Source organism: Amblyomma americanum, chromosome 1 (assembly GCF_052857255.1).
Source record: "Amblyomma americanum isolate KBUSLIRL-KWMA chromosome 1, ASM5285725v1, whole genome shotgun sequence".
In the NCBI taxonomy this organism is placed as follows: domain Eukaryota; kingdom Metazoa; phylum Arthropoda; class Arachnida; order Ixodida; family Ixodidae; genus Amblyomma; species Amblyomma americanum.
The window spans coordinates 499,752,762-499,824,060 of record NC_135497.1 but is presented as its reverse complement, the minus strand read 5'-3'; the positions used below and the strand labels follow the sequence as shown (position 1 = coordinate 499,824,060).

General features: G+C 47.0%; 2 protein-coding genes, 1 long non-coding RNA gene and 1 pseudogene across 3 annotated transcripts; 2 read left to right on the top strand and 2 right to left on the bottom strand.

Moving 5' to 3' along the window:
- Positions 1–3,855: 3,855 nt before the first annotated feature.
- On the bottom strand, positions 3,856–16,940 carry LOC144105553 (uncharacterized). The gene is made up of 3 exons (XR_013308825.1): positions 16,809–16,940; positions 8,442–8,614; positions 3,856–4,293 (listed from the first exon to the last, which is right to left on the bottom strand). It is a non-coding gene; the product is annotated as an uncharacterized LOC144105553 (long non-coding RNA).
- A 22,436-nt stretch (positions 16,941–39,376) lies between these two features.
- On the top strand, positions 39,377–42,304 carry LOC144105541 (uncharacterized; annotated as a pseudogene).
- Positions 42,305–46,710: 4,406 nt separating this feature from the next.
- LOC144105531 (uncharacterized) lies at positions 46,711–50,005 on the bottom strand. The gene is made up of 3 exons (XM_077638656.1): positions 49,949–50,005; positions 47,807–47,924; positions 46,711–46,988 (listed from the first exon to the last, which is right to left on the bottom strand). Exons 1-3 carry the CDS (start codon positions 49,991–49,993, stop codon positions 46,726–46,728), a joined length of 426 nt encoding a protein of 141 aa, XP_077494782.1. The 5' UTR covers positions 49,994–50,005; the 3' UTR covers positions 46,711–46,725.
- Positions 50,006–51,541: 1,536 nt separating this feature from the next.
- Positions 51,542–54,963, top strand: LOC144105520 (uncharacterized). The gene is made up of 3 exons (XM_077638646.1): positions 51,542–51,694; positions 51,880–53,152; positions 54,063–54,963. The coding sequence occupies exons 1-3, from the start codon at positions 51,542–51,544 to the stop codon at positions 54,530–54,532; spliced, it is 1,896 nt and encodes a 631-aa protein (XP_077494772.1). The 3' UTR covers positions 54,533–54,963.
- The last annotated feature ends 16,336 nt before the right edge of the window (positions 54,964–71,299 follow it).

Sequence of the window (71,299 nt, the reverse complement as noted above, 5' to 3'; positions counted from 1 at the left end):
CAGCAAGCATATAGTTTCTAGAAAGCCCAACAGGGAACCTAAACTCAAACGTCAGCATGTGTTAGTTCATGCTCTAGGTCATCCTGCTATGCTTGCAGCCACGGCAAAAAAATGTGAAGTTGCTTCCATGCATGTTGCACAAAGCATTATCTAACATTGTCTCTAATCCTAAGTTTCAGTGTACTCCAAAAATGCAGAAATATGACCCTGAGAAACTGCCAGAAAGCACATGTTAGGTCCAACAGGTTTGCAGCATAAGAATCCAGTTGTCTAAAAGCTTCCTGCTACATTTTATTCCATTGCAAGGAAAGTAACTTCAAACACTCTGTGGACTGCAGTTACTAGCCTGCTAAATATACCTATTAACAGAAACAGGTGCAATCAGACTCCACAGCCTTGGCAAAAGAAGAATAGGAAATTTGAAAGGGGTAAGTAATGCAGGCAGCACTGCAGCAAAAACCCTCTTATAACCAAAGAGTAGACATGAAGGTTCATCGTGACAGGCACTCAATGGAACTGTAAAGTGAGAGTGCGATTGATTTTTGTCCCAAGTCTGTGTACACAATGCTGTATCAAAAACATCATTACAATAGGATGCATATATTCTTAAATACTGAATAGAAAATTCCTGTTGACAGTGTCAGCATGGAGCCTCTTGTTTTGTTTTGAGTTTCAGATTGCTAACTGTTTTAGGGCAAGGATAATATTGGGGAATGGAAGATGCTCTTGGAATGCACATTCAGAATGTAGTCCAAAGTGTTTAAGGGAAACACTAGAGGTGAAATGCATTTCAATTAGGCTGTAATTACTCATGAGTTTCTACTTGATCGCAGTTATACGGTTGCAGAGCAAAGCTAGACAGCTTTCTCAGAAGCTTTGCAGCTGAAGGAAAATTCGTCTTAGTCTGGGGATAAAACCAGAGACCACTGCTTGCCTGGGCAGTCACTCTACATTTAAGCTAACCAGGATGCCTAGCAGATGTCATGGTGAGGTCAAATTGATCAACAACCTGAAGCAAGAACGGTGTTAGTCTCGCTCTGAGCTGTTGATCAATTAGCTCTCTTTACCTAAATGGTTTGAAGCTTTTGACACCATGAGACACTACGCAGGAAATAGTTCGGGATAGCCCTTGGCCTTTTGCTTCTGACATGCTTGAAATTAATCCGGAGCCCTCCACTAAGGCGATCCTTGTAGCCTGCGGGTTGTTTTTGGATGTTAAACCCTACAATTTACAAATTTTCCACGTGCGGTACGCTGGTGCCGTAGATGGGGCAGAGAGAAAGTCAAGAAGAGAGGCAATCCAGTGATCTTTACGCTGCTCAGAAGTCATGTCGCAGGTGTTGAACAAAGGCGCAGCGGATTCGAGGGCAGAGAGGCTGGCAAGCTCGGCCAGTAGCGGCGAGCGGGACAAGGCATCAGCATCATGGTGCTTGCGGCCCGACCGATATACGACACGTATGTTATACTCTTGTAGATGGAGAGTCCATCGAGCCATGGCAGGCGACTGGAGGGATCTCTTAGCGAAGAAAGCCTGCATAGGGCGTGGTGGTTGGTGACCACATCAAAAGGACGGCCATTATGATAAAGCCGAAACTTGCCAAGGCCCCAGACAATGGCCAAGCAAGGCCACCTTAGCCAAGCACTCTTTAGTATACTTCATACATTATCTGGCGACTGACTAGCGAGGTGGAGCTGCAATAAACGTTTTTCCAAGAACTCTCGTCCCGCAAACTTTTGTGTCCGATAGTACATATGTGAATAGTGGCGTGTCGCGTCCGCGAAATATGGGGTGCGGCACTGCTGTATTCTTGTAAAGGCGGCTTATCTCAGCCTGCAATCTTTACCCGTCCAATTGTGAAACGAGATATGACGCCTCGAGAAAAGGGGTTGAGACTGCATAATTATAATAGCTTCGCCATATCTTCCATGTACCTCCATGAATGCCAGCACCGCCGTTCAGCCGCTGCTGTGGTTATTGTGCTCGGCTCCTGACCCGAAAGACGCGGGTTCGATCCCGCGGCGGCTGTCGCATTTCGATGGAGGCGTTAATGCTAGAGGCCCGTGTACTGTCTGATGGCAGTGCACGCTATTGAACCGAAACCAATGTTGTTTCGGTTACGAGAGAGCATTTGATTCGCGAAAGAGTATCTAGACCTACGGTGTACATATGTAGCTTGTAAATTTCTGCTTGAAATACTTCTCATGCCTGGCAGATCTGCCGCTGCCGTGACGCAGGCGCTGTCGCGACTCTGACAGAAAAAAAATGGTGCCAGTTTTAGGAATAACATTTTCACGCCTGAAAATTGAGACTCAAGTTGGTGCAGCTGTAGGTCAACGCGCTTCGATGACAAAAAAAATGGTGAAGTTGCCTTCCGAGTGCATTCCTTGCAGAGTTTCGGTTTTGATTTTACGGTTAGCAGTTTTGTCTAAAATCTGTACTTTCGTTATTTTTGCTGTCAGCTTTCATTGTTTTTATGGTGCTATTGTGGTGTCATTTCTTAAAAATTGTGAGCCATGTTTCCAGCGCATTTCGTATCAGTTGCAGAAAAAGTTCATTTCGTAGGTAGCGTTGTAGCGCCATCTGCCTGGGACGACCTGCCCATCGACATCCGCATCATCCTGCGTGCCGCGGGTCGTTTGTATCTGTGGCTGGATTGGTGCTGTTCTTGCGTTTGTTGTAACACTGAGTGCATCTTTTGCATTTCTTTTCCCCAAAAACCAATCTTCTTCTTCCCTGTACACTCCCGCCTCGTAAATGTTGCCTGCCGATAGTACCTCCGTGTGACGTGATTCGAAATTGATCACTTCAGGCCTGACCTGTTCAATTAATCGAGTTCACACAGTTAATTATCTTAGAAATACTGAGCGCATTGCGCGAGCTCAGCCACTGTGACCCTGTATAGTAAACGGGTACCGCACAAGGGGAGGGGGGGGGGGGAATGGTAGGGTTTTATCGTAGTTAAACCGAGTGTATGTGTGAAAGCACGTGTTTAGCCTGGTTGTCTCATGGTTTTGCTTTGCTAGGTCGTCGGCACTTCTGGCGACGTGATTAGTTCTAGAGTAGTTTTACTTGATGGGAGATGACGACATGCAATGCACAGCGCGAGCGTGTGTTTCAGTTTAACGCGAGCCGAGGTCGTCTGCGGCAGCAGCATAGTGCTCTCGTGCACAGGCCAGCGAAATTAATCTGCTCGCGCCGCCGCGGGCTCGAATCCCAGTTGCGGCGAATCCCAGCTGCGGCAATGAGTGTGAACGCGTCTACCAGTTCAGATTGACATAACTAGTGTTAACAAAGGTCATCAACATGCTTCATCAAAGCATCTGTATTTGATAGCCTCTTCTCTCTCTTTTTTTTACTGTGAGTGCTTTTCACTACCACTGCCTGCTCATAATGACAAATGCTACAACTGGTTAACATGCCTTGTATTTGGCAACAGCATGGCAAGACAGCCTAATACATTTGTAGCGAAGTCTGCCAAACAAGTTGTGGTACTATGTATTGCTGAACTTGGCATGACCGTATGCTGATATTGTGAAATAACATTGAGTGGCCATTATGTCGCGTTTTTCTCAGATCTGTCTGCTGTAGGCCAAAGTTTGGGCACATGAGCGCAGAACAGATTTGTTGAAAATACTTTTCATGAAAACAGTTACTTATGGTACTGAGTACTGTGTTACAAGAAAGTATCTGCTGATACTATGTTCAACTGTAAAAAATGTCTGAACAGTGAATCATTCATAGTGTCGTGGCACAGGGGTTCACTCGAACCCGGGCTCCGTTGGGTAACGTGTCCGCGCCTTCGGGTTGAAGAAATATGGAACTTCAAGCTTGGGAAAACAAAAAACAAACCGGTTTACTGGCACTTTTCATGAAACTTGATTACATAATTTAAAAGGAAAGAGAAAGAGCAAACAGTCAAGAATTAAAAGTTCATAGCGTCGAGCAACTGGATGAGCCTTGTCGTCAGGGCCCAGAGCGATCGTTCGTACTCGGGACACTCGTTAAATACACTGAGGCTCCACCGCTTTCACCACACGATTCACAGATCGGAAGAGTCGCCGCACATAGCACGCTGAGCCCTGTGGGAATGGGCGAGGAGGATACGGAGGTCCGCTGCTACTTCGTCCTCGGGAATGCGCTTCTGCCCGCTTCCTTTCGTCATCTTGTCCATCGTCGGTCGCGTCTCACGGTCCGACACAAGGGGAGCCTGCGTGGGAGATTCCACGGGTAGTTTCCCCGATACATCTTTTTTTCTTTTTCGTAAGGTCAACGAGGGGTCAAACAACGTGTCCCTAGGAGGGTTGTAACAATAGTTAACAGCAAACTGAGAATAATAAAAGGAGCATTACAAAAAACCTGTTTACTTATAAGAACAGATAACACAGTGTCCCCAAAAATATCTGGGAGGAATGTATGCAAAAGGACATAGCAAACATGTTTGAAGTTTTCTGCCAGCATCTCGCCTCCCCCCCCCTCTTCCCAGAAAAAACAAACAAACTTGAAGCATGTTAAGAGTAATTCAAGAATGGGTAGAAGTGTTTAAGTTCATTCTAAATATAGATTTTTTAAATTATTTGCAAGATACCAAGTTTTCATGAGAAGCACTGAATATAGAATATTCAATCTGTGGTAGAAGAAGCACCAAAAGATATTGACAGAAGAACTAGGGGGCTGTGCTGATCCTGTGCCATTGTCTTGTGGTGCTGCTGTTGCCATGGTAGACCAACAACTCACCAATGTACGGTTCTCCTCTGTTGTATGCTAGCTATGTGCATTTTTGACAGAGTTTTCCATGGCCACTTTTGTTAAATCCTATCATCCAGAAATCTTGAGTCATAGTCATGACCTTGTGCTGCACTGCTATCTTCTGTTTTGTCAGCCTCAAAGGTTAGCAGAATGTGGCTGTGTAGGAAAAACTTCATTGGTGTGCTGGTGCCTTGTGTACCAGTTGCCTGGCATTATGCCAGTGAATGGAGCGTGCATGTTCCCTCATGATTGCCTTGAAAATGTTGCTATGGGTTATGGCACATGTATATGGGTTTTTCTGCGCACCAAAATTTCATTGAGTTTTGTCAGGATCATACATGTCAGAAGGGCTAGTAGTTATTATATCAGAGCAGTGTGAATGTGAAAAAACATACTGCAGTGGGTAAATGAAAACTAAAAAGACTGGTACGATGTAAAGCTGCTGAAACCGCTCACCAGTTCTTTAAAAAGTGAACATATCACCACTAAATTAAAGCTTCTGTTTGGGCGAGTTTGTAATGATCCATTTGCTTCAGTGGTTGTGTTGCTTGTCTTCCTTTCATGTGTCCCATCTTCCTGCACTCTTTAACAATCACATCACTACTACGCTTCACAATTTTTTACCTAATGTGTTTGTCTTGGGTGGCTTGCGAAAATGGCTCAAGCTTGCAGATCTGCAATGTCAACAGGCCGGCATATCAAGGTCCACAGAATGTTAAATTACTGAATAACTTGGACGGTGATCTGCGTGCATTGCTAAATAATCAATTTCAAAAAGAACTGCCTAACTATGTTATTGACTTTGTTGTAATGAAATGCTGTGTAGCCCACCCCTGTTAAGCCTCTAAGAGAGGAGACAGCAGTATGTGTAAATAAATAAAAAATACTTGAATGCTTCCTTCCCAAAAAATTGGTCCATGCAATGACACCATTTTTTAGACATCAACTGATAATCCTTATCGCATGCTTTGTAGCATTTCCAGCCTTTGTAGCGTTTCCAGCAGTTAGCCTGTCTGTAAAGGCGTATTTTGTTATTGTTTCAGCGATGTAGGTGCTGATTAAACCAAGGCGCAGTGTTAGTGCATGAATCTGTCAATAAGAACAGCATGTTTATTACTGTTTATCAACGTGTACTGTACGCGTTAAGTGGCATATGAACCAAGTCACTCACACATGGATAATCTAGTCCGCAGAAAATGTTGCTTATTTCGCACGAAACGCGACCACAGAATGGAAAAAGCCAATTCGGCAGCAAGAAGAGGTAATCGATGTGTTGCGAGTGTGAAAAATGAGATCTATGCATGGGGACAGAATGCCGAAAAAAACTCCGGACCATAATCAGCTCGGCCTTCTTTCCGGCTTTCCTCAGCAGCGCCTCGCGGAAAGTCAACTTCACGCGACCGCATGTTCCCTTTAACAGTGTACCATACTGTACAGAAAACTAACATCCACATCAGTGTGACGCTGCATGTGACCGAAGGTGTGGTTTGACTGCCAATTTATGTGGACTGGAAGGAATACATCACTCGTCTGACATCCGCACTGTGCAGAAAGTTGTGTGGACTCTGTTGTGCAGCTCCTTAACTTATGTTTCGAACAGAAAACTCGCAGTGCCTTGGTGCGAAGTACACTGTAGGAAATGGCTTGTTTGATGAGAAGGGGCCTGGTTTTGCAGCGTCAGTAATAATAATTTTTATTTTTGGTTAAGTACACAGACAATGAATACAGGGGAAAGGATAATGCACTGCTGCTGCTGCTTGCCATTTACTGTTCGCACTCTTGCACAGACTTGTGCAGTAAAGAGTGCTGGCACTGTGAATGAATGAGAATCACCATCATGACGGCAGGTTTCTGCAGTAAAATGTCGGCCGGAGTAGATGTGCAGTTTTCTCTTTTCAGACTATGAATTATTTCTGTTCAGACAATTTCTCAGGTTATCAGATATGCTTCTTTCCGTTACAATATGTCAAAGATATGTTGGCATCTGCATACTCTGCAATGAAAACTGAGGCAACCACCATTCTCTGACTTACATTTTTGCAATGCTCGTGAAAACAGTCATCCAGTCTGCAGTTAAAGAAACCGTACCTAAGACAGCGGGGTCCAATGTACAATGAATCATGTGCACTGAAAAAATCCGATGTTATGTTTTTTTTTCGCATTCTATTCGTGCAAGAAATGGTTGGCCTAGTCATCTGGCAGAACGATTGCAGCTCGTTTGGCACAGAAAACAACCACTTTGACATTGAATCATTGAATCGCTGTCCGATTTTCTCTTGGCTATATATATGGCAGTTTGGTTGCTCTGAAGAGCAACGAGGAGACAGTGCCTTTGTTAAAGGACTGCTTCCATACAATTCATTCCACCGTAAACTTGTCAAGACAGCTATCGTGAAAACATCTCTTCAATGTCATGTTCACACAAAGTTGGCATCAGGTCCTCAAAGAATGCACATTTAGCAGAAGCACAGTATGTCAACTATGTTTTGGCATATGTTGCTGAAGGGGTATTGGGGCTTAACGTCCCAAAGCGACTCGGGCTATGAGGGACGCCGTAGTGAAGGGCTCCGGAAATTTCGACCACCAAGGGTTCTTTAACGTGCACTGACATCGCACAGTACACGGGCCTCTAGAATTTCGCCTCCATCGAAATTCAGCCGCCACGGCCGGGATTGAACCCGCGTCTTCCGGGTCAGCAGCCGAGCGCCATAACCACTGAGCCACCGCGGCGGGTGTTGCTGAAGGCTTCATGGTATAGTCTCCAGGGCATTTCAGCTGTTGCATAGCTTGAAAATCAGGCAGCAAACTAATGTGAGTGTTTTTTTCTGCACAGCACTTGTTGCATTACTTTGTAGGATGAGGGCAACCACTTCTGGGAAAGACGTGTACAAAGAAATATGTAAGGAAAAAATTCCACTGCACAATATTCAGTGTATTGGACCCTGCTGTCATCGGGCAGGTGTTCAGAAGGGCACACTGGGGTACATATGTTTCCCGCTCCTCACGCCACAGTTTCATCTGAGGCTGCAGGATGTGAAAATAAATAAATATTCAAATGACCACCTCCAGAAGCATTTCAACATTGTAAAGAAAAGAATGGAAGCTCCGTCAACCTTTGTTGTGCCAACCTGCACCTGCAAAGAGAACAAAGCCACTCAAGAAATAATGAAAATAAAGCTGTTCACTTGCATTGTGATGACCACTCGGGAAAAAAAAGCACACAAGAAAAACAGTTGCGGTGAAAATTAAGCGGTATTTGGTCTTGAGATATGACTTCGTAAGTGCAGAGGAACTGAGCTTAACAGCAGTTCAAAGCTCTAAATTTACAAGTATAAGCAGCAAGAACAATTTAATTTAGTCCAACCAGTGAGGAATGAAACCGAAATTAAACTTTGGGAGTTAGACAGGTTCAACACTGTACCTCAGCTTTGACGCACAGACTCTAGCATCGATACTGCCAGATTCAGGAACGGCTCAAGTCAGCAGTGCAGTGTCTGCCATTGTGCAGACATCCTGCACAAGAATTAGAATTTCGTTAGGGAACATGCAAATAGTGCTAACAAGTACACAGAAACATATGCAAACAGATAGGTGAACCAGGGAACCTATAACTCCAGTACAAAAGGTGCAAACGCACACAGAGACCTGGAAGGATTCTGCATAGCCAACAAAGCCCACATATACATTGGCTTACCATCGTGGCTACAGAGCAGCCAAGAAACCGCATTCCTCACAGGGAGGTCACAGGCAAATGAATGTGCGCATCAATGACATCCTCCTCGTGAGTCTTCAGGAATGCCTGCAGCTGATGCAGTAGACCAGGAAGTGATGAACAACTGGTGAACAAGCAAGTCGTCTACAGGGCCACTGTGGATACAACAGCAAACACAGAATCGGACACCCAGTGCGAATAATGCCATCATGTCTGTCACGGCCTGTGAGGCATTTCGCACCGCAGTAAAACTTTAGCGACCGGGAAAATGTTCAAGTTTCTAAGATTATAATTTGCTATTCACTGCTTGTTGTTATGCAGAAAAGCGCACTGTAATCTCAGTGTATATATCTGAATAAATGTCTTCTTTTTATTTTGCTTCCCAATTTGTTATGGACAGTTTTGACGGGGGACAAAAGTACCATATTAACGAGGCATGCCTCTATAACCATGCAGTATTCGAAAAACACCACCTGGTTTCGCATGATATGCATGGCCTTCCTAAAGAACGTCCCTCATCCCTGCTATGACAAAAAAATACAGAAATGGTAGGGCAGTAAGTTGAGCACACAGAAAAGGTATTATGCAAAACTTTCTGAAGTAAACACCAGCCAGCCAAACAAGCTTCAGTGTTCATTTTGAGAGTCCTTTCAATGTTCCTGTTATGAGGAAGCCTACTAACTTTGCATGCATCTTCTAATGTGGCTGTATCAAAGGACAAACAGCATGATAAACACTGCCACTATAGTGGGAGAGATGCATAGGGAGACTCTTTGGATACAAATGAAGGCAGGGGGTCACCTCTATCTCGGCCATGGAAGAACAGATGTGGTAACTTGCAGACAGTGGCTACATACAGAGTGCTACAACGTGGAGTTTCTGGAGTGCACCCATGGCAATAAACAGCCTCACAGTAAAGTATTCCTGCATCATGGTCGGCTGCTGAAGTGTCAAGCAAGAGTGATTTCTGCATATTTCCAACAAGTCTGCTGGCACTAAGTGATTGCCAAATGGCCATTACTTCAAACAAGATTCCTGGTCATGTGCCACTCTGTGTCAAAAAGAGGTGGCACCTTGCCCATTTTCAAAGTTCACTCGCACTTGACAAGTAAATGCGAGAACCAGTCAGAAAGGCAATGCAGCAAGCAATACGGCACTTGATGTAAACAATAGGATTCCAAGTCAGCATGATATGTCCGGCAGTCTGTCCCACACCTCCATTTCAGAAGGGACGCAACTTTCAACAAAATTTAGTTTATTTCTAGCTCTATTTACATGACATTTCTTGAGAAATTTAAAAATAATTTTATGACTGCTCTCATCAAATGTCACTGTTTTATGTGCAGAAATTTATTTTCTGATATATATTTTTCTTGAAACCTGCAAAGCTAAGAAAATATGGCAGAAGGCTAGTTCAACATTCATTGTTCTTGCAGGGTGAAGTCATTCTTGTAATTCTTTTTGTGTTGCAAAGCTCAAATTTTCGTTTTGAATTTTTGAGATTCAGTGTTCGTTGACATATTAAAGTGAGAAGACAATTTCATACAAGAAATTTAAAATTCATAAATTTGAAAAAAAAAGTTTTCTAGACCTGTGCTGTGGTCCTAGGAGTGCAACGAAACAAGTGGTCCAGAAAACATAAAACTGTTGGGGACAAGTATGCTCCATAAGGCATGTATCTAGGCAGAAAACCTTAAGAGAAAATTGCCCGTTTCTTGAATGTTTCGTCACTATTCACAGCCGCCGAGGTTTATGAAAATTTTTTTTACAGTACTTCCCAGTCGATTTAAAGAATTAAATTTGGGGACAGCAGAGTCATTCCACGCGAAAAAAGATGCACCGAATTCTTGGTATTTTATATTTTGCTAAGAAAATTCATGGAAGACCAGTCCCAACAGAAGTGTAGAGACCTTCTTTCAAAGAAAAAAATTTTTGCTCCATATATCATGCTCCAAAGTGTAAGACATCACCTTCATCTGGGCATTTTGCAAGAATTATTGTTCAGGAACTGGTCCTTGTTGGCAGTTTATCTCCGCATGTAGTCAGGTATCGAGGTGCCCTGTCATGCCTCAAAAAATAAACTGCGGATTATGCCATTTTGATTTAAAATGGAAGTGCTTAACAGGAGAAAAATTTGAAGATTTCCGCATTTTTTAAGCTAAACTTGGAGTCTAAATTTAAGCAAACTTTTTTGGAGTTTTGCCTGAAACCTTGATCTAGCACTGTTTGAATTAAACTTGAACCTTGCATTGTTCTGTAATTTAATAAAAAGTACATAGATTTCTGCGGAAACGGCCACATTGAGGACCAGAAAATCTTATGTGGGCAACGGTGCTAGACAAAAAAATTTGCCAAATTGTCAACCCATTTAGTTTCGCATATTAAAAAAAACTAGAAAAATATTATTGTTGGCGAGAAATAAATTTTTATAAAGGAGTTCCAACGATGTGGTGCCAGCACCTGTTATGGTCCGTCCGGTAAAACGCTGCTTTTATTTCCGGCCTTGCTAAACTCTAGCAATTGCCATTATCATTGGACATATTGCCACGTGCCTAGCGCCGCGCGACAGCCTTGTTTGGTGCCGACGACGACGAAGCGGTTGTTGTGGGCACGAGCGGCGCGCTGGTGCTTGTCTCTGTGACTCTGTGATCGGAACGGCAAGCCGACCTTATTCTCTGGTCCTCGGCAACGTGTACCTTCCCTGTGACTTCAGTCGTGACAATATTGTGAGAAGATGGCGCAACGGAGCCATTTCAGTGTTTTCATTTATTCTTAAAGAATATGTTTGGGTGGAATACTCAAGGTATACAGTGTGTGCCATGTTATTCCCTATAGATACAACCTAAACGCAGGATTTAAAAAGCCAATCTGAAAGTGTTAGTTGCATAATCATTTATTATTTACATTGCACTTGACTGAGGCATCAGCCTCACTGATTATTCAACTTCCAAAGCTGTGGTGTACATCAAATGCAATGTTTAATAAACCATTTGTATTGAATTAAATCGGACACGTTGCATATGCACAAAGTATGAAGGGAGACTGCATACTACAGCAAAAAAGGGCTATAACATCATGTGGCCTGAATTGAGAAAAGCTGGGGATAAGAGTTAATGGAGAATACCTAAATAATCTCTGATTTGCTGATGACATTGTCTTGCTGAGTCACTCACGAGATGAATTGCAAAGCATGATCAATGATTTAGACAGGCAGAGCAGAACGGTGGGTCTAAATATTAAAATGCAGAAAGCCAAAGTAATGTTCAATAGCCTATCAAGGGAACAGTAGTTCACAATTGGAAGTGAGATGCTGGAAGCGGTAAGGGAATGTCTACTTAGGGCAGGCAGAGACCTGATCCGGATCATGAGAGGGATATAACTAGAAGGATAAGAAGGGTGGAGCGTATATGGCAGGTTCTCTCAGATCATGAATAGCAGTTTACCAATATCCCTCAACAGAAAAGTGTACAACAGCTGTATCTTGCCGGTACTCGCCTATGGGGCAGAAACGTAGAGGCTAACGAAAAGGGTTCAGTTCAAGTTAAGGACAACACAACGAGCCATGGAAAGAAAAATGTTAGGTGTAACGTTATGAGACCGGAAGCGGGCAGAGTGGGTGAGGGAACAAACACGGGTTAATGGCATCCTAGTCGAAATTAAGAGGAAGAAATCTGCTTGGGCAGGGAATGTAATGCGAAGGCAAAACAACCATAGGTCCTTAGGGGTAACGGAGTGGATTCCAAGAGAAGGCAAAAGTAGCAGGGGACAGCAGAAAGTTAAGTGGGCGGATGAGATTAGGAAGTTTACGGGGATACGGTGGCTGCAGCTGGCAAAGGACAGGGCTAATGGGAGGGACATGGGAGAGGCCTTTTTGCCCTGCAGTGGGCGCAGTGATGCTGATGATGATAATGATGAAGATAGATGGCGGGCTCATATACTTTTGTCGGCATTCTTAGCGATATGAAAGCCTCAGTTACCTTCCTTTCAGCTTTACCTCTTGCCTTTGCAAAGAACACTGTGTTTTCAAGGGCAGGGCAGCAGCCATATGTTTCTTGCATTTACTACAGTGCATTGCCAAATGGACATACTCCCACACGGTAGGCGAATCTCGGCCTGTATTCCAATTTGTGTCCCTGTTGAAAACGTCCCTTTCAGCGACACCTAATTGGCCAAAATTCCAGAAGCAGATGTGCATCTACTTCCGCTATTTGGGGCAGTCAGGTGTCACCGAATGGAATTTTGAAAAAAGACTGCGCAAAACCAACAACACAGGAGAAAGACAGACGAAACGACTGCAACTCTGCAACTGTGTATTCACTTGGAAAGCGAGTGAATAGATCAGCAAAAAGGCAAGACCAGGCTTCAACAAGCTGGCTATCCTACTCTGCTCAGTTGCCAAAGTGTTACTGAAAAAGGTTAAAAAAAGAAAAGTGTAATAACAGAGCAAAAAACGATGTTGCCAAACAGAAAACTAAACCGGTGATAATTCCTTATAATCATAAGATGGCACACAATCTGAAACATGTTGAGGCAAAGTTTAAAGCTCGTGTAGTTTTTCCACCCCAAGAAGCTGTTCTCCTTGTGTGGCAAAATGGATTCAAACAAACCGAAAAAAGCAGAATGCCAGAAAAAGCATGTGACGCCGTTTGTGAAATGTGCAGTGGGCGTAGTTTATCAGGTCCCGCTGACGTGTGGGAAATCTTAGATTGACCAAACGGGCTGATGTATTGATGATAGCCTTGCTGACCATAATCACGCATTAAAGAACGGCACGGGTTCTTTCTTACCACATTACTGTAAAGCCTGCAGGGAAAAAGAAGAAAAAATGCCAGGCGAAGCTGAAGGAAACAAAAATCCTAAGCAGGGGCAAAGATACTACAGCCCGTGAACTTAAAAAGGCGTTCTACATCAACAAAGGCAGAAGAGATTATGTAAGCACACCCTCGCTTACAATTGACAGAAAAGAAAGTGTCTCTTAGATATGTGCTGAGACATTTTTTTTCTATAGCCATTTGTTATCTTATTGTTTCTGCTTGTGCGCATGTGTAGGTCCCTCTCTGCTCTTGCCTTTTTGTCTATATGTTCACTTGCTTCAATAGGTGAATAAACAGTTGCACTTGTTTCGTCTGTCTTCCCCCAGCGTTGTCTGCTTTGCGCGTCTGTTTTCAAAACCATGCACCAACTTAGCCCCCAGAGAGTATTACCGAATGGGATGTTTTTGAATGAGCCGCAAGTTAGAATAAAGGGCCGTGTTGATGGCCCTGAGGCGCATTGTGTTTGCTTATGTCTTTTTTTGTTAACTCTTACAGCTCTTACTCTTTTGCTCAACCTTGGGTACACCTTGGCAAGCTAACGAGAGGAGGTCTAAAATTTGTGGCCGTTAGTTGATGGAACGAAAGACAAAGGTTGTACCAAAAGACTATTCATTCAAACATCTCTCAACATATTTGCCATTGATGTCAGTGTGTTTCTTGTTGTGGCAGATTTGTTTTTCCTAATATGCTTTGAAATTATTCCTTTGTAGCTTTTGCAATTCACTGTTCCGAGTGGCAGTGGTCTCATTTCTGGAAATAAACAGTGGTCCTAGATGAATCTTCATTCACAAAATGCTGTTGGAATTCAACAAATCAATAGGTGGGTCTGAGCTCATAGTGAAAATGGTGCAGTATCCGTGTTCATTTTTGTTCTTTCAAGAATGTCGCCGTTGTCTTTGCACCATCTCCACATTTTTCTCATATTTATAGTCAGTATGTGTATTTGGAAAAGCACCATGAAGCAGTTATGCCTCTAAAACGACATAGGAACGCCACTCTAAGCTTGACAAGACAGAACATTCATGCAGCAAAATGTATTGCCAAAGTCCACAAAAATTTGGAGCTCCTCGCATAAATGGCACCAAAAACATAGGCTTACTCGTTACCTGCCTGCAGCTTTCTTGATGTGAGAAACATAATGCAGGTAAGGCAAGGAACACACTCGCTACCTCTCTTCATTGCTCTTCAAATTCTGTGTGTGTGTAGCTCTCATTCCACCTCATTCCTTTCTTGCTTTTTCACTTTTTTTTTTACAGGACTATACCCACACCAAATCTTTGCTTGCGTGTTTTCTTGTTTGAAACGATGTTTTAGACATTAGTATATATGGATCACCCCATACACATCAGTGGCTAAATAATTTACAATCGAATTTCCTCTTGAGCTGTTTTGATTCCAGCAGCTAGGAGATGGTTGTGATATCAAAGGTCGGTGTACGCCACATGCGGCATAAAATAAACTGCAATATATATACTGCTCCTTCTTTGTTTTCATTAACTGCAATGCTAAAACCAGCCTGTCTCAAGAGTGAGAATGACTACAAATGAAGAAGCAGTGACCTATACTGACCTTTGATGTCATAGCCATTGTCCAGCTGTCTAAACCGAAACAGCGTGAGAAAATAAATTGAATTTTAAATCACATAGCAGGCCTAGCTAAATACCATGTGGTGATCCATGTATTCTAATATCCTATGCTTCACTACAGAGAAGACAAGATGTAACTAAAATTAGGTGTCATTTTCGAAATTGGGTGACAGTATGACATTTACTGTGGCCTCCCTTTATTCTTGTTTAACCATGTTCACAGTACATCAACCGTTTTATGCAGTTCAAATTATAGTAACTGCATGAAGCTTATCTATGTAATAAAGTACACTACTTGTGCAATGTATGAAAGAACTCTGACTGGTACCTACAAAATGTGCCAACTTTCTTCTTCTGTCATGAGCATGTTTGCAATTCGTAACGGTTGGAGAAAGCTTAGCTAGCAGCACAAGCGGCCATCTCAGCAAGAATGAAACTATTAATGACCTCACTGACACCATGTCTGGCCTCTTTTTTTTAAATGCATATAATTTCATACATGTAGAATTGCAAGGGAAATTAAAATTAGCACAGCTCAAAACGGGACTAAGCCTTTGCAAGTTTGTTCAGCATTACACTATGTGTATGACCCTTTCAAATGTTGAGAACTGGAAGTGATTTCCTCACTAAATTCCCTTCAGATATAGTTTCATGCACCTACATTTCGAGCAATCTATCTCGAGTCAACATACACTGAAGCTGGGTGCAACACTAATGAGGTGTATATTTCAGTGTTTGCCGTTCAGAAACTTTGTGCGCCACAGCTCTCTGGAATATAAAATTGCGCATATGAAAGATCTGTTTTTAGATGGACCAGCTTAATATTAGTCATTATAAAACCTCACACAGCTTTAGACCCTTTATCTAAAAGCAATCTTTGTACAACGTACAGTTATGAGCAGGTTTTATTGCTCTCTCAGTGCATAGCAATCGTGAACCTCATGTTAACTAAATCATTTAAGGATGAAGTGCACTTTTGAGAGTACTTTTAAAGTTCTCTGAAAAATTTCAGCCCCCAAATGAATGCTGCATAACTACACACAATATAAGCTTCAGTTATGACTGGGCACAAATTAAACAAAACTTAAAAGAACATTGAGGATAAATTAAAGTTGACCTGCTACTCGACAGACTATGATATTCTAATGTCAAAGGAACTGCTGTCACCGAAAACTGAGCTTTAATAAGAACGAAAACACCAAAAGGTGAACTATAGGTGTTGTCATCACCAGCTGATTTTGCAAGTAAACTGCGTGCGTGCGTAGGCACCAAATTTTGGGCATATACAAAAAAAAAGCCAGAAAATACCAGAAGTTTCTAAAACATTTGCATGATTGAACAAGATGAAAATAGCCCAAGTTGTGACAAATTTCTAACAAAAAAAAAGTATTACCTAGAATATTTACCTGTACCATTCACGGCTTTTAAAGCCAGAAAATACCAGGAGGTTCTAAAACATTTGCATGATTGAACAAGATGAAAATAGCCCAAGTAGTGGCAAATTTCTAATAAAAAAAGAACATTACCTAGAATATTTACCTGTACCAGTCACGGTACCTTGTTCTTCACTTCTTTCTGTTCCTCTCTAAGAAGAAAGTCCACAGGGTAAACTGTTCTGTGGTCGTGGAACGCAGCCATTTGCACATACATTGAATTAAGCTTGCCCAAACGGCACTCTTTTACGCCATGTATTCATGCAGTCTCTTACGCACTAAAAAAAAAAAAACTGGGACAGCCCAATGTCCCAGATAAATTGGCCAAACGGCACTCTTTTACGCAATGTATTCATTTAGTCTCTTACGTGCTAAGAAAAACTGGGACAGCACAGTTGTTCCAGATAAATTGCTCACCTTCATTAAACTTATCCCATACCACTCCTACGGCAAAAATCGTTGCTTCACCGCCTCACCGGCGTCGATGCAAAGAATGAAAGCGAACAAAATACCCACCTTGCATTAAGCTTGTCCAAACGGCACTCTCATAGTCTGATAGTCGCCGCAAGCGGCAGTCATCGTTGCTGTCATCGAAAAGCACGAACACCCAGAGGCGGCAGGGTGCCGCCATTTGCAATTACCGGCTTCGCGTCTATTTTCCACACTTTGCCATGGGAACAGCTGCTCCGCGTGCGCGTTGGCGTAGGCAACCATGGCATGTACATAGTTGTCATGGCAACAGCTGCTCAGCGCGCGCGTTGGCATGGGTAACATTGGGCTTGTCTGCAGCGGCTAGCAAACGGAAATACGCCGCCGGGCGAGCCCGGATGAATCATGCTGCAAGCCGCGATATGTCGGAGAGTCCGGGCTTGCGTTGCGCAATGGCGGGCGCCCGGCGCTGGCTTCCACGGAGGCCAGCGGTATGCGTGCTCGGGCATAACAATACCCAGTTAATATGGCTGCATGTCCTTGGTGTGTATCGTTGCTATCTGTGCAATACACAAAAGCGCCGTATGCTTAAAGCCTGGGTTTCGATATGTACTGTGCCGCGTGTGGCTAGTAACTTAAAAAAAAAATAAGTATTCCTTTTTATATCATCAGTGCCCAGGAAAGCGTTATATAGAGGAGATTTAAAAAGTGCGTTTGAAGTGATGAGGTCAATGTGGTCAGTCCACTTTAAATAACATTCCCAGATACTTGAATGTTCGAAGTCTGTCATGAGGAGGAAAATTAGTTGCATATGTATAAGCGGCATCACTCGCAACAGAAGCATATGCAAGGTGTTTAGTTTCTATCCCGTTAATTTTCATTTGCCAGACAGAGCGCAGTTTTAATAGTTTATTTAAAAGCCATCTGAGCTCAGCAATGGGGGAAGAGTATGCCATTTTTTTTTCAGAGTTATGGTGTCTTCTACGAATAATCAAACACATGGTAAGGGCGAAAACAGCAGAAGACACGGCACGAGAATGTGGACAAGTGAAGGCGCTGGATAGCGCAAGGAGGGCGCGTTATCCATAGAAGGATTTTCATTCATTCTTGTGAATTAAAAATAAAAGTGGGCGCAAACTACTCCTGGAGAACTCCCAATACTACGCACGCGCTGCTGCCAAGATGTAGTTGAACTGACTGAAAATGGTTGGTTAAGCCGTTCAGTGCATTGCATTGTTGTATGATGGAGTAAAAGGTCATGGATATTAAGGCTTGAACGGTAGCAGAGGGGGATAGAGGGCTGTAAGGCGCTTTTTAAAGCTTGCAAACACTCCGTAAACGTATTCTCAGGAGGAAACGATGAAGGCCAGCTATAATTTCTTACTGTTGCGTTCGGCAGCAATGATTTCGCCGAAATCCCCGCTGTCTGCTAAGGAGGACATTCATAATGTGCTAACACTGGACACTACGACCTTCAACAGCTGGGTGGCAGGCGGGCCACCTAGGTCACGTGACCTTGTGACGTCATCACAACCTGGTCACCGGATTGTGAGCAAACTGGCCACGATGGCGGGTGGCCGTTCTGTTGAAGATCGGTCGACAGAGGTTCGCGAAGAGCAACCTGCGTCGCAAAAGCTCCACATTGGTGGCAGCATCTGCCATCTCGGGGCACTGGCGCAACTGCGGCGCCACTCCGCCAGCAGCGGTACCCGCCATCTATGCGTGCAAAGTTGAGAATGACCAATTCCATGTATATGACGTTCACCCATTAGCGCTATCCCGCCATACACTCAAGGCGCAGCTTAGGTGCATGTCTCTTCCAGTTTCAGTGCGACAGCGCCAAGGCCCGCACCGACCGATTTCGCCGATAATCAGGTGAAACTAAGCACAGGAACTAGTCCTAGCGCATCTATGTCGCATTTAGCCTGACCAAGCTAATTTTTTTTTTACGTAGGTTGTAATATGTGCGTATGATACATGTACGTGTAGCGTCCACACTACTGAGGTGAGCAAGGTGGTCATATGGTTACTTGAGAGAGAACTGTTACCCGATTTAAATTTACTTACAAGATACACATGCTACCACAATGCAGTACGCGTTCTGTGTCAATGGATTGTTGAAATATGAGGAAAAGTAAGAAAGGTGAATCCTGATCATAGTTTCGGGCGTTTTTCGCTGACGCGATCGAGACCTGAGCGTATAAATATTATGGAGTGCGCGCTCCATCGCGCTATACGCGCTGAGTGTGGAGACAACTTCGGGTGGAAACCGAGAATCAGTAAAAGACTGTGAAGGCTGCAGTGAGCTGTCAAGAAAAAGTTCGTCGCTATCTGCCGCTGAAAAAAGCTTCAGTACTTGCTCAACGCCATCGTAACTTCGTAGATCACCGATTTCTTCTTACAAAAGTTGGCGTACCAAACGTTTGTTCTTCGCGTCTATTGCATCCGAAAAGTAATTAGTATATTTTTCTTACCATATTAGCAGAGGTACACTACAAATGGCTATTCATCGACCCAGAAAACTTTTTTGTGAGGCTGGATATCTCTTTCTTAATTTTATCTGCCTGGAAAAGCATTCGTTTGCAAGGGTTTTGTACGCTCTCCCAGTTTAAGCTTCTCTTCACCCCGCGTGTAAGGCACCGATCGTTCTGGCGGCGTTATTGTCTCTATGGCACGCAAGAATCGCCGATTTCCTTTAGCGTCTGATGAAATATGCACCAATTATGGTTAGCCACACGATTCCTGAAGCCTTCATGAATGTCGACAAAAAGAGCCATGAAACACCGAGTTAATTGTATCGTCTTCTCTTGAGGCTTAGTCGATTATGTTTTCTTTTTTTAATTCATTGTGAGCTTATGGAAGCGAGAATGGACCACGAACGGCTTAATGACAAGTGATTTCTTTCGGGACGCGTGTTTCAGAAAGGTCAGGACTGTTTGTTAATAGGAGATTGTCATGTGATTACCGCGTGTGGGTGAGATGATGGTAGCGAAGCGCGTCAATGAAGTGAAGATGTTCGGGCCGATTAGTCGGTATTCCGAGGAATGCCGTTATCCAGACTCCTTCATAGGGCATTGAGCCACAGAGGAAGCTCGCGAGCGATTGGATCAAGAAGGAAGTTAATATATTCAAGACGGATGTTCGGTGATCGCTAGCAAACGCCTCAGTTGTTGGGGGGCGCATTCGCGTATGATTAGGATGACACACAGCGGGGAGCGTGACATTTGCAGACGCCAGGAAACCTTTACCCACATCCTGTGACTTTTCCTTTCGACCCCGGCGCTTGATTCTCCGGATGTGCTCAGGCTGGCTAAGACGTTCGTTAGGTGGTGGGCAGTCTAAGAAAAAAAAAGATTGTTCTGAGCGTGCCACGTATAGCTTAACGGGTTTAAACCAAATTGAGAAAGTAATAAGGCACGATGCAATTAAAAATTTTGCACAGCAGAAAGAAAAAAAGATCTACAGTAGGCCTTTCTCGGCGGCCGACATTGTTGGCCTCGCCGTAAAACGGCCCTCAAAGCTATTCGACTGTTGCTAGAAAATCCCAGGCCGAAATCACTAGGGGACTGATCATATACATCGATGCCTACGCACCTAATCCATGCTCCTGCCTCTTCTTCCCATCGTCCGCTCCATTTATCCCTTGTTCCCACCTCAGGGCAGTCAATCGGACATGATCTTGCTTCTGCTTTCTTTTCCCCTCGTCTATATACTATCAGCAGATGAAAACAGTCGCCGCATTCGTTTGGGTTTGATGGACACCTGGCGTTGGCTGCTTTTGGTTTCATTTGAAGGGCTTGTGAGTAAAAAGACCACAGTCTTGGAAATTTTAACTAAATCAGATATTCTGTGCCAGAGCCACGCGCAGGCTACGCGGCACGCCGTGCTTGAGGGCTTTGGATGAATTTTGACCGCCAGTGGTTCTCTAATCTGCGCAGAAAAATCAATGAACAGCAGTTGTTTGCCTCCCCCGAAGTGCTCCCATCTCTGCCGTCCCCCTCCCCTCCCACCTCTGCGGAGTTGGACTTGCAACCTTGTTCTCAGTAGTAGAATTCCGCCGGGGCTGCGCGACTACGTTTTCATAGATTTGAAATCCTGAAGGTTCTTGCATGATAATAAGTGAAAATATTTCGATCTGTTGCACCAGCGGTTAAAAGGCTGCAGGAAGCTTTTGCGACCATAGCTGTCGCTTGTTATGCCTGTTATCAGTACGTAGCTGCCGCAAACGTCAGGCAGGTACACAGTCATTGGGACGTTTTAGTATAGGGTCACCCTATCGCTTTGGGGCAGAGCGCTAACGGCCCTTGGGTGTTTGGGTGAGAGGGCGACGCTAACGCTAAATCGGTGAAACAGCGTGGCCGCCTAACGCCGGATAGCGTAGGAAACATGGCGGCGTGCATCGAAGCGGGGACCGCTTGCTTCACAACGCATTCACCGTGGATACGTCGCTGCGAGTTATCCGTAGCATGATTAAATGGTGCCGCAATATTTCGCTCCATTCCAACTTACTCGACCGCAAAGGGTGAACAGTAAAGTGCTTTATTTTTCTCTATCGCTTCTCGAACTCACCGATCATAGCCCTAACGGGGAACATTTACGGAGGTGTCGTAGAAACACAGGAAGCGGAAACGTGTAGTGGCTGAGAATAGTTACGGTGCGTTTTTCAAGACGAAGTCAAAGCCACGGCGACTAGAGGATTGATTGGTCTATTATTATATTACTGTTTGGTAAAGAAGAATGATTTGCACAATTTCTATATTTTTTCTACCAACTTTCCTTTTCTGCCCTCATGGCGCTGCGTGCAAACGCCGTAAAGCGACCGCTTGCGACCTGTTCTATAAGCCGTGAATGGTGACCCGCTCCGCTAACGCTGTGTGTGTGCAGATAGGGTCACCCTATGCGCGGTGACCCAATACTAAAACTCTTTACTAACAACGTGATTAGACCACCTTTTCTTGGGAGCAGGCAGGTCATTTTTTCCAAACTAACAGACTCACCTGTCGGCATCAAATGCTTCCGGATTAGGAGAGTTCTGCGGATCACGGTGCATTATAGCGTATACCGGTATCGCTACGATGCAGAATTTGGGAATTCGAATGCCGGTGTCACCCAAGACGCAATCTTCAAGAGCGCAGCGCTCAATCCTGCGAGAAAGCCACCACGGAGTTATTACAGGAACACGTCCACCATTAACCATCTTTTATTTCCCTCTTTCACTATGCTCTTATTTGTGTTCTTCGCTTTAGTACTCCGATTAGCATCCCTGCCTTTTCCTCCGGCGACCTTTGGTGTGGTAATCTCCCCGTAATGAGCGGTGACAATGAAATAATGCACGCGGGGTGGTGCGAAGGAGCTGCAGCTCGAGTTTTCGCAAGTGCAAGTCTGTTGAATTCACATGCAGGGTCGTGTTAAGTGTTACTGTTGCTTGACTATGGTTTTGTCTTTTTGATGCTCTGTTCTGAAAATGTCTGAGGCGAAATTAATTTTCTGAAATATATTAACAAAACATTTTCGGCTCCTGTCCTAATTATAAGTCAGGAGTGGTGTCACCATGTCATCGCGCTATATCCTGAGCTTAGAAGAAACCATGGGAATAGACTAGAATAAAAGACCAAGGGGTGGAAAAGGTGCGATATTGTCAGAATTTATCTTGCACCCGCACAAGGAATGCAGCTTTCACTCAGTTGGTCGCGTCTGCGCATCATTCCACTTTCCGTTATTAATCATCACATTAATTTTCAGGCATTCTAGATGGATACAAATGTGACTGAAATGGCTAGAACCTATCTCGCGGTTGACGGATATAATCCCAAAGCCTTAGGGATCAGTGAGTGCAAGTACTTCAATCTGAATATCGCATCAAGATTTGGTTTCGGTCTCGGTAAAACGGAGGCCTCATTACGTTTCCTTCCGCCAATTCAGAATCACGTTTTCCAGACCTTGTTGAAACTGACTTATCAGTCATCACTAATGTGGGAACCGCGTAAGTTTCATTTCATTCAGTGTTTGTACAATCCCACATGAAAAGAAGGGATTGCCGAAAGATTCGCACCCCAAGCAGCAAGAACTTGCACACCGCAATCAAAAACAGGGAAGCAAAGCACACAAAAATGATTCCGTGTTAGCTGAGCTAGGCACGCCAAAAGGCAGCCCGTTCCTTTCGAAAATGGTTGTTGAAAAAAAAAAAGATATAAATCTGCGTTCGCTCTACAATACGGCATTACAATAGTTTTGGTGTATTTCCCTCGAGTTGTTCAGTTGGAATTGTACTACATATCGGTTTAGTATTGTTATTAATTACAGCAAAAAAAAACATTTTCAGGTGGTGTGTTCTGCGATGTTGCTGAAGATATGGAAGGGCCGATCGCCTTGGCCCGGCACTGTAAATATCCTTGAATGCACAGGCGTCACAAAATTCGGCGCATGTTCGAAAAAAACCGGCGCTGCGCCTAAGCAATCGCGCCCGCGCGTGGTAAAGTAAAACAAAAAAAACAGTGGGGAAGAAACCCCGGAGCGCACGGTGCTTTTCACTCAGCTCGCCGTCGGGGCGCCAAAGTAAACATAGACACGCGCGGCGCCGATTCTTCACGAATGTTGGAGAAGTTTTTGCTTGTTGTCTACGGAAAGGGGGTAACCTTTCGCGCCAAAGGATAACCCCCCCCCCCCCCTTCACTCCGGCACCGATGACTCAGCGTTCCGCGAATGACCTAGATTGTTCTCGAAGGTGGTTTCCGCGCTCGACCAATGTGGTCGCGCGCCCGGCGCAAGAACGAAGAGTTTGTGCGGTTGAAGCTGCGTGTATGTGCGCGCCTGCCCTGGCGCGAAGAACAAACAGACGCGGACTGCGCCTATAAATGAGGGGCTGCAACCACTGTCTGGTAGCCCGAGCCGCCGTTTAAGATTTCTAGAAGCGCGCCCGCTCGACTCCCGGGAGACCACTCGACCAGCCAAGGACGGACCAGCGAGGCGACGTGCGCCAGTCTGCGGATCGGCCCCGTCGTGCTCCTCCGGTCGTCGGACTGTCGCAGTGTCCGGTGACGAAATTTTGTTTTCATTATTTGTCTCTCTGTGTGTTTGTGCACTTTAGGTGTAAAGATTTTGTTGAATTGTACCTCTCTCTATTGTGACTTTGCATGAGTTGCATTGTATTTGTGAATCACTTTGTATGTGCTCGTACGAGTGATTGTAACTTCCTCTGTATCGTCTCTTAGCTGTATAAACTGTTTTGTTTTGCGAACCTTTGGCTCCGACCCATTCTCTGGCTTGCGACCGGCGAAAGCTGGGCACCAAACGACCAACCCCTTTGTCACTCGGTAGCTGGTCTCCGGCCGAGCTTGCCACGCTGAGTCGAGGGCATCTCCTCTGTGACCGAGGCCGCTACCCCCACACGCTCTAAGGGTGTCTGGGAGCGCACGCAAAAGTGCGCGAAGCGGTGACAACAGGTAAGAAAGCAGCGAGGACCTTCCCACCTTAAACGCACTAATTCCCGCACGCGGTGCCGAACCCCGTGCACTTTCAAAGCCCTGCCTTGAGAATACGCAGACGACGCTCGAGCTCCGCTTGCGTGTGTTGCGATGCACTCATCGACTTCCCTCCTTGGGCTGTCTGGCACTTGGGGGTGAACAGCGAGGGATGTGAAGTTCGCCACGTTGTCTTGGACAGCGCACAAGTAGAGCGTGCACTGCGCCAATGCTTCCTACGACGTGAGAACTGCGGGGAGGGGGCATTAATGCACCCGATTAGGCAGCCTACTGTTTACAAAACAGGTGGTTACAAACCGGTTCCTCTATTTTTTTTTTACCCCTTTACATCTCAAAGTTTTGAAAAATAAACCCTTTCTACATGACCACCAAACACGAGATCTCAGTACGTAGACATACAGTAATCTCCTCGCCACTGCGCGTAAAGTGGTCAAAGTACACGTGCATGAGTGGTGTGCGCTATGTGTTGGACACTTGTCCCTGAGCAACTTCCTACGGCTTTGTGTAACATGTAAGAGAGAATGTGCATGCGTGCAGGGATCAGAGCATTACGCCTTGGGTATTTCACGTGGCTTAATATATTATGACATATCACCTCCCATCTTCACTCTCTCTCTTCCCGTCCTTCTTCTTCCACCAGTGTCAAGAAGCAGGCCAGTGGCATGCTACTATAGCCAGCTTCTTCACCGTTCATGCGATTAAAACCTCAGTTTTCGCTCTCTCTCTCTCTCGTGAAAAACGGGGAACCTTTCTTGGTTTTTTATTAGTGACTGGTTATTATTTTACGTTATAATAAAGAAGGAGGTCCAAAGGCTTTTTGAAGACCGTCAAGCGGCCCTCCCATACAGAATTTGCATAGAAATTTAGTTAAAGGTAGCAACAGCACAGTTCTAAAAAGCGCTCGAAATAAAGTGCGATTAATTAGTCTCAAATAACACACTTATGTTTTGCAGTTAACAACTGCGTGGATACATGTCTGATGAAAACCGCTGAAACAAAAACAAAATTTTAGAACAAAACACCAAACTATATTTGAGATCAAAAGGTGTATACAAGTTAACAGGAATAAGAATAGCATCGGGTACAATATTTACAATATTGCATCATTTTTATTAGTACAATCAGCCGCTATTCTTTAATTTCATCTTAAAAACCACAAATAGTACACAAGATTTAATTAGGATGGGTAATTAGTTCCAGAACGTTATACACATCAAATTTGCAGTAAATTTGTCGAAAATTGGTTTGATTTTAAGTGGTACGATGTATGCGTTAGCAGTGAACCTTGTATGATTGTGCGTAACTAAATAAAGTGGCTCGTATGAAGCCTAGAGTAATTTGTTGCTCATTAACTTAAAGGTCAAACAATGCTAGCTTATTCTGGAAGAGATAATGTAATAGTAATATACATAAATTAGTAATGAGAGGCACCGCACGTGTAGTAAAATGGTTAAAGGTAATTAGTGTTACTATTTGATTTTGCAGAAACGGTGAAGTTGCGTGTTGTAAGTGTTACCCCATGGTGAAAGACAACACTGAAGTTGACTTTGAATGAACGCGTTGTAAAGACTTATATGTCGCGACAAGTAAAAGCGGATTTTTATTAACATTCTTATTCTGACCGCAACTTTTTTTGGATGCATGTTTTCTATGCAGATCAAATTAATTTAAGATGAGAATCGAGAACAACACAGAAGAACGTAACTTCTTGTGAGGGCAGTAAAATATTATTCTATAATTTATCTGACGGTGAAATGTCAATGTTTCATTGAGAGCTCTGAAATAATATGAACATGGTCTTTATGGGATGAATATCAAGGTGTTACGCGTTTACCAAGAAGGCGACTTAAGTAGACTGATGACTCTGTTTAGGCACTGACTCCGCGTGCATATAGCTTCGTCGTCTGCATATCGTAATACGTTACAAAAACTAGGATGTTTAGCATCTCAGCTCCTCGTTTGTCGTGCAGCGTTCAAATGTTGATTTCTCGTTCCATTTATAAAATGAAAATACAGAAATCATTCAGCACTCACCTTTGTTCCGAGCAGTCCCTTTTATTTGCAGTAGCATTTTCAGTCATGTAGTCCCTCACTGCCTTAGTATGATACGACGGGGAATCATCCACTTGAGCGTTTTTCATCAGCGCTCGAAAATCGTCGTAGCCCTGCGCAAACCATAAAGCGAAGTGACAGCAGTGATGCAAACGTAATTAAGTAGACACCCAGGCAAGATGGTTTACGCCTTTTATAATCATTAAAGACCTCGGCTTTATATGCTCTCAAGGTAGCGTTGTCCAAGCTCGGTAATATCGCCCAGCACACTGAGAAGTTAGCTACTTGGTAAAATTGGGCTAAAGGTGTGATAAAGCCGGACTTACCAATAGTATGAATGGGTGGCGAATTATCCCTAACTGAACAAATACGCTATACAAGGTTGCCCAATGGCCAAATGGCTTTTGCGCCCTACATATTAACATGTAAAGGGGTATACTGTAGTTCACTCTGTCAGTGAAGACATGATGGCGAAATTGCTTCTGCATGCCAGCTGTTGCAGGTTTCGCAGCAGAAGCTGAAAGGAAAGACTATCTTTTTAACCAGCTGAGCACGCAACTGGGGCACTCGTAGCCACAGCGAAAGATCTAGAATCAGAATGACGGACTCTAATAGGGCTGTGTCAAACCCGCCATCATGTTCACGTAACGTCGCAACCCGCGGTGCACTACCGCAGGGGCGCTGGCCAGCGCCAGACGTTCGCAGCATTCACACTGCTTAGTGGCCCTGCTCCTGGTGCTGGCCTACTCTGCAGGTCGCCTCCTCCAACTGTTCCCTATTTTGCACACCCGGTGTCGGTCAATGAGTCATTCTGTTCTAAACTGAAGATTCTCTTGATCATTCGAAATTGCATATACCTCTTGCTGAGCCTCTCTACGAGCCCCTCATTTCATTTGCCTTGTCTGCTTATATATATATATATATATATATATATATGTATATATATATATATATATATATATATATATATATATATATATATATATATATATATATATATATATAAGCAGACAAGGCAATAGAGAGGCTCAGCAAGAGGTATATGCAATTTCGAATGATCAAGAGAATCTTCAGTTTAGAACAGAATGACTCATTGACCGACACCGGGTGTGCAAAATAGGGAACAGTTGGAGGAGGCGACCTGCAGAGTAGGCCAGCACCAGGAGCAGGGCCACTAAGCAGTGTGAATGCTGCGAACGTCTGGCGCTGGCCAGCGCCCCTGCGGTAGTGCACCGCGGGTTGCGACGTTACGTGAACATGATGGCGGGTTTGACACAGCCCTATTAGAGTCCGTCATTCTGATTCTAGATCTTTCGCTGTGGCTACGAGTGCCCCAGTTGCGTGCTCAGCTGGTTAAAAAGATAGTCTTTCCTTTCAGCTTCTGCTGCGAATCCTGCAACAGCTGGCATGCAGAAGCAATTTCGCCATCATGTCTTGTGTGTGTGGGGGGGGGGGGGGGGGGGGCATGTTCAGATAAGAACGGTAATCGAGGTCCCATGACCATTTTTCGTTTTCAATGAAATCTCTGTATATGTGATGGGTAAATGTGTCCACACAAAGGAATGAACCTTAGTTTTGCAATGAAGGTGGTTTCCGCGCTCGACCAATGGGGTCGCGCGCCCGGCGCAAGAAGGAGAAGGAGTTTTGCGGTTAAAGCTGCGTGTATGTGCGCGCCTGCATTGGCGCGAAGAACAAACACACGCGGTCCGCGCCTATAAATGAGGGGCTGCAACCGCCGTCTGTTAGATAAAGCAGCGATTGTCCGGACCCATAAGTATCTGTTACGGGACCAAGTTGGACTTATTTTTGGAAATGTGTCGGAGAGTTTGCAGGATGCTTCACTCCCGCCACCGGTTGGCCCGGTATTGCACTACCTCCGGGATCGGCCTTGTCTTTAGCGCGTCCTTACTATCCTGTCTATCTATCCCGTCTTTCAACTCTCCTTCTATCTGCACGTGGTAACGATTGTGGCTCGCCTTGAGCCAGTGAGCAGGCCTGTGCACTTTCCTTTTTTTCTTCCTGGCAGCAAAAAACAAACAAACGTCTGTTAGCCCGAGCCGCCGTTCAAGCTTCCGAGAAGCGTGCCCGCTCGACTCCCGGGAGGACACCACTCGCCCAGCCACGGACCAGCGAGGCAACGTGCGCCAGCCTGCGGATCGGCCCCATCGTGCTCCTCAGGTCATCGGGCTGTCGCAGTGCGCGGCGAACAAATTGTGGTTTGTTTATTTGTCTTTCTCTGGGTTAGTGCACTTTAGGTGCAAAGATTTTGTTTAATTGTACCTCTCTCTCTTGTCACTTTGCACGAGTTGCATTGTATTTGTAAATCACTTCGTATCTGCTCGTACGAGTGATTAGGAAATTCCTCTGTATCACCTCTTAGCTGTATAAACTGTGTTGTTTTGTGAACCTTTGGCTCCGACCCATTCTCTGGCTTGCGACCGGCGAAAGCTGGGCACCAAACGACCAACCCCTTGTCACTTGGTAGCTGGTCTCCGGCTGAGTTTGCCACGCCGGGTCGAGGGCATCTCCTCTGTGACCGAGGCCGCTACCCCCATACGCTGGTGACGATGGGCATGTTCAGATAAGAACGGTAATCGAGGTCCCATGACCATTTTTCTTTTCAATGAAATTTTTGTATGTGATGGGTAAATGTGTTCACAAAAAGGAATGAACCTCTCTTTTGCAAGGAACTGTAGTTTTCTCGGAAAAAAAATCGTATGTTACAAGAGGTGGAGAATGTAGTTTTTGCCACTTCTCAAAGTTGCATGTTTGGAGCATCACTGCATGCACAATAAATTTTTTCCGCACATCAGTATTTTTCAGTACCTCTGCAACTTGTTCCATACAAACAGAAAAAAAAACGTTTTCTTGCGGTGTTAATCTTCTGAGCAAAAAATCGCAAACTTCTTTCCTGAGGTATGCGGTGCAAAAAATGCACTTTTCAGGGCAGCCTTAGGGCAAGATGAATTAAGATCTCCCCACTGAATCTTTTTCTCAGTATTTTTCAGCTACTTGTGCTCACTTCGGGCGAGGTTTGTAGCTCTACACTTGACAGATATTTTTCAATATTGGCTCAAAATTGGCAGAAGTTCGGAAACGTCAAAAAGTGGCAACTTTGACTTTGATTTAATAAAGAAAACTTCATAGAATTTTGTTAAAATTTGCTTCAATAATCCTCAATACTTGGTAATTCGAAGGCACGAAAAAAGTATTGCATTATATTGTTTTAAAGTATGAAAATAAATACAAAACAGACTTCATGATTTCAATCCCTACGACTGCTCAGTATTCCCTCTTAGGATGCGCAATCGTCAGAAGCTGGATTTAGTATCGGTTTGTTGTGGGTAAATGTTTTCTGTTACAATCAAAGGTCTAAAGCTCCTATTCGCTTTCGTACTGTTCTAACAGTGGGACCTAAATTACTGTAAGCACATTTTAGCACGTTATTTTGGAGTGACGTGTGTGTAGGGGTAGTTTATGCAAACAATTAATGCACCCGTCGCACTCTCAAGATGCCTTTTACTGCTACCGCCGCTCCAGGGATGAACCGCGCTTGGCAGCCGCTCCTATAGCTATATAACGATATAACACCCGGCGCGACCCTGAATTTCATAGCACCATGTGTGCCGCCGCCGTACCGAGGCTTTAGTCGCCGCAATCTTTCCATCGCTACGCACCGAACGCCTGGCAGTTATGCCTCAGCCTTCGACCTTCGACCGAGATAGCCCTGATGAACGGATGTTGTTCGGATCTCGATTTTTGCGTGTCGTTTTCCAGGCCTGGTAGACCCGGTGGGGTAGTTTTCTGTACTCGCGTGTTTCCTCTTTGCTGGAGGGCTCCCTCGACAAGCATACTTGGAATCTCATTCTCGGCTCATACGCCAGACCGAAACAGCATCAATGTCAACGGTGGCCAGCCTGTGTTAAAAATCCATCCATCTGTCCATCTTTTTTTTTTTTGAAAAGCATCCCTGGGCCCTGCATCCGTCACCTGCTCTTCTGTCCCGCGATAATCTTCGGAAGCGGTGGGGTTTTTGCATTAATGAAGAGATTTCCGCGGCGAACGTTTTGTGCCGACTACTCACAAAGGCACAAACAGAGAACTGAAAAATAACGTAATTTTCGCAGTGTAAAGACAGTCATTGTCGCTGCTCTCAAAAAAGTATTACTTCCCGGAGAAGCTCTCCGAGTACGAGAAAGTGACTTCATCTGTCAGAATTGTTACCGTCAGTTAAAGGAAGACATAGATAATATGCAGGCAGAGTCAACCGAAACATTCGAAGACTTCCACCCTGGGGAAGAAATCGTAGAAAATTTAATCTTCAGTGTCAGCCTTACCTCCGAAATCTCGCCCCTAAAGCCACCGAGCGCTCTAAAAAACGCCTCAGACTTTCCTATGCAAAGCGAAAGGAGGATTAGGTGGCAAGAGCTATGGTGACGAAAATCCGATTGGGGATACAGGCAGCATATAATATCCCAGAGACTTCGCGTGCGTCAGAAGGAAAATGTGCACAATGCAGCAGATGGGAAGACAACCTGCATGCTGCCTACAATAGGTGTACGTCATTTCAAGAGCGTTGCCAGCTGCTGACGCTGGTACAACGCAACCTAACTGTGAAATATGCGCATGAAGTTATTCCAGAGGCAACGAGGTACGTTATCCAAAAATCGAAGAAGGTGGTGGTTGAAGAAGGCGTATGGTCAACACAGGAGAGATATACAAGACGTAGACTACAGCAGGAAGACATTACCACCGTTTTAGAATATTACACCATGGATGAACTCGATTGCTCTAGACAGACTTTGTGGGGGTTTGAATTGGGGAGATAAGTACGTTCTCCCCACTCAATCGCGGCTGACACGGTTCAAAGCCGCCCGGACCCCACCCCGTGATCGCGTACGCTACCGAGCGCTCGCCGACCACGGCGGGCCTTGCTCTGAGGGAACAAAGGAACGACACATTGGCTGACACAAACAGGCATTTATTGCTACAGAAACAATAACGCCAGCTAGCAACAAGGTACGCTAATGAATCGAGGTCGTCCGACTCACCAGCAAGGTTCCGAGCGAATGTTCGCCCGCGCTAGGGCAAGGGATATAAACTCCGCAGGCCGGACGGGACGAGTACGGGAGCCTGTCTCCCCGTCGCTTCCTCGCCCCGCCGGCGAAGAGCGGAGCCGCGAGCGACGCGTCCGCTCGCGGCGATTATCCCAGCCGAAGACCCCCCTTGCCCCCTCTCCCGCGCGCGGGCTTTGGCAGTCTCGTGCGCAGCGATGCTGGCGCCCTCTCTTGCCAGTTAATATAACTGACAAGGGAATGCGCTCAGTCACAGGTGCGTCGCCCGTGCCTTGAGTGCCGACTTTCTGCAGCTAATTCTGATCTGCTTCATGCCGTTCTGAACAGGAGACAAATCTTATTGCAGGCGCTGCCAGCTTAGCTTTGGCCTTGGTCCTGTTTATGACTACGTAATGAGGCGTGTTGAACTTTAATCACGTACGCTTAGGCATTTACCGGCGACACCTAATCCCCACGTACCAAGTCTCAGAAACTGCACCATGCCGCACAAAAAACTCGGCAACACGATGACCCTGAAAAGTGCGGGGGAAACGTGGGCTCGAGGCCAGCGTTCGTTTATATGCTGATGATTTTGTTTCAATAGGCAACACGCACCGCTGACGTTCCGCCAGCGCATGTGGACAGCGGCCCCTTTTGCTTTTTGCTTGCTTTGTATATGTCAGCAGATACAAGGACTGTACGCCTTCAATGCATTTGTACATTGACGCCGAAGTATGTTCCTAAGATTTTCCGGCGAACCAAATACCCGATTTCAGGTAATTTCTAGGCACCAAGTAAAATAAAAGCAAATAATGCCCCCAATTGCCTGCCCTACAGTACGCTTCTAGGGACAAGCAATAACTGGTGTTTTGGTGGCTCGGTGGTTATGGCGCTCGGCTGCTGACCCGAAGAACACAGGTTCGATCCCGACCGCGGCGGTCGAATTTTGATGGAGGAGAAATTATAGAGGCCCGTGTACTGTGCGATGCCAGTGCACGTTAAAGAACCCAGGCGGTCAAAATTTCCGGAGACCTTCATTACGGCGCCCCTCATAACCTGAGTCGCTTTGGAACGTTAAGCCTCCGTAAACCAAACAAAACCAATAACTGGTGTTTCCCTTCTTTGCACCCATTGCTTCCATACTACACGTCTGGTGTTTCTGAGAACCTACAGAATATTTCGTATATTGCTTTTGGCTCGCTTTCGAACTTTCGAAAGCCTCCGATATGTTTGGTATTTGCCTTTTATACCTGCGGTTATTCCCGCACTTTTCAGCTCAACTTTCCTGGGATTCGACCCTCCATTCCAGACAAACCGTAATTCAAGGCAAACTCGATTCAAGACATACCGTTAGCCTACTAGTCGCTCCTGCTTACGCGCCCACAGCTCGCTGGTCCTGTGCACCCGCTCCCCAGATATGCCACGTGGCTCCCCCGCATGGCCGCCTGATTTGCCCTGCTCTGCTCTCGGCGCTATGTGTGCACGCACGTATACGCACGGGGACCTTTTCAGGCATGGGTAATAAATGTAGGCTGTCGCCTTCAAGTCTGACATAAAGCTTTCGCGCAGGCGCTGGCACTGCAGGAATTGTCAAAATCATGCAAAAGACACATGAGAAACAATTTAAGCTGCCGTCGACCAAAAATTAAATTGCTTCTTTCTTGCTTTACTCGTCAAATTTTCAGTCCCGGCTCGGCCTAGGGATGATTACAAACCCCATGTAAAGAACTGCAATAGGTTTCCGAGACAGACAGCATTTCATAAATCTCTATTTTACGCTGCGCCCCCCCCCCCCGCCCCTCATGGAAGTATTTCTTTCGTGACTTCGTGCACCAATTAATCCCAAAAAATATTGACACAGCCGTAAACACAACGCGCGCTTAGCTGCTTGCACTTTCTGAAAGGACAAAAAGGACGCTTATTTATACTTATTCCGCGACGTTAGTTGCTTCACCTCAAAAGGCGGCCAAAGAAACAGTATGTATCGGCTAGAGTGAAACCAAATTTTACAGAATATTGTCACGTAGTGGTGACGGCAGTCGAAGCAGCGATGAATACGGACGAAAGGATCTTCTAAAAGAACTGTTTATTGGGCTGACTTGCACCCAAAATGGACTGAATCACTCGGCGGCGGCGAAGCGACAAGCGTGCTCGGCGGTCGTCGAACAGAATGCCCGCCGCTGTCGGCCGTGCTCAATTTAAAGCTGATAGCGAACATTCGAGATAAAGGGCGCAAAGTTACTAGAACATTCCGGAACAACGTAGAATCAGCTTTGCCTGGCTGCGATCAATCGAGATAAATCTAGTCGCGTCTTGCGTCGCAAACAAAGCGATAAGGTGGTGTCGCGGCAGATTTGAAAAACGAACAAACACTGCAAATATTGGCGGCATTACTCCCCTCTCAAAGAAGCATCGACCCGATGCATTAAAACAAATAATGCGACTAGTAAGGGAAAAAAAACAGATCTTGCGAAAATAGAGCATGGAAATGCAGCGGTCTTTAGCGCGCATAATACGGCTTCAGACGGACTACATGGACAACTTCTGGTCGTACGCGCCGTCGCTGGGATGCAGTCATTGCGTCAGGGATGACTTCATAATCCAGTTCACCCAGCCGACGAAGAACCTTGTACGGGCCGAAATAGCGGCGCAAAAGCTTTTCACTCAATCCACGGCGGCGAATGGGCGTCCACACCCAGACTTGGTCTCCTGGCTTGTATTCCGCGTTGCGTCTTCGTAGGTTGTAGCGTCTGGCGTCGGACCGCTGCTGATCTTTGATCCGTAATCGGGCAAGCCTTCGAGCTTCTTCTGCGCGTTGAAGGTAGGCGGCAACGTCGACGTTCTCTTCTTCTGTAACGTTGGGCAGCATGGCGTCTAGCGTGGTCGTGGCCTCCCTGCCATGGACGAGCCTAAAATGCGTCATCTGGGTGGTCTCCTGCACTGCGGTGTTGTAGGCGAAGACGACGTAAGGCAGGATGACATCCCAGGTTCTATGTTCGGCATCGACATACATAGCGAGCATATCGGCGATGGTTTTGTTCAGGCGCTCGGTCAGTCCGTTGGTCTGCGGATGGTATGCAGTTGTCCTCCGGTGGCTGGTTTGGCTGTAGCGCAGGATGGCTTGCGTGAGTTCCGCCGTAAATGCTGTTCCTCTGTCCGTGATGAGCACATCGGGGGCGCCGTGTCGAAGAAGAATGCACTCCACGAAAAATTTGGCCACTTCTGCTGCTGTTCCGTTCGGTAGGGCTTTCGCCTCGGCGTAGCGGGTCAGGTAGTCGGTCGCTATGATGATCCACTTATTTCCAGATGCTGACGTTGGAAAAGGGCCAAGCAAGTCCATGCCAATCTGCTGAAAGGGTCTTGAGGGAGGTTCAGTGGGGTTCAGAAATCCTGCTGGTCGTGTGGGAGGAGTCTTTCGTCGCTGACAATCTCGGCATGTTTTCACATAGTGTGCGACATCGGCAGACATTCGGGGCCAGTAATACTTGTCTTGAATGCGGCGGAGGGTGCGAGTAAACCCGAGATGTCCAGCTGTCGGCTCGTCGTGTGAAGCCTGTAGAACTTCTTCGCGGAGACAAGTAGGTACAACAAGGAGGTAGGCTGTTTTGTTCGCTGTAAAGTTCTTCTTCACAAGGACCTCATTCTGCACACAGAAAGAAGACAGTCCTCGCTTGAATGAAGCGGGGGGTGAAGAAACCTTGCCTTCCAGGTACTCGATGAGGCCTTTTAGGTTGGGGTCCGAGCGTTGCTGCTGAGCAAAAGAGCTTGCGCTGATGGGTCCCAGGAAGGCGTCCTCATCGTCGTCCAGCGGCGGTGCATCTACAGGGGCTCGTGAGAGGCAATCGGCGTCAGTGTGCTTGCGTCCGGACTTGTAAACGACGGTGACGTCAAACTCCTGGAGACGCAGACTCCATCGAGCGAGTCGGCCAGAGGGATCCTTCAAATTGGCAAGCCAGCAGAGCGCGTGGTGGTCGCTGACCACCTTGAACGGCCGTCCGTAGAGGTAGGGGCGGAATTTCGACGTAGCCCAGATGATGGCAAGGCACTCCTTCTCAGTGGTCGAATAGTTAGCCTCGGCCTTGGAAAGGGAACGGCTAGCGTATGCGATGACCTTCTCCAGCCCGTCACTTTTTTGAACGAGAACGGCGCCTAGTCCCACGCTGCTTGCGTCGGTATGAACTTCAGTATCGGCGTTTTCATCAAAATGCGCAAGGATCGGTGGGGACTGTAAACGACGCTGAAGTTCCTTGAAGGCTTCTGCTTGCGGCGCTTCCCATTTAAACGGCACGTCTGCCTTCGTCAGTTGGGTCAGGGGCTCGGCGATGCGCGAAAAGTTTTTCACGAATCGTCGGTAATATGCGCATAGTCCGAGAAATCTGCGCACTGCTTTCTTATCGGCCGGCGGTTGAAACTGTTCAATAGCAGCTGTTTTCTGCGGGTCTGGGCGTACTCCTTCCTTGCTAACGATGTGGCCTAGAAACAGCAGCTCTTCGTAGGCAAAGTGGCATTTCTCTGCTTTCAAGGTTAGGCCAGACGACTTGATTGCGTCTAGTACTGTTCGAAGTCTTTTGAGGTGCTCTTCAAAGTTCGAGGCGAAGACAACGACGTCATCTAAATATACCAGACAAATCTGCCACTTCAGGCCTGCCAGCACTGTATCCATTACTCGTTGAAACGTCGCTGGTGCGGAACAGAGACCAAATGGCATCACCTTGAACTCAAACAGCCCATCCGGAGTTATGAATGCTGTCTTCTCGCGATCTCTTTCGTCGACCTCAATTTGCCAGTAGCCGCTCTTGAGGTCCACCGATGAGAAATATTTGGCGTTGCAGAGGCGGTCCAGTGTGTCGTCGATGCGGGGGAGGGGGTAGACGTCCTTCTTTGTTATGTTGTTCAAGCGGCGGTAATCCACGCAGAATCGAAGTGCGCCGTCTTTCTTTCTCACTAGAACAACCGGTGCCGCCCATGGGCTGTTTGAAGGCTGGATGACGTCGTCGCGAAGCATTTCTTCGACTTGGTCCCGGATGGCTTGTCGTTCTCGCGGAGACACACGGTAGGGGCTTTGACGGAGAGGTCGGACGTGTTGATCCGTTATAATGCGATGCTTGGCAATTGGCGTCTGTCGCACCTTCGGCGATGTCGAAAAGCACTCACTGTAGTTTTGAAGCAGATTGCGGATCTGGTCTTGTCTGTTCCGGTGCAGGGCTGGGTTGATGTCGAAAGTGGGCGAGTTCTTTTGGTCAGGCGGATCTTCTGCGGAGGGGTCGGAGAGGGCGAAGGAATCTCGTACGTCAGATATTTCGTCGTAGAAAGCAATCGTCGTTCCTCTGTTAATATGCCGGTATTCTTCGCTGAAGTTAGTCAGCAGTACTTCGGCCTGGCCATTGCGGAAATGTGCGATGCCTCTTGCGATGCTGATTCCTCGGTCTAGTAGCAACTGCCTGTTCCCCTCGATGATGGCTTCAGTGTTTATGGCTTTCGTGGCGCCTACGGTCACGATAACGCTTGAACGGGGTGGGACGCTCACTTCTTCCTCCAGGACACTTAGGGCAACGTGATTTTCCCGAGTTTTCATCGAAGCGATGGCTTCGTCTGTCGAAAGCGTGATCAGCTTGGATCGCAGGTCGATGATCGCCTGATGCTCATTAAGGAAATCCATACCCAAGATCACTTCGCGGGAGCATTGCGGTAGCACAACAAAGGTCGCAGGATAGGTATGTCCTTTGACAGTCACTCGCGCTGTGCATCGTCCTGATGGCGTAATGAGGTGGCCCCCAGCGGTGCGAATTTGTGGGCCGTTCCAAGCCGTTGTGACTTTTCTGAGCTGCGCAGCGAATGTTCCATTCATCACCGAGTAATCGGCTCCTGTGTCGACTAGAGCGGTGACTTTCCGGCCGTCGATAGTCACTTCTAGGTCGGAGGTCCTGGCTCTTGCATTGCATGTCGCTCTCGGCGTCGGGTCACGGCTTCGTCGCGTATGCGAGTCACGGGTTGGGCGTGTGGTCGAAGCTCCTCTGGGTGGCGGCGTCGATTTCAAGGTAGTTTGCGTCGTGGTCGAGGTTCTCATTGTGTGCGGCGTCGGTGCAGCGAGTGTCGGTTCTTCATGCGGCGTCGCGGGTGCAGCGTCTTCATGGGGCGTGGTCGGTGGAGGATCTTCGGCGTTTAGCTCGTGAGCAACCTCACCTCCAGAGGTTGCTGCCTTTAGTTTCCCCTACGGGGGCTGGGCGACCTTCCTCGTAACGCGGCTGCGTAGCTGCGGTGTGGCGACGCAAAGCGCGAGGTTGACGGCGATGGTGAGCGCGAAAAGCGGTTCGGCGTGTACTCTTCTCGACGCAGGTACTCGTCGATTTCGTGCGGACGTTGTCCGAAGCGTGGTCGTGGGGCGTTAACGGCAAATCCTCGAAGACCGATACGTCGGTACGGGCAGTGACGAAGAATATGGCCGGCCTCACCGCAATGGAAGCACAATGGCCGGTTGTCGGAAGTCCTCCAGGCGTCGCATTTCCTGGGGCTTGAGGGTCGGTCATAGGCTGGGCGGGCGGGGGCTGGGAGGCGGCGTTGTGGACCAAGTGGCTCATTTCGGGGAGGACGTGGGGGTTGTCGTTGGGTCTGAGCAGTCCTTACTGCAGCGGCGTAGGTCATGGCCTGGGGTTCTGTGGCCGTCGGGGTGCCAAGTGCCTGTTGCACTTCTTCCCGTACCACGTCCATCAGAGTCGATGCTTGTGGCTGTGGGGAGGATGGCAGTAATCGGCGTAGCTCCTCTCGGACGATTTCGCGGATAACGTCCCGCAAGCTGTCGCTGGTGGTGGCCGGCGTGGCCGAACGGATTGCATAGGCAGAGGAAGGGCGGTTGTACTGCCGAGCTCGGACGTCGAGGGTCTTCTCAATCGTGCAGGCTTCCTGCATGAATTCCTCGACCGTTTTTGGCGGCTGACGGACGAGGCTGCCAAAGAGTTGTTCTTTTACGCCGCGCATTAAGAACTGAACTTTCTTTTCCTCGGTCATCACGGGATCGGCGCGGCGAAATAGGCGCTTCATCTCCTCGACGTAGCTGCGGACGGGCTCATTCGGAAGCTGGATCCTGGACTCGAGGAGTCGTTCGGCTCTTTCTTTCCTCACGACACTGGTAAATACCTTCAATAGTTCTCTCTTGAATAGCTCCCATGTCGTAAGGGACGACTCGTAGTTTTCGTACCACGTGCGTGCGGAGCCATCCAATGAGAAAAAACGTGTCCAATCTTTGCCGCATCATCCCACTTGTTGAATGACGCCACGCGCTCAAATTGATCCAACCATTCTTCAGGGTCTTCGCCTAGGGATCCATTGAAAGTTGGCGGCACCCGCGGCTGCTGCAGTATAATCGGTGTAGACATCTTCGGCGAGATTGCGGTGCTCGTAGCCGCGTCTTTTCGCTGTCTTGTGCGGTCCGGCAGTTTCCCGAACTCAGGCTCCTCTCCCTGGAGACGTCGGCTGGCTCGCTGAGCTGCTGGCTCGTCCTCGGGTGCGAAGCGCTCAGGGCTGGCTTCACGACTTGAAGGGGGCGTCCGGAACATCGAAGGCTACCCAGCACCTCCACCAGATGTCACGTAGTGGTGACGGCAGTCGAAGCAGCGATGAATACGGACGAAAGGATCTTCTAAAAGAACTGTTTATTGGACTGACTTGCACCCAAAATGGACTGAATCACTCGGCGGCGGCGAAGCGACAAGCGTGCTCGGCGGTCGTCGAACAGAATGCCCGCCGCTGTCGGCCGTGCTCAATTTAAAGCTGATAGCGAACATTCGAGATAAAGGGCGCAAAGTTACTAGAACATTCCGGAACAACGTAGAATCAGCTTTGCCTGGCTGCGATCAATCGAGATAAATCTAGTCGCGTCTTGCGTCGCAAACAAAGCGATAAGGTGGTGTCGCGGCAGATTTGAAAAACGAACAAACACTGCAAATATTGGCGGCAATATAACAGGCAACCGATTTCATCCATCTTTCCTAGCTACTGCACGTGGGCCAGAGTCGGCATCGGGAATCTCTTCTTTCTCCGTCTCGGGAGGAGAGGCCACCAGGGGGCCAGGGAGTGCGGACGTGACTCACGTCGGTTCCGTGGAAAGTTGGTTTGTCTGGTGGAAATTGTGCCGATTCATGGAATAATTGTTTGCCATCACCTGTGGAAAGTCACAAGGGTCATCTGGGTGACATTTTCATGAGCGTGAGTGGACGTTTGAACATTTTATGGCCTTTTTGTGTCGACCATGTTTCCCGCCTAGCTAAGCCTACCGCTAGCGGTAAACGAACGCGGCGGCTCGGCGACAGCCGAAGCCCCCGGCGCTCGCTTCGAAACGCCGTTGCATGACCATGGAGGTGACCGTAGAGGGTACGGAGATTACACCCGAAGAATTGAGAACCTCGGATTGGATCACTAAAGTGGGAAAACATGTTAAAGAACTGCAGGACCTCACGAGAGGCGAACGGCGAGGAGGCAAAGATGGAGACGCCAGATTGGAACGCGGAGCCGAATCCGGAGAGGGCAAAAAGATAGCGGCGGAGGCGAACGCCGCATATAAAAAGGTGGGGCAGAAGAACGCGGAGCGCTCAATTGCGTCGTACCTTCCGCGTTTGCCAGCTAATGACTACAAGATAATTATTCGCGTCTGATATGCACTGGAAAGAACAAATTAATAATGTTTGCTCCAAATTAGCCTATGGTTGTCATGTTTTACTAAAGGCCAGGGACTGCTTTGATCTTCCAATTCTACGCGTTCTGTATTTCGCCTTTGTGCACAGTCAATTATCTTATTGCCTGGAAGCGTGGGGTGGTACATATAAAACATACCTAGATCCTGTTTCTCGCCTTCAAAAACGAGCTATTCGTATGATAACTTATTCAAATAATACACACCCCAGCAGGCCACTCTTTCAGCAGCTTCGTATCTTACCCCTATCAATGGCATATAAACTGAAGATAGCTGAAATAGTAAACAATGTAATAAAATCTAACAACCCCCTGCCCCTTAGTTTATTTAGATTACCAATGAAACAAACAAGAGCTGAAACTAACAATCTATTTAATTTACCACCTTGTTACAATATGTACGGCCGGAGACTCCTAGAATACAGTGGAGCCCATGTGTGGAATGAAATCCCGAATGAAGTTAAAGAAAAAAATAACTTTTCAGCATCTTTAAAACACTATTTAATTTCCATGGAAATGTAGGAATCAATTGTGTGTGTTAATCTTGAAGTTTTTTATTTTACACGGTCTGCGGTAGTATTGTGCTTGTGTTGTATTTGGAACCCTCACTAGCCGTAAAGGCTATGGGTCCAACCAACAGTTTGTGTACTGTTTCTGAGAATAAAGAAAAAAAAATGGGCTGGCGCTCGCGAAAGTTCCGACTACGAGGTTGAGTGCGGCGGTGCGTATGGCAGCGCAAATTCCATGGGTCAAAGGGCAGGACAAGGACGTGCTGATTCATAACGACAAACAAGGCACCCTGATTTTCAGCACCCCAGACATGGACACTGTCTGGAAGGTGACCAAGATTAAGTCTATCCATATCGACGACGACGAGTACGAAGTCACAGCGTACCTGGCGCCGCACGAGGACTGCGGGCGGGGTGTGGTGCACGGCATCGACCCGAAACTGACCATAGAGGAACTGACAGAGGCCTTCGGCAACCCGAGGAACCCGCCGATACTTGGCGTTAGGAAGATGGGCAAATCCAGTTCGGCGATCGTCATCTTCAAACACGAGACAGTGCCGAGGTGGGTCTACTGTTACGACGTACCCCTAAAGTGCGTGCTCTACAAGAAGCGGTACGAGGTGTGCTACCGCTGTGGCGAGCTAGGACACAGACCGGACGTATGTGTCAGCGCCCAAATTAAGTGTCTGGGAGGCGGAATCATAGCCCCACCCGAGGATCACGTATGCGAGCCCAAGTGTAAATTGTGCGGCAAAGGTCACTTGACAGCAGACCGGAAATGCAAGGACGCTTTCAGGACCCCTTATACGATAAAGAAGAGGCAATGGGAGGCCAAGCTGGCTATGGAAGTCATGGAAGAGGAAGCGCGGAAGGCGAAGGAGACCGAAGTAGGAAGGAGCCGGTTCGAAAAGCATCAAGGGAGATCCAGGAGTCAGTCAGGAAACCAGAGCGAGTCGAGAGGGAGATCAGAGTCCTTCCCGCGTCTACCGAATCTGCGGGAAGCGGAGAAGCAAAAGAAGGCCCAACCCGGGACTGCGGGCCCCTCCGGAGGCGCTGTCGTCAACAACCCAGCGAGGCCCAAGTCTCCGAGCCGAAAGGTGGGTTGGGTGAGCGAAGCCTCCCAGGATAAACGCGATGAAGAAATCTTCCAGATTAAGGAAGAAAATCGATTGCTTAAGGCACAGCTCGCAGCGATGAGCAAGCAAATTGAGGAGCTTAGAATAGCGCTTAAGCCTAATGCAGCACCTGCGAAACAATCGCAGATGCCACAAAATCCAGTTGTAAGATCATCAGAGAGCAGGGTGCGGCTCAGCCGCCGGCTAAGAAGAGGGCGAAGGAAGTAGAGAAGCCCATAATAGATATGGACACAGAGAAAGTGATAGACATGAAAATAGAACAATTGGAGGCAAAATTTGAGGCCAAATCTAGACAGGACAATGAGTGGCGCAAGGCTTTTGAAGAACGCACGTTAGGGATGTTCCAAACCCTCTCAGAGCAGCTGCATCAACGAGATAACAGTGTCGCAGAGCAAATACATCAGAGGGATAATAACCTCACTGAACAACTTAAGGAAGAATTTGCGAAAAGGGACCGGGCGTACGAACACCTCACCCAACAAGTACTAGGAAACCAGATGAATCAGCTGATTGGCAATCATGGCTCACAGATCCAGTAAAACCACCGTTTGGCAATGGAATTGTAGAGGTTTCACGCGCAAGCGTGCTGTCTTGCAGGAATTCCTGAGGAACGGGGACCGACCGGAGCTAATAGCACTACAAGAATGCGGCAGAAAAGCAAAATTGTCGGGGTACAAATCATACGTAGGAGAGGGTGAAAACACGCAGGTGGCCACCCTAGTCAAACGAAACATCACGGCGGTGCAGCATAACATCGGGAGTACACAAATAGACCATGCTCTCGTAGAATTGATACCGCGAAGAAAGAGAGAAAGTAGCTTGTTCGTATTAAATGTCTACAGTTCTCCCAAACAAAGGAAATGTGAATTCGGGGATCTCTTTGCAACGACGCGACGTAAGATAAAGAACAACCCGCTGTTGATCGTGGGGGACTTTAATGCTCACCATTCGGCATGGGGATATAAACAGGCTTCAATCAAGGGCAGGAAATTGTGGGACGACATACAGACTTATAATCTGGATTTGATAACCGACCCGCTGCAACCCACAAGGAAGGGAAATAGTGTCGCGAGTGACACAACACCTGACCTCACCTTGGCGGGGAGCGGCACTAGAGCCACGTGGTGCAATACAAACGAGGATCTGGGCAGCGATCACAAGATCATAGAAGTGGTGGTAGAAGGAGGCCCGACAACTCCCGGGAAACGGAAGGTAGAGGCCGTAAATTGGGACGCTTTCAGGGCACTCAGGGACAACCTGGCTCCCGTCTCTGACATTGCGGAATGGAGCGATGGGGTGGTACGGTCTGCTAAAGAGGCCACCGAAGCGGTGGAAATCGAGGGGGACAACGAAGCCGTAGACAGGAGATTAATAAATCTCTGGAGGAAAAAGAAAGGGTTGGAGGATCGACTTCGACAAAGGAGATGGGATCGGAATATCAGGAAACAGATAGCGGCTTTAAACAGAGAAATTGAAGAGCACGCAATCGCACTCACGAAGCAGAATTGGGGGAACGTCTGCGATCAGATGGAGACGAATATGAGTACCGCACGAACGTGGCGACTTCTTCGCCACCTCTTAGATCCGGATAGCACAAAGTCAGCCTCCAAACAACAGCTGGAAAAACTGGCGCATCAGTTTGAAGGCACTAAGAAGGAACTCTTAGAAGTTCGCAACCGGTACAGAAATCCCGCCGGACCCGAACCCCTCCCGGACTATGAAGGGGGAGAGAATTCGGAATTAGACGCCCCGCTCTCCCTGGCAGAAGTCAGAGCGGAGATTAATCGCCTGCGGACTAAGTCAGCAGCGGGGCCGGATAGAGTGAGCAACAGAATGCTTCGTAATTTAGACAACAGGTCCATCGCCAACATCGCAACGTACATGCAGGAGGAGAGGGAAATCCTGGAGGCCTACCATATTAGGTTGCAAGGCAGTGACACATGCGTCAGTGCACCGTCTTTATATCTCACTGACAAGGAATTTAGATTCCTGAGCAAAAGTGTACGAGTGCAAGGTTGACAGGCAAATTATGTGTTTTTTGTGCTTTCGTGCTTTTTGTTTGTTTTTTGTTTGCCAATTATGGTGCGTGCATCCTCTCCTAGGTGATTCGCCACATGGGTTTTTTTGTCTTTTGGGGGTTTTTGTGAGCCTGATACGCATGCGTCGTTTGGTGATCCAGGACGTTTCTCGATTAAACTTCAGTTGTCAGTCCAGCGTTGTCCTGTCTTCTTCTTCTCCTGGTGTCCTGTTCTTTCGCTGGTGAAGTTATGTATGATGCACACCAACTAGCCCACATGGTTACCTTGTTACATGCAGGAGTGCTGGGAGAAAGGGACGATACCACAGGAGTGGAAACTCGCAAATCTCATTTTCATTCCCAAGTCGGGGAAGAAACTGGGCCTCGAGAACCTCAGGCCGATATCGCTCACCTCCTGCGTGGGTAAGCTTATGGAACATGTCTTTCAGACGCGGCTCAGTAGGTACATAGAGGACAATGGGCTATACCCAGACACCATGATCGGCTTCCGACCAAAGCTGTCGGCATGCGACGTGATGCTGCAACTCAAGGACCAAATTATAGACAAGCAAACCCGAGACACGAAAGTGATTGTGGGGTTGGATGTGGCAAAGGCATTTGACAACGTGAGGCACGTGTCGATCTTAGAGAATCTGAACTCACTAAATGTAGGTAAGAGAGTGTATAGTTACATCAAGGACTTTCTTACGAACAGGAAAGCCACTCTCAAGATAGGGGAAGACTCTATCGAGGACATTATACTTGGTAACACAGGAACGCCGCAAGGCTCGGTGTTATCACCGACCCTCTTCAACATTGCGATGTTGAGACTCCCCGAACTGTTGGCGGACATTGAGAATTTAAACCACACAATATACGCGGATGACATAACATTATGGATAAATAAGGGGAGTGACGGACAAATTGAAAGCTCTCTGCAAAAAGCAACTGACATCATTGAAGAGTACCTGAAACCCAAGGGACTTAATGCTCGGCCGAAAAGTCGGAAGCACTGTTCCTGTTGCCCCCTGGAAAACGGCGGCTTCACCAAAAGCACGAGGCAGACATCCACCTGTATGTCAATGGCGGAGAGATCCCCGCGGTTGACAGTATCCGCGTCCTCGGGCTAAGGATTCAGGCGAATCGGAAGAATCATGAAACGCTTGCTAGGTTAGAAGCTAGTGCAAATCAGACGTGTCGTCTTATCAGAGGAATAGCGAACAGGCACGCTGGGATGAAGGAGGCGAATCTCATGAGACTCGTGCAAGCCTTCGTAATCAGTAGGATAGTGTACGTGGCACCCTACCTGAAACCCAACGGAGCGGAACGAAACAAGCTCGAAATCATTATCAGGAAAAGAGTCAAGGTCGCACTCAGCCTACCCCCGAACACATCCACCGAGAGACTTATGAAGCTAGGGGTCTCCAACACTCTCGCGGAGCTCATTGAGGCTGCGCTTACCGCTCAGCATCAAAGGCTACTCGGTTCTGAAACGGGGAGGAAAATTTTAGAGAGATTGGGCTACGAGCCCAAGCATGAACATGCCCGCTCACGAGACATACCACGACAAATCAGGGACAAGATTAAAATCCGTCCGCTGCCCAGAAACATGCACCCCGCCTTTCACGAAGGCAGGCGCAAAGACAGGTCAGAAGCATTACATGCTAGGTATACAGGTCGACAGGACGTCCTGTATACGGACGCTGCAATATATGAGAGCAAAGCCGCACACGCGGCTGTGGCGGTTAAGGAAGACGGAACCCCGGTGGCGTGCTGCACAGTCAGTGGTGTCAAGACAGTAGAAGCTGAGGAAGTGGCGATAGCCTTAGCCGCCAGCCAAGGAGGGGTCAAGGTGGTCATTAGCGATTCAAAAAACGCTGTGAGAAATTACGAATCGGGGAGGGTGACGGAGACTGCCATCCGTATATTAAGCAGGGAAGGAGGACCCAGAGAACTGGTTCTGCTCGTTTGGGCACCAGCTCACCAAGGACTTAAAGGGAACGAGGAGGCTCATTCGGTCGCCCGAGGTCTCACTTACCGGTCGACCCCTGGGACCTCCCAAATCTCTGGAAGTACAAACAGCACAGAGGATATGCGCGCATACCAGGAAATCACACAATACTACAGACTAAATCGTCAGATTTATCCGGGAGCGGACAAAACGCTCAATAAAAAAGAGGAGGTTCTTTGGAGGAAATTACAGACAGGGGTTTTTCCCAACCCAGTACTCTACAGCAAGTGGCATCCTACAGTATTCAGGTCAAAGTGCCAATTTTGCGATCAGCCAGCAAATTTGGTCCACATGGTGTGGACGTGCCCGGCTAAATATGATAGCTCACGCACTATAGAATCCTGGGAGGCTTTGCTCCGCAGCCCAGACCCCAACGTCCTGCAAGACATCATCGGTCAAGCCCTTGCTGCTGCTGTATCCCAAGGGATCCCGGCCGACGGCTAGGGCCGACAGGGGAGACGGACTTCTCTCCTGGCGTTCATTGACTGGTGTTACAATAAAGTTGTATCTCTCTCTCTCCGTCTCGCTCCAAGCGGGCATGGTTGCAGGAACTATGCGCCTAAGGTATAGGGAGCGCTAAAGAAAACAAAAATCAGGCCGCCTTCTTTTTCTTCTCTGAAAAAAAAAGTAATAATAACAGCGAACCGTCCACAAATTCATTTTAATGGCAATCTGCTTCCGCTGGCGTAACAGCTTTATCACGTATACAATCGCGCCCAGTATGTGTTTGCAACACGTCAGATGCGACCGAAGCTTTCTTCGCTATGTATTGGGAGCGGTGGTGAAAGCCTATGCGACTACAACAGCCCGTAGAAAGGGTAGAGCCGTCTTCAGTGTGCATTACAGCGCATTCCATTCCTATAAAATGCACTATAGTCGCCACCAGTAAGTTGCAGGCAATACTGATCGCGACTACACATGGCCAATGCCTGCGTTTCACTAAGAAGAGCTGCAGGGTGGGTTAGGTGGCAGTGCCAGTCATCTATATGCTACACATTATGCAGACTTTGTAGATTCTTCGAGAAGCCCGGTAGTCCCTGGACGCATGAAGGCGTGATTTTAGTGGTATCGGAAGCGCAGCCTGCATGATAAAACCAGCCCTTCTAACGGCTCGGTCTTCCCATCTCTACAGAACTTGGCATTTCTGCCTACCTGCTTGGTGCCGCACCCCTTCAGCGGTATCCTGAGTTCGTAGTACTTCCTCCCGTCGCCATAGAACTTGCAGGGACTTGTCTTGTCGTAGTCCACGTACGTGATGCCACGGAATGGCTCACTGAAGTTGATCTTCACCACCATTTCGCCAGACGCACAAGACAGGTAAGCTGAGGATGGGACAGAAAGGTGTATGAGCAGGGCGTCCTGTTATGCGCGAAGACCTTCCCACATCCCCCCCCCCCCTCCTCCATCACTGCATTAATAGATACACCCGCGCTAAATGAGTGGCCTGCAAGTTTCCTTGACACTGGGACCGAATTGAAAAATGATATACCCAATGTTAAAATGACAGCACACTCCTGGTTCAAAAATATAACTTCACACGGCATCTGCATTGGCAAAGAACGCAGATAGGTCGATGACCTTCTGGTCTTGGTAAGCAGAAAGTTTTTTAGTTGTTTAGTTTGGTTTCGTTCTGTTTCCCTTCACCTCGCTCATATTTCGAATTCCGACTAGAAATTGTGACTTCATGCGTAATATCCTCGAAATGCTCGTGACAGATATTGGAGATAAGCCAGAAAGAGTGAATTTATACAATTTTACATTTCAACGTCATTCACGAAGTAAGTTCTGCAGATGGCTTATATCTTCCTTTCTTACGCAAGGCGCACTTGCAATACGTTCCTTTACACTCGGGAGATATCAGATCATTAAAATTTGGCTCTGGTCGCTCACTGAGTTTACCAAGCAAAACACATCGCATAAAGATTTGTGACCATTCAATTTTTTTTTATTGCACAGCGCGAATCGTGTGAGCGGTCTAAACGCTGTTGACCTGGCAGTTGGGTTAAGTCGGCAGATGGACAAGTCCGCGTACCTACTACATCATGCTGTAGCAAGACCTAGGGAATAGTTCGCCCCACAACGGAACAAGCGACGGCCCCGCTCACTGCACAGCGCGCCACGCCGGCTGAGGTGCGCTTACCTCTGGTGCGGTTGGTGAGGATTTCGCTGCTAAACTCGTCGGCGACGGCCTTGTGCACAACGTTCTCCACGTGGCTGTCGTCGCGGACGCCCTCCTGGCAGCGGCCGAACGGTGTCAGCTGCGCCACAAATGGGGAACAAGGCAGATAATAAACTCAAAGGGGGGAGTGTGCGCACTAGCAAGCAACAGTCAACATTCACTAGTTTGCAAGATTCGTGCTTTGCGAGCTGAGAGGGCTACTTTATACAGCTCGTACGTCACGACAGAAACTGGGAGGAGGACTTTAATGGAACAACACAAACTGGGTAATGTGTATTTGCCATACGGAGCTTAATTTTGAAGACTTGGATAATTAAATCCTTGATTTATTAAAGATTTCGAGCTACTCATTAATCGCATCAATGAAAACAGCGACGTTCTTTTAAGTTTCTGAATAAGGCTCCGACGGAAATCGCCAACATTTGGCCGAGGGGGCCACCGCCTGTAGAAGCGACACAACATTAAAGCCAAGCCCTCGTAGTTCGGTGTCTGTGCGGTCTTCTTTGTTCGCCAAAGAAAGAAAGAATAGCGACACATTGTGCTGACATGTCACCGCTCTGTACACGGCGCCTCATCAAGCACGCTTTCGATCATTCTGGACCAGCTTCCGCGTTCCCGCACTTCATAGAAAGGCAGCGAAGAGCGCACTCGTCCTTCGCAGACGGCATTTTAACAGCCCTTCTGCCTCTTCTCAACTCCACCTCTTCCTTATTCTCCTCCGAGCGCTCCTCAGCCCACGAAGACGCGCTCGCGAGACAGACACATCGCGTGTCCACGGGAGACGCGCCACAGTACGGATCGCGTCCGCCCTGGGCGGACATCATCCCTCATCCCCGACTCGCCACTCGTCCGGACGACCACGCAGGCAACGTCTCCTGCCGTGCCTTTCCTCTCCGTCGTGGGCAAGAACAGAGGCAATGTCTCCCGGTGTACGATAAAGACATCCACGACCTTCGCGCTGCGCGGCCCGGCGGCGCCAAGTGCGCGCTCGGCCGCCGACCAGCGAGAGACGCTCCGAGCAACGCGCGCTCGTGACGAGGGGCGACGCACGGCCGGTCGCCCGTGCGGCTTGCAGTTTTGTCCGTGAGAGGTCGCGCGTTACCTCCCCTCTTCCCTTCTCTGGTGGCCGAGCCGGTGTCCCGCGGTCGAGTCGCCGCTGCCACCGTGCGCTGTCCGTGCGGCAAGAAGAACCAGACAATTGCACACGTGCCAGCGAGCCGACTGTGCGCACGCCTGCCCAGCGCTTTCATTCGCGGCTTGTTTCTATCGGGGGTTTTCGGGCAACAATAAGGCGGGGATGAAAACGCTTTTCTTAGTGATCTTTCGTTCCGTCCTCCCCTAGTCTACAGGCGCGACGTACCACGCCGGTTCTCTCTCTCCCTCACTATCTTCAGCCGCGAACAGCGGCTTCTCGCCCTAACGGTACACGCACGCAAGCATGCAGTCAGCGCGCTAACATGCGCCCAGCAGTCCTATCCTGCGGCGGAGGCTGTTCTGGGACATAAGTCACAGTGCGCGACCCATGCGTGTGAAAGCGAAGGCTGCTGGCGGCAAGGGGAAAGAACCACCGTGTGTGCCGTTTGCCTCGCTCGACCCCCCCCCCCCCCCCCCCGTGAATGCGGCAGATTAAATAGCCGTTTCCCTGCGCATGCGCAGTCCCCCGGGGTCCCAAGACGCCCTTTCTAGCGGAGAAAGTCGCTCTGGGTGTCTTCCGTTCTTCACGGAGCCATCTAACTTGCATTCATGGCCTCTGGTTTCATTTCTGCATCTCCGCTCGTTCAGATTCAATGTGAAGAGACTTTAGTTAAACTATTCAACTCGCGTCTCGGTCATTTGATCCTTCTTTTGGTTGCTGATTTGTCACTCTATCGGCTCTCTGGTTGCCTGCTGATTCTTACTTTACATGTTTCGGAGTGTCTGAACGGCTTTCCAATGCTCCGAAATAGATTGCTGAGCATACACGGAATAGTGGAGATGCCTCCGGCTAGGACGCGACAACCAAGCAGGTCGAGGTCAACAGTATAGAAAACGGTGAAAGCAAATACTCGTAAAGGCGGTACAAAAAAAATAGTAACGACCGCCAGTGACGGCAACCACACTCACCACGCATACCAGGAAAAGTATCGCCTTCAAGAATCTTCTCTCCATCCTCGTGAAAGGGCACCTGAAATCGAGAAATAAGGTGATCGTTAGCATCCCAGACACATCGATCACTGGGCCCTGATTTCCAAACGCCTACAGCTCAGACGATAAGGCATCGCCGTTCGGAGCGGCCCGGTGAACGATTTAGGGTGCGGGGCCGGCGGTATGTTCTAAAAGGTTTTGTCAGCTGGAAATTGGGCTCAGCCTGAGAGGCCGATCTGGCGATTCCATGCCATCCAGAATGCTACTGTCCAGACGCGTCCTCGATGCGGTTGGAAGTGCGCGCCTATCTAATCCGGCGTGTAAACGAAAATAAAAATAATAAAAAATAAAACCCTCCGTGTTCAGTGAGCAGCATTTACGAATATATTCGTCGACCCCAAGAGTAGACTAGAAACTCAAAGTAATCAATAATGTAATTCACTATCATGCAGGAAGACGCCGTCAGCCATAATTAAAGGCCCTCTATTTCACCAGACATCATTCCTTCAACAGTAGCGGATTTGTGTAGCTTTATGCCCGACTCAAGTACAGCGTTGTTACCATGTGAATACACCTCAACCATTATTTGACGTGCACGCTGGGAAGGGTCTCTAAGTTCGTCAATTCCTTCCTTCGATTAGTGCGGCATCTGCACGAAGTGCTGTATGTTGAGCACAGTGTTGGCTACTAGAATCCGCATAAACAAAAAGATCAGAACACGCAACTGGAACAGCAGCAAGGATCGGAGAATGAACTTGACCGCTAGAGGCAACCACATATTTGGGCATCAGAAAAATGAAACGGTACACGGTCACTAAATTATCCGCGCGCACACTGAACCAACAACATTACAATGACAGAATTCTTCGGACCCTCACATGACACTACTGTAGATGACTTGGTTAAACTAGCAGTTTAAGAATATTTTCCGAACGCTAAGTATCGCGAAGCAGGCCTGGCAGGTGCATGGCTCATGCTGCATGGCGCCCCACTCTCGCGGGGCTCAGCCAACACCACCTAGACTTTTAAGGCCTCTCCACGATTTCTCCTCCGACGCGTGACGTCACCGCACTACGACGCGGGAGCAGCCACCGCCGACCGCTGCAGCAGCACCTCCTGGCGGCCGCTGCCGCCGTTCTCCTCCTGCGCTGTTTCAAATTGTTGAAGTGCGGAGTACTCCGAGGCGTATTTGCGTATAGCAAATTGAAGATAATGAATTTCACCGTTTTAAAAGACGTGAAAGATATCTGATTCAATGTATCAATCTTCGTTCGCATTTCTGGAAACTTCAATTTTTTAAAAGCTTACTTTGTGTAGTTTTTCTAGTAAATTGTTGAAAGCAATCATTTGAAAGGAGACATCGCGATTGCTGTAAGCATCACTACCGTCGTGTTTGAACATGTGCTGCACGTGTCGTGTGTTACATGCTGTTCCTCCGCCGTTCTTTCTTTCTGTGTCATTTGCTGAAGCTTCCTTGCGGGCTGTGAATACTCGAAGTGCAATCCTGGTAAACGTCTGTGAAAGTGCTGTACGCGTGTGACAGTTGACAGTGTGACAGTGACATTTGTTAAAATGCCAGGACACTGTTGTGTTCCCGGCTGCCGCGGGAATTACGATGGAGAAAAGACTGTGCGCGTCTTCACTTTCCCAGCTGATGCTGACAGAAGGAGGCAATGGTTGAAAGCCATTCCACGTGCTGATTTCGAACCCGGAAAGCGCTCAGTGGTAAGTCGAAAAAGCGTGATATTTATTCCGCGACGTAGCTCTGTGTACATAATGCGCTACAACATGGCCTAGTGGGCGAGCTGGAAATATTCTAAATTTGAAATATTTCACTGCGCTAATTGCTATTGCACCCATGGAATTAATCATCTTAAATATGCTAAACTTATCTGCGCTGGACATTGCAGGTCTGCGAGCGGCACTTTAAAGAATCAGACATTCGGACTTCTAAGTATGTGGACTCAAAAACGGGCAAAGTCGTCGAGGCAAAATTGAAGATCGCTCGTCTCAGCTCCGACGCCATTCCCGGTGTATTCCCGAACTGTCCCGCGTACCTTTCTGCGCCCGCCACTACGTCTCGAGAAGCACCGACTGAAAAGAGAATGCGTCTTGAAGCAGGTTCTTTACGAGGTGCCATCGCCATGTCACTCCAGACACACGAGGAGGAAGAAGCAAAGAACAATATTGACACTTTCCAAGTTCTACTGGAGTGCCTTCCTCAAATCAAGCTTTCTGATTTTTGGAATGTTATTTCTCGACCTGCCTGCGTCCTTTTTTTCAATCTTGCTGTTGATGACGTCCCTCGTGTTTTGTCGTCAGTCACGGTCTTAGAGAACCTCACGGTGAAAGTTCATTACCGAAATGTGCAGCTGACTACAATTGATGGCATAGATACCATCCCTCACACAGTACATGATATCCGTTGCTTGATAGGTCTGCTGGATGTTGTAGAGTCGTTTCACGGAAAATTGTTGTCTAAGCATGAAGAAAAAATTGATGGTTTGCCTAAGTTGGCACTTTCCCTGCTTGAAGATGCCTTAAATTGTGAACTGGCAGATGTTGAACAACCCAATGCAGTTAGTTTCTTGAAAGAGCAAGTTTCTCTTCTTCTTGTCAAGCATAGCAGGTCACCCCGGTATTCTGCAGAGTTGCTGGTATTCTCAAGCATTTTATTTACAGTTTCTCCGCATGCTTATAGGTTCCTTCACAGTTCCGGAAACCTTAGATTACCCCATCAATCTACAATACGTCGTATATGTAACTCCTACAGCGTAAGCGCGGCAGCTGAACAGCAAGGCACTTCTTTCCTATCGTATGCAAAGAAGCTTGTCGCAGCAATGACGGAGCATGAAAAAATTGTTGTACTCATGATGGACGAAATTCACCTGCAGCCGTATTTTGATTATAAGGGAGGAGTAATTGTTGGTGCGGCTACAAATAGCCCTAATGCAGCAAAAACAGCCCATGTTTTTATGATGCAAAGCTTGCTTTCGCGTCAGAAGAATGTTGTGCACATACTGCCAGTAGAGCGCATCAATGCACAGCAGCTTCACACTATTCTGCATAGCATCATTACTCAGCTAGAGCATGTTGGGTTGCGTATAATCGCAGTCATAGCTGACAATAACTCAATCAACCGGAAAACATTGTCACTTTTTGGGGCCCCCTGCAAACTTCAGAGTGTGTATCCACACCCTGCAGACTCTAAACGTCCTCTCTTTTTTCTGATTGATCCTGTACACTTAATAAAATGCGTCACGAATAACTGGTTCAATCAGCGAAATGCTGGAACATGCATGTTATTTCCTAGCCCCACAGGACCTAATATAAAGCCACCTATACTTACAGCTTCATTTAAAACACTTCGAGAACTTCACTCGAAAGAACAGGGTCAGCTGATTAAATCAGCACCAACACTTTCGTCTAAATCTCTGAACCCATCGAATATTGAGCGAAAGAATGTCAAGCTTGCGCTAAGGATTTTTAGCCCGTCTACGGCAGCAGCTCTGCGAGCATGTGGGCCCAGAGTTGAGCTAGATCATGTGTCTGGTACTGCACAGTTCCTTGAAACAATAACAAAGTGGTGGAACATTGTAAATGTAAAGACATGCAACAAGGGTACTCGACTTCGTGATGAGCTGCAGTCACCGATTACATCAGCGTCAAGTCCACAGATCCAGTTTCTGTTAAGTATAGTGGAGTGGCTAGATCTGTGGCAGTCTCTCAAATTTGACACAGGCATACTTGCAAGAGAGACTCACAGTGCGCTCCGACTCAGGACAGACACCTTGGTAAAGGTGACTAGGTATTGCCTAGATGAAATGAACTTCGAGTATGTACTTTTAGGAAAGTTTCAGACTGATTGCTTGGAAGAGAGGTTTGGCAAATACCGCCAACTCTCCGGTGCGCAATACCACATTTCCATAAGACAAGTCTATGAGTCGGAGCGGAAGCTTCGTCTGCAGAACATTCTGGAGCTCCCAGAGTTTGAGGCTGCAACAGATGCGGTGGCAGTAAACGATGCAGTATCTTGAAGTGTTTGACATTGAGGTAACGGACGACGATTATGCGAAGGCGCCAAATCTCCCAGCAACCACTTACGTTGCTGGCTATTGTGCCCACGCTGCGTTCAAAAAGCTGTCATGCATGACTTGCAAAGAAAATTTAATGCTAGAAGATGAAATTGAAGTAGAAGGTGGGGAGTTAGTCAAGGCCATGACTCGTGGTAGCCTCAAGTTTCCACAGCCTGCCATAGTAAATGCTGTTCTTACTGCTGAGATAGTTCTTGACAAACTGAGAAGCGAACAGCATGCGACACAGTTTCATGCACTACCAAATCAAAAGGAGGCTCTCTTGGCACTCACACATGATGTGTTAAACGACGGCATTGACTTTGATGTGTGCGAGAATGGGCACACTCCACAGTTGGTAATGCACTATGTCCTAAGTGCAGCAGGAAACACGTTTCTAAATAACCTTTGTAAAAGAAAAAATGATCAACTTATAGTTGAAAAGGCTGCAAAAGAAAAAGAGAGAAAATTGAAGACATTGAAAAATTGACTACTCTCTGTGCTTGTGACTGTTTTTGTTAGTTTTTTTTTAGTTTCGAAACCAGTTTTTGCGTTGTATTATATATTCTGCATATTTTCTTTTGTTTGCTTTCTGTTTACAGCTTTTCTGTTGTTGGCTTCACTTACTGCATTTTATGATTCAGTGCTGTAACAGTTTCCTTACCTCCTACTCCTAGTGATCGTGTTTCTCATCTGAAAATAAAATACGACTTGTGAAAGTCCTCTGCCTTGTTCATTTTCAATAAAAAAAATATTACGAACGTATCTTCACACATGCGCGCTTTGATATAAAGTCAGTAAAAGTCTGCTAAAATGTAACTGCTTATACTTTCAAAGAAACAAGAACAAAAAAAACATTCGGTTAGGGTGTGGGCAAGCAAAACACGATTTAAAAAAAAGTAATTTTCTTTTCGAGAGACATAATCAGCACTTTGAAATGCGCGAAATGCGTGCGAGTGCGGAAGCCGAACCTACTGGGCCGTCGCAGTGCGGTGACGTCACGCAAACGTGGAGAGGCCTTAAAAAGTCTAGGTGGTGTTGGTTCAGCTTACGAGGAACTCAGTTGTACGCAAAATAAAAAGACACTCAAATGGTGGCGGTTGTTTCGAAGTGCGTAAAACTGGGCAAGCTGGTTACTATACTATCCATGGTACAACAGCGCGGAAAAACACGAGGACGGAACAAACACTCGTTCGTGTCGTCGTGTTTGTTCCGTCCTCGTGTTTTTCCGCGCTCTTTCACCATGGACTGTTGTTTCCCAAAAGGACATTTTTAGAGCTAACAGGAACGCCTGCCCTATTCCATACACCCTTTAGTCAGGACTTCGTTAAATTCACGTCTTTCACGCGGCGAATACGGAACCTTACTTGCTAAAGGCGTCAAAACTTCAGGCCGCTTTGCTTTCGCCTGTTTTCAGACGCTTCGCTGGGCGGAGAGCAGGTCGACACAAAGAACCAGAGAAGCACAAACCGACATACAGAAACTCGGGTGACTAATTTAAAAAACAAGTGCCGTTTAAATGCTTCCCTTGCAGCACTCAGTCGTGAGAACTGATCACAGCTGTTTAAGCAAAGGCGCATTCTCCTCTGGCTGAGAACCAGCCGATTGGGAGAATATATATATATATATATATATATATATATATATATATATATATATATATATATATATATATATATATATATATATATGCAGACAAGTTAAAGGAAATGAGGGGCCCGTTTGACAAATTTATGAAGGGAGCCACCAACAGTCACCGAAACCAAGGTGCATAGGGGAACGTTAATTTTTTTTTTATGTGTTATGCTTATCAGTGGGATAATAATACTTAGATTAATAAATCGAGTAAAGAAAATTACTTTAAAGCAGCAGAAAAAACAACCATGCCGCCGGTGGGATCCGAACCCACGACCTCCGAATATCGCGTCCGGTGCTCTTCCCAATTGAGCTACGGCGACGGCTGTTCAATCTGCTGCTCTCGTGGGTATTTATGTTTGCTGGGTGTAAGCGAGCCTTGAGAGTTCACCAGCGCCACCCTCGACCATAGCGGCGGACGTAGCACGTCCTGTAATACCGCGAGCGTGACGTAGAACGTCATCTAACGGTGAGGGCGGAAACTGTGCGAGAGCCCTCTTATGCTACCTATGGCATCAAGACTGCCAGAACCGAGACCCTCGTTAAGCTATTAGCAGACAAGTTAAAGGAAATGAAGGGCCCGTTTGACAAATTTATGAAGGGAGCTGTGGAGTTCGCTGACCTTTCCGCGAACTCGTTGATCTTGTGTTCGCAAGGAAAGCCGCTCCAGTGGGGTCGGAAGTCGCCAACAAAGGGGCCCGTCCCGTTCCTGCCTCCCCTTCGTGCGGCGGACATCCTCGTTTACGCCGCGCCAGTGTCGGCGCCGCGTGCCGCATGAAAGGGAGCCGTCTGGTCCCTACTTCCTCCGTCTTGCAGCGGACGTCCTTGTTTACCCGCGCCGCCTCGGGCATAATCCGCCTTGAAAAAGCCTAACCAGATACAGCTGTCGACATGTGTGCGTCGTCAAGGGGTGACGAGACTTCGGCGATGCGGGAGAGATACAGCTGGGTGGGGACCGAGTGCTGGGTGGCCAGGAAACGGATTATTCCCTTAACGACTGTGTTTTCTTTGTTGCTGTCAACAACCTGAGTCATCGCCTCGTCGGCACATGTTTCTAGCATCTGTGGTGCCGTGCGTGGCGTGGGGAACGGAAGTCGCATTTGTGTTGTTTGTGTGGTTATTTGAAACCTCCTTCCCAAATGTTTTAATCAGAACTTTTTCCCCAATCTCTGATCAGTGGGCGGACCTTATTTTCCTTTCCCTAACCACTGATTGGCGAGATGGGTCGTTTGTTATCTTATTGGTTGCTGTCCCCGCTAAGGGCGGAGACAGAGGGTTTAAAACCAAGCGCTCTGGGTTGAGCGGGGGCTGAATTCGTCTGATCCACGATTTAGTCATGTAAATAGTTTTCTCCTTGCTTTGTTTCTTCTCGTTTTTTTACCTATGTTGTAAATAAATAGTTAACCTTCTCCTTTCCTTGAGTAATGTGAATGTTTGCGAGTAGAACCACCGGGTCATCAAGAAACCCCGATTTCATCATCAAGTAGTTTCCTCTCATCGCCACCGGTAGGGGAAACTCAACTGTATTTTTCTTCTTCTCAAGGTTTGGTCAAAGACACCTTTCCCAAACGGTTCACCCTAAAGAAGCCGAGCACCAGGCCAGGGTAAAGCTTGTACCCATGGGCACAAGCTTTTTATCACCGGTGTGCACCCGTCGGCACAGGGGATCGAACCCCGCACCTTCCGCATGCGAGGGGGGTGCTAGACCACCGCTGTGGTCTCTTCATTTCTAGTGGCCAAGTTGATGTGTATAACAGCTTTTTCTGATAACTTTCGTCCTTTTTTTTCTCTGAAAAAGCCAATCTTTCAATTTTTTATTGTCTTCTTTAAGTCGTTTTTTCAGCGATTTTGCGGGGCTTAGTCCCACAAGCCATTTTTGGCTTTGACAGGCCTGTAACTCAAAATGTAACAAATGGAAACCGGCAATAAAGATTATTATTAATATTTTTTTATCGCCAAGCTTTTATGACACATGATTTTGTTTCTTTATCGTCTTTACAGTTCCATTCTCTGCTGTCGTCATTATGGTGTACCAGTACCAAGAACTACGGAATGCTCCTGGGCACTTTAAATTTCGTAATAAAGATTGACTGATTGATTGATTGGTCGGTCGGTTGTAGCTTTTCTGTCCTGAAGAACAGCGACGTTTCCGGAATGTCTTGCACACAAGCGAAATGAGTTTGCTGGGCGCAAATGAAGGCAGCGTGCCCTGTGGCAGTTGCTTGCAGACAGAAAATCCGCAGGAAGCCAAGGGGCCCTGACAATAATGCGCCCAGCCAAGCGGCTGCTTCGGGCTCTAGGTACGTTGCGTAAGCCTCGCATGTTCCACGCACCTAACCTCAGTAGCTGCATTGAACGCCGTAAAGGCATTCGCGTGAGTAGCCTCACAGGCTTACGCCAGCGCGCGGTCACCTGTGCACCGCAACGCCATTTGTGTCTTGTATGCCCTTTCAAGTGGGCGTGACCGCTTTGTTTCTGTTGCAGTCAGAAGCAGACGCCAGATGTCACTGAACGATAAAGGCGCCAGACATTATTGGGTCATTTTATTGCGGCGCATGCAAATAAAGCGGCTTTGAAGTATTTAAACGAAAATAATCATAACGCGTAGCAACGCAAGGGCATCAGGTGTCCACGGCATGAGTTGAAATATCTCGAAGAATGGCCATAGTTCTTTTATAGCTATGTGACCGTCGCAAAAGTTTCCCAAATTTTATTATAGCGAGGCACCCGGACAAAAAAAAATTGACGCAGGTTCGCCGCAGTTCTGCCTACCCTAATGCAGAGCGAAAGTTGTTTTTACGCAATTCTTCCTGCAAATCTTTACACACTTCTTCCTTCAATTTTTTACTTTTATTTATGTTATTTTTATTTAATTAAATTTTTCTTTCTTATTTCATTTTTATTGCTTCTTTAGTTGTGAGTTTCTCTTTTTGTTTTTATTTCATTTTTATATTGTTTCCATTTCTTCTTTTATTATTTTTGTTTCGCGCTCCGCTGCGTCCAAAGGTCGTTTTTCATTACCGGCACATTCAATGGCACGACTTACATCCCAGAAAAAAAAATGAGCCAAGTGTTGTTTAGTTTGGTGAGTATATTTAAGTAAAAAGGGTGGTGCAATTTAGAGTATAAAACATTCATTCGAAGAAAAACGCTAATTAAAGCACCTGACGTTTAGTGTGCTAGCGCGTGTGCAAAGGACGAGAGAGAGTTCTGTGATCTCCAAGCTGCGTCCATAGTCATGAGTGTGCGCATGATGGCCGCCTCTCTTCTAACGGAAGGCTGCGCCCACCTGTCCAAGTGGCCCACAGCACCGCGACTTCAGGCGACGTACCAGCCTCTGTGCAAAGCGTCACGAGCAGCGGTCACTGCACAATCACTGGTCATTATTCGTTTCTGCCCAGCTGGTGGTTTGAACCATGGAGCAATACTACCTCATCTGTGTTGACACTTTATTATGTACGAATCCCTTTTGGGCACTGGTATGGCTTTTCGAGCTAATATTTAGCAGTTCCTTGAAGACATCCTGGGAAGTTCGGCACATCTACGGCCTACCATTTTGTGGTAGAGCTGCATGAAGGCTAAAAAGCACTAAGCTCACTTGTATACGTCAGCTGTTTCCTGCCTAACCGCAGCTCACGGACAGCGGCAAAGCTCGACGCCATGGCAGAAAAGCAGTGACTTCATGTTTCCATTCAAAGCGAGTGTTGACAATACACCCTAACCCACGTGTCCCTTGAAATTCGGGCAAATTGAACAACATTTTGAGTGGTCAGCTTGTGAACGGTGTAGTTTTCAACTGCAACAAACTACGGCGACGCTTACACCAGGAAAGCCCCGACACAACGATCATGAAGAAAGATAAGTTCCTTTCCCTTCAAGGACAGCGTCCTAAGGAAAGCGTATACGCTCTCCTTGTGACGAGTTATGGAGTTCCTCACGACATCATTTGGCTAGAGAATGGAACTTAACATTCATCGTGATCGATGTGTCCGGGCATTCCTGGTGTAAGCGTCGCCGTAGTTTGCTGCAGTCGAAAACTCCATCGTTCAGCAGCTGACCGCTCAAAATGTTGTTCAGCTTGCCCGAATTTTAACGGACATGCGGGGTGTATATATGTGGTCTCAAAAGTGTGCCTGCTAAGGTCGTGTAATCAAAGTAGGCCGTGGAGCGAACACGTCAAAGCGGGGGGGGGGGGGGGGGGGGACGATACAGCTGTCGTCACTTTTTGCCGCAGTAGAGGTGGGGTCGCATTTACCTGCGGCTGCAGAGCCGCAGGCAAGTTCTTTAATTATGTTTTTGCCACGCGGCGTCGTTTCAGGGGTATTTACTTTTTCTTCCTTGCTACAGACGGTATTAGTAAATTCTGCCGCAATCGAGGACATTCAATGGTGAGGCTGTCATCCGGCGTCTCAAACAACGGAGGCGGATCACCGTCGGAAAGCGGGAACAACAAGCCATATTTCATTTCCAGTTCACACGTCCCGTACGCCAGGTTTGCCGAAGTGGGCTGGATATAGTCAGCAAAGTGTTACATCACGGCCAGTGTGCTTTACAGCGAAGTACTTTCTTGACGCTGGGTCTGCAATGCTTTGCTGTTGAAAGCACTTTTCATTACATGTGTCAAAGCGATTCGGAGCTGTATTTCATGCGACCGCAGCTGAAAGAAAGCAGTGCAGTGTACACTAATTCGCTTAAAAAGGTACATGTATTTTTTATTGTGGTTTCTAAAAAAATAACCTTTTCAGCTTTGTTTTCGCGCGTAGTTTACCGCTGCTTAATCGTGTACAGCACTTATTTATTACGGTCGATTGTACACAACCAGGTACACAACGACGAATAAAGGCTTGCCTGCGCAGCCCCATAGCGATTACAACATTGCGATATAAATGAAAAGGAATTTACAATCGCATTTACGTGTATCGCATGGAATGCGCATAGAGGTAGAAGAGATTCACAGGCTTTTTTTTTTTGCGAAAGGCTTCGCTTCACCCGGTCACGGCGCCCCTCTGATGTACCTTTAATCGAAAACACAATTCTATCATCAATTTCTGCTCCCATATCAAACTCAAAAAATCGTTTAGCCGCTGCTCTGAACAGCAAAGTGCACCGCAAACTACAGTGGCCGCATACTTTACCATGTGTACGCTAAAAACTAGCCATACCGCACTGGGTAAGACAGCCGTGCATACTAAATAAAATTCATCGCCGTGCTCGAATAAAGAAAAGCGCACCAAACCATGGTGGGATGTCTTTGTTACAACTAGCTGTGCAGCGCTGTGTGCATGCGTCCAGCTGGCGAACGTACAAGCAGCACTTGTGTGCTAGCAGACCTATTCGGGGCACACCTGAACAACCAACATTTGTTTCGAGCAGGTACTGCGGCCAGACTCAACTTTAGCAGCTTTCTACCCCTGGTAATGAATTTCTGCCACTTACCTGCGCGCTAAACCTCGTCAAGTGACAGCAACATGAAGCCCGCTTTCCGCCAAATACACTCATGTCCAACATTCTTCGACAAAAATTTTGAACATTGGAAAATTGTAAGGTACTAGTATGGAAATGTTGAAGGTAATGGTCCATTCTTCCGATGCATGGCAAAATCTTTCTTTTATAGTTTTCCCATCGCTCGCATCGAGCAGTTAAGACTGCCATAGAAAACCAATGGGAAACGCTTTTGACGATAGCAGAAACGTTAATGGCAAAAAAAAAATTTGAAAGCCTGCCGATGGGAGATCTGCAGATGTATTCATTGTTATAGTGATAACTTGCATCATGTGAAAATATTGTGTTCATAAACTATTTCCCGTTCAAAAATGCTTTTGTCCAGAATGTTTGGGTATCTACGGGAATAAAAATGGAGTAAACTGTCTTCAAGCGCACTCCCTTTTATTGGCAGCGTATGCTTTCCAAGTTTCGGAGCACATTCCCATCCCTAAATGCACGCAACGTTTACTCTTGGCAGCGGAGGTATATTTCCACTGGAAATCATATTAACTTGACGCAGTTACCAATGAGTGTAGGCTTTTAAACGCAGTGCCGGAGGTCCTGAGATTAGCATTAGAGGACTTTGAAACCTCGGTTAAAATCTCTGTAACTGTTAAAACTTGGCATGTTTTGAAGAGGGAATTTGTTTCTTCCAAGCGTAATTATTACCTATTTTTACTGATAGAAGCCTACTTCAGGGCATGGCCATGCATGCCCTGCCCCTTAAAAGGCGTCAGAGAACAGCTTACTATCTTTTTACTCCCTTCCTGTTTAGAGTGTACGCACGCTTTCACAGCGGCGCTACCCCCCGTCGGTCCACCATGTCATGTTGCCACCGCGCCACCTGTAGAAGCGGGAAGAAGGCAATGAGGGGCTTGCACGGGGGTAAGCGGCGTTCCCGTCGGTGTTGCATTCATCTTCCGCAAACTGAGACTTTCCCATTCTGATACAGGCTAAAAGTTCAGTGTTATGGCGGAAGCGGCGGAGGATCGGGGTGGCGCTGCTACAAGGAAGCAATCTAGGTTATAATATGGCGTACAGATTAGGCGGAAAGGTCGTTGAGCAACGGTTACCGGGTTTAATGTATGCGGACGATGTTGTACTGTTAGCAGATAGCCAGGAAGATTTGCAAACTCTGAATAATAGCAGTGGAGACGAAGGAGACACTCTAGGTTTCAGTTTTAGCGAAACTAAGTCAGGTGTGATGATTTTCAACAATACAACTGATCCGGTGCTTACAATACAAGGCCATGAAAAACCCAGAGTGGCCGAATAATATCTCGGACTATGGGTAAACGAAGGGCAGATATGCACGGAAAAGCACGAGCAGTCTCTTATAGCAAAAGGGCGAAGAAATGCCGGGATAATGAAACATAGGAAATTATGGGGTACAACATATATGAAGCACTGAGAGGTATTTGGAAAGGAATAATGGTGTCGTGGCTTACTTTCGGGAATGCGGTTTTGTGCTTAAGGGCAGAAGTTGAAACGTGATTTGAAGTAAATCAGAGAGGTGTTGGAGGATTGGCACTAGGTGTCCACGGTAAAACCACAAACAAGGCAGTGCAGAGGGTTATGGGCTGGGCATCGTTCGAAGCACGGGAAGCTCAGAGCAAAATGCTATACGAAGAACGCCTGAGGAAACTGGACGATAACAGGTGAGCAGCTAAGGTATTTAAATACTTATACAGATAGAGCTTGAATCACAATGGCGAAAAAAAAATTGGAAACCAACAAGTAAGTATGCCGGACAGAAGGACGGAAAAAGGTTTCGTGTGGTTTAGGTGGGTTTAACGTCCCAAAGCGACTCAGGCTATGAGAGACGCCGTAGTGAAGGGCTCCGGAAATTTCGACCACCAGCGGTTCTTTAACGTGCACTCCCATCGCACAGCACACGGGCCTCTAGAATTTCGCCTCCATCGAAATTCGACCGCCGCGACCGGGATCGAACCCGCGTCTTTCGGGCCGGCAGCCGAGCGCCGTAACCACTCAGCCACCGCGGCGGCAGGACGGAAAAGGAAAGATCATTAAACGACAGGTTAAAAACACTGAAAATAAAAATTGGAATAATTCAATGGAAAAGAAGCATAGTGTAGAACTATATCGATACTGGAAAAGTCCGATAAGGAAAGAAGCGTTCTGTGGCAACTCAAGAGGCAGTGCTTTATTCTTTGAAGCTAGGTCAAGGTATCCTATAGAACGCGCAGCTACAAAAAGAAATTTAACGAAGATGACACATGTGCTGTGTGTGGTAAATCTGTAGGAACAATTGAACACCTCATACTAAAACGTGATGGCATTCATACCGATGTCGATGTAGTCACTGTTCCTGAAGCCCTAGGGTTTTGAGATAACAATAGTCACATAAATAAATCTGCGGTGGAAGTTAGCAAAAAGCGATTGGGAGATTTGTGGCGCAAAAGCAGAGAGGTGACATAAAGTTAGAGGTGTAGGAAAGTGCATGTAAAGAAAATGGCGAATATTAATAACAGTTTAAAACACAGTTAAAAAATAAAGAAAAAAACGAGCATGCACCACCCCGTTTCAAAGTGGACGCTCCTACCTTCCATCCATCCTTTCGCCCCAATAATAGTGGAGAGGTGTTGAATGTGTAGTGGCCGGTAATAATTTGTCGCTTACTGCTGTCTTCGGGCATTGTGCACCGGAGAATACCGGTTCAGTTTTTTCAAGAATCAGCCGCGCAATGGGCTATTTAAGGGCGTTTTGGGGTATTGGCGCAAGATGCTGCCCGCCGAGAAATCAGTTTCTGTTCTGATTTCAAACTTTCATCCCCGTCGGTGTGATCAGTTCAAAATATATGCCAGAAATACTGGGAATTTATAAAAAGAAAACATTGCGCCGATGTAATAATCCAATTGTTGGAGTTCTATGCGTTAAGAAGCTTCGAATATTCATGCATATCCACACCCACATTCACTCCGGTGAAAGTACGGTAAGCAAGGGGAAAAAAAAGGCCTTTAGTTCGAAAGCTGAAGTCACCACAAGAGGAATGAAGACATCGCTTCAATGCAAGACTGTGAAGTGTGCATCATCCTAAAACATAGTGAAAAGGCTTAGACGGAAAGCGTCAATGAATTTAAGTCTCGTATAGTCCTTCGGGCAACAGAACGCATCGCGGACGAGCGAAACGTAGTTGCTGGCACACGGCCAGCGAGCGACTGCATTCCAAAGAGAGATTGTGGCAAGACGCGCGTTAAAGACAGCGGCGTCTAACCACCTCCCATTTTTCCGTGGCGGGCGCTCAGCGCGGCAGAGCAAATGCTGCGCGCCATCTGAAGCGCGCGTGGGTTTAGCACCATGTCGCGTCGATTTCCCAACGTGGCTGTAGAGAAAAAATGTTAAGTTCAGCTATAGGGAGGTTACAACTGCCCGCAGGCAGCCTGGCGCTTTCATTTCACCAACCTTGATGGAAGCTTGGCGGCGCCTTCGTGCCCTCGTAACCTAGGATATGCAATTCTTCCCTCGGCTCCGTCAAGTCGCCGCCAGAGACTGACATCGCGAGGGAAAGAGTGAGAAACGACCTTTTGGGGATATTCCCGTGAAGTGTTGAGGCTAGATTTATATCCAGCACTAGCGGCGATCAACGCTGGTGACAATGAGCATTGACTTCTCCCTCCAGCTGGTGGCTTCATTGGTGGCACTGCTCGCCGCGTACATCCCGCGCTGGGTGGTCAAGGGGAGGCACCAGCTGGGCGTTTTTCGCAGGCTCGGCATACCGGGGCCCACGCCTCGGATGCTCAGCGGGAACCATGCTGAACTGAAGGTGGACCAGATCAAGGTGGGCTTTTTATTAGGCGCATGTGCGGCGTCCTCGCGCTCAGAACTGCAACGGCGAGCGTGGCGGTGGGCAGATTTGAACTGGAACCACCGACGAACATGCAGCCCGGTGACGTCGGAAAACTACAGGAAATATGGCGACATAATCTGGCAGTAAATAATTCTCGCACACTCGATATGTGCTGTAGCTTTCCCACGAAAAAATAATCTTAATCATATCGCGCATGCAGGCAATGCCATCGGTCCATGGAGAACGCCACTGGCAAATTTCGTCGTTTACGAACAGCTTGCATAAAGAGCCAACGGCACCAGGGGCCAATTGTGTAAGCGGATGGGTCGTTGTAGCCCAGTTTCAACCGGCTCCTAATTGACCGTGGCATTTTATGGTCGGCAAAAATTTGAACTTGTCTTGCTTACTACACGCCCTGTAAGTAAACGGCCCACCATGTAACCGGCCTTTGCATGAGGCTGAGGGAGGAAAGGTGTGCTTTTCGTTTCATTGGACCCAGCATATTCCACTTTCCCATGCAACGTTTCCATGCCAAAAACAATAGCAATTACGAACAAATAGGACACACCGGATGGAGAAGGAAATAGAATGGATGAACTGAAAGAACCAGATATTTTACGTGTTATTACTGGCGTCTATGATTCCATATCAGCACAGTATCGCCTAACACCCATTTCTGTGCGCTGGTATCGCTTTCTTGCGGACCGATTCTGCGCCATTCGGGCTTTTAAAGACCTAAGCGTGTTTCGGGAGCAATTGAAATTGATGCAACGGGTGCGCAAAGCGGAATGAGAGATGAAGGTGGCACAGCGTTGAAATAGCCGCATGCGTGTTAGAAGTGACTGTTCATTCCACTGAATTAGGAGTTTTTGAATCGTTGATATGAAAGACTTTTCATGGTAGCCTGGGCTTAGAAAGAGGTTGGGACGTCGCCAGGATTCTTGGTTTGATGCGCTTTTCACAAAACCATACAAAATGGCATGTTTATTTCGGTCAATCGATTAAACTTGGCTCTTTTAATCCTCAGCGGGCACAGCGGCGCCATTCGCGGAGTGCATTTGGAGAGCTAGAACTGAGCAAGTCTTGGTGCGACAAGCAGAATGGGAAACCTGGAGCTGCCTATAGTTTTCATCATAATTGTAAAATATGTTGGTCACTGATCGCGCTGCCTGATATTGATCAAAATGTACACAACCTTAATAAAGACCGCACCTTTCCTGCAATAATGGTTGCTGTCGCTTTGGAATTAACAGTACAAATAGCTGTCTTGTGTTAGTTCAAACCGATGTTACGAGTACGTCTCCAGTGTGCGTTTTTTTAAGATGAAATTAAATGCACTTCGCACATTTCCCACTTCTTTGACCTAAAACACAGCCGAAAATATAATTAAATCTAATCAAAATTTATTCAACTTCATTTGGTATATAACATTTATGCCGTTCAGCCTAAGCACTCAGTGCTGGTTGGTTGTCCAGACAGTTATGTAAATGATCGAATATGCGCTAAATTCCCCAGAAATAAAAACGTAATATGTATCTGTGTATACGTATTGATGTGATCAGTGTATACGTATTTATAAAATTATGCACACTTTTTGAACACTCAAAAAGAAATCTCGAGCGCGTACCAAGAAGGAAAATCTTCCAAATCTGGAAGTTACTCATACCAAAAGCATAAACAATCTGCGCGGAAGCAAGAGGAACAGCGACAACAAGAGAAAAGAAAGCAAGAAAGCTTCTGCCTTTTATGTTGCGTTTTTATGAGCAGCCTACTGATTTAAGCCTCCAACCCACTTTCACCACGCAAGAAAAAAAGTTATTGCTGCACCCAAAGGTTTAACCCATTGCTTTAAAAGGACTTAGTACGACGACATGACAGTGCCGAGTCTCGATATCTGGCGCCATGGCACTTCAACCAGACGGAACATCGAGGCGACGTCAGCTTCATGGCGCATTATTTCGCCGTGCGCTTTCCGAAGCACCATCAGCCAGCGTGACAGCGTCGACTACGACACAGGCATGGCTCAAGCTGAGGTGGGTGATTGCAATCGTGGGCCTGGTTTGAAAGGCTTTTTGCACTAAGCATCAGTACCTGTTCACTCGGCACGTTAGCTTTTCATAGCGTATCTACCTACTTATACAAGCAGTTTTGTTTTTAAATCTGATCGATGTTACCCACCTGTAAGTTGACATTGTAATTTTTCGTCTTCATGTCTTGTGGCTACGAGATGTAACGTTGTGGATGAAATTTTTTTTCTTGACGGCAACACGGCGTAACTCATCTTCCTCACCCAATCACATTGCCTCGCTGGCGTCCGAATTTTCTGCAGGCGCTAAGCCAATGGAAAGAGGCGTACGGGAAAGTGTTCGGATTCTATCACGGCGACGTGCCTTACGTGGTGCTCACCGCCCGGACATGATCAAGGAGTGCATCGTGAGAGAGGCAAATGTCTTCAGTCACCGGCCTCCGATGCAAATTACTGTGGAGCCAATAAAGAGCAGCCTGCTTTGTATAAAAGGTGCGACGTCGTTTCACCCTGCTCGCTTTCGTGCTTCTTGACGCCTGCTTCCTCTAGCTCAAATTTTGTTCAAGAAAGTTCTAGACAGTCTTGCTCATCTGACATGCGAATCTTATCACGCTTTGCTGTATTTTACTGTTGTCATTTGATTAGAGTGTAAAGGATAATAATGGCGCCTTGAAATCACGACTAAACTCGCTCGCTCCCAAATATTACTTTTCCAGTTAAGATGTTTGATTCTCTGCATGTTTTAAGGGAACACGATAAGCAGCTGTTTATCGAGCTGACATTTAAAGCATTTGCGGGATGTATGCTTCATGTACGACGTCAGTTTTGTGATTAAACTAGGGTATTTATTTTTCTTTGGCCTAATAACTCTGCTCTAGACACAAGAGATAGGAAAAGGAACAAATCTGGCAATTGTTACCTGCAGAAGCACTACGCCTGCCTGTTCTGAAAAAAGAGGGGATTAAAATGGGATGGAGAGGATATCTATAAGATTCTGAGTGATAATACCCAAAGCACAACAAGCACAGAAAAAACAAGGCACTTAAAAGAGACTAAGAGCTCCGCAGACTGCACGAGGTGGCAAAAGTAGCCATCGTGAAGATGGATTGATGATAGAGTTTAGAAAATAAGGTTAAGCGAGCGAACTGGCGTCGACGTGGTAGTGCTCTCAACTCGGCACGTTCTTTTAATGTTATGAGGCTAGGGAAGCGTGAATAATCTAGAAAGATGAAGCGAACAGCACGGTTTGCAGGGATTCATTTTTTTTATGGCGTATTCTTGTTCAGGCGGAAGCGTATTCAATTTTCAGGAGGATAGGTGTGGCACAAGTTTTTTAATTGTGAAGGCGCGTGCTTGAGGTTACTCTTAAAAAGACTGAATGCGCGGCCAGCAGATGCTAACGGAGAGAAATTCTGGGTACTCGAGGCAGGATGAATGATCGGCTGGAAAGAATTCTAGTAGGAGCAATAAGGACTACATGGTGATAACCACTGCCAGTGCCAGTGATGTCCACTGCCAGTGATGTCCTCCACTGCCACAGGGAAGACGAAGAAGTCAAAGACCTAAGAGCTGTCGGGATGTGCCCGTTGGTCTCTGCCACTCTTTGTGAAGGATTTCTCATCGGTGCTGAACATTTTTGTTCAGATAACCTGCACTGCTATATCCTGGTATGATTCCTGCGGTGGGTACGGCTCCGCCGGTGCCGCACCCTGGCTCAACACCTGATTGCTCACCTGACATTCTGTCAGGCCTAACTCAGCAGGCCATACCTGCTGCCTCAAATATGGTGTCTTGCATTCACTCTTCTGCTCCAGCTGCATCAGGACTAGCATGTCCAGATCCTCGTGGATAACGCACCCCTGATGCTTCCAACTCAAGCCGTAATCTGCCACTAGCTTCAGGTCAGGACGATTTTTCTGATTCGTCAGATTCTTCTATCATCTACATGGACGCTACTGCAAAGTCCGGAGAAGGGTCTGAGAGATTTATTCACGTGCCTTCAAAGTGCCATCGCAGCTCAAAGCGGTCACTTAAGAGCGCAGATACTCCGAATGTACCTCAAACACATATGCACAACCTTACGGTTTTCATCAAGCCACCTGATTCCGGGCACCGCATTACCCGCTTCAATCCACTGACATTAAGGCAAGGATTAGAATCTGTAGCACCAGACGGTGTTCTTCAAGTTCGTCCCAACGAGCGCCTAAACCTTTTGGCAGTCGACACCCGTATAGCACATGCAACTGAACGCCTCTTGCAAATAACAAGCATAGCTGGAGTTGCAGTTTAAGCCTACGAGCCTTGTCCCAGCAATTGCGGTGTGGGTGTCATTAATGGACCCTGGACCTTTCTCAATCAGATATCTACTCAGCGCTGCTACATAGAGCTCTGATTAAATCCGTCCGCCGCCTTGGGAACTCAAATTATCCGCCATTGTATTTGCGACAGAACCTGCTCCGCAATACGCTATTCTAGGATGTAAAAAGTACCTAAGTACGAGTTAATTCAAACACCACGGCAATGCACCAGATATCAACGCTTCGGCCATGTGACTAGCGCTTGCCGACTTGCCTTGCGCTGCTCTCGTTGCAGTGGCAGCCATGATCGAAATTAATGTGCAAGTGATAACCCCATTTGTCCTAACTGCGGCAAGCAGCATGATGCGACGTTTTTCCGCTGCACTGCCTACCAAAAGGAGAAAACCATCTACAAGTACAAGAACTGAAACAATACACACTATAAGTCAGCAAAAACTGCTCTACTTGAGCAAAACCAACTCCGGGGAAGTCGCCGCAGAAAAAAATTCCTCACCGGGGAAGCTCCTCAATCGCCGGACAAAGATAAAGCCATTCACCTGCGCATTGAGGACGTGGTTGAGTTCCCTCCTCTTCCACCACGCCAAAATGTTGAGCCACCTCCCGTAGCGAGTACACAAGTGAACACTCCACGGCAGCCAGAGTAGGCAACCTGGAGCCACTCGCGCGAAGGATCTATTCACCAAAACTCCGATAGTTCCAGTTCCCTACTGTGCTCGCGGTGGCGAAGGCCATCCTAACAACTCTTGATTTCATTTCACCTCTTCTTGCACAATGGCGGTAGCATTCAATAGACCAGCTACTCTCCCTAGCGTGCGAAGCATCCGTAACAAGGCCACCATCTTCCAATGGAATGCCTGCAGCTTTCGTCCACGACTGTCTGATTTCCGACAATTTGTTCCAAAGCACCGTTTCCCGATCATTGCCATCTCAGAATCCCGCCTGCGTACTACTATCCGTCTTTCAGGCTATACCGTTCTGAACTCGGTGACAGGTGCGGACATCAGCAAAGTTCTTTTAGCTGTCCAGAAAGACGTCACCTCCATTCCACAACCCATATCTGCCGACTCACGGAATGAATATGTTGCAGCCACCGTCAAGATCATGAACCTGTCCTTCACAGTGATAGTCGGGTACGTATTCCCGTGTGTCAACTTTGACGTTGACCGCCTTCAGACTATCGTACGCAGTACCTGTGCGCCGCACATCATTACGGGTGATTTCAACGCACATCATCCTGCTTGGTGCGGTGTCAGATCAAGAGCCAGAGGAAGACAGTTATTTGATTTCGCACAGTGCAACAATCTCACTTTCCTCAACAACTGCCAGGCAACTTTCTATCAAGGTACAAGATCTAGTGCCCTTGACATTTCGATGATTTCTGCGCATCTCTCGTCTTCAGCAACCTGGAATGTCGATATAGAATCTCATGGCAACGATCATATGTACATTGAGGTTAGTGGTGCTTTCTTAAGTTCACAGCGGCGTGTGGCACGCTGCACGAATTGGGAAGTTTTCTCTGACAGAGTTGAAAAACTAGATCTCTCAAACCTCGTGTATGAAAACTTCATTGATGCCGTAGCACGTGTAAAATGTTCAGCACTAAGGTTACAACTCCACCAAAAGCGTACTCAACTGTAGGTGCTGAATATGAGCGACTTCGAGCAATTCGCCGCAACGCAGAGAGGCGAGCACGCAGAACGAATTATAGAGAAGACATCAGCGTTGGTAGGCGCGCACAGGAATATGTTCAGTGTCATTTGGACAAGCTGGCAAGACGGGAATGGCGATCCTTTTGTGCGAAGCTTGATCCCATAAAGCCCCTTTATAAGGTACGGAGCATTGTACGCAGCCTCAGTAGTCAACCCGAACCACTAAATCTTTTCGAGTGCGTAGCTGTAAATGCGAATATTTCTCGTCTCGACGCAGAAGTGGCTTTCTGTTCTAAGACCATTGCTCGATTAACGGACATATAGTTGTCATTACCTG

What these genes read in the sequence shown, in the direction of transcription:
- LOC144105520 (XM_077638646.1), top strand. Translation starts at nt 51,542, where the DNA reads ATGCCAGGACACTGTTGTGTTCCCGGCTGCCGCGGGAATTACGATGGA. An exon ending in AACCCGGAAAGCGCTCAGTG is followed by an intron (nt 51,695 to 51,879) that starts GTAAGTCGAAAA and finishes TGGACATTGCAG; the next exon opens with GTCTGCGAGCGGCACTTTAA. An exon ending in GGCCCCCTGCAAACTTCAGA is followed by an intron (nt 53,153 to 54,062) that starts GTGTGTATCCAC and finishes CAAATCTCCCAG; the next exon opens with CAACCACTTACGTTGCTGGC.
- LOC144105531 (XM_077638656.1), bottom strand. Translation starts at nt 49,993, where the DNA reads ATGGAGAGAAGATTCTTGAAGGCGATACTTTTCCTGGTATGCGTG. An exon ending in TACTTTTCCTGGTATGCGTG is followed by an intron (nt 47,925 to 49,948) that starts GTGAGTGTGGTT and finishes TTTGTGGCGCAG; the next exon opens with CTGACACCGTTCGGCCGCTG. An exon ending in CCTCACCAACCGCACCAGAG is followed by an intron (nt 46,989 to 47,806) that starts GTAAGCGCACCT and finishes TCCCATCCTCAG; the next exon opens with CTTACCTGTCTTGTGCGTCT.